Source organism: Vulpes lagopus, chromosome 21 (assembly GCF_018345385.1).
Source record: "Vulpes lagopus strain Blue_001 chromosome 21, ASM1834538v1, whole genome shotgun sequence".
Lineage (NCBI taxonomy): Eukaryota > Metazoa > Chordata > Mammalia > Carnivora > Canidae > Vulpes > Vulpes lagopus.
In genome coordinates this window covers 9,245,027-9,317,115 of record NC_054844.1, presented here as the reverse complement: position 1 = coordinate 9,317,115, position 72,089 = coordinate 9,245,027, and the positions used below count along the sequence as shown (strand labels likewise).

General features: G+C 38.7%; 1 protein-coding gene across 2 annotated transcripts; it reads right to left on the bottom strand.

Annotated features, from left to right (window-relative positions):
• Positions 1 to 34,663: 34,663 nt before the first annotated feature.
• Positions 34,664 to 69,734, bottom strand: KLRG1 (killer cell lectin like receptor G1). 2 transcript variants are annotated; one of them, XM_041736265.1, is made up of 7 exons: positions 69,295 to 69,734; positions 64,791 to 65,193; positions 61,852 to 61,900; positions 56,731 to 56,835; positions 54,120 to 54,289; positions 36,139 to 36,239; positions 34,664 to 35,793 (listed from the first exon to the last, which is right to left on the bottom strand). In XM_041736265.1, the coding sequence occupies exons 2-7, from the start codon at positions 64,881 to 64,883 to the stop codon at positions 35,682 to 35,684; spliced, it is 630 nt and encodes a 209-aa protein (XP_041592199.1). In that variant the 5' UTR covers positions 64,884 to 65,193; positions 69,295 to 69,734; the 3' UTR covers positions 34,664 to 35,681. The 2 variants fall into 2 exon arrangements, with proteins under 2 accessions (XP_041592199.1, XP_041592200.1); XM_041736266.1 differs by lacking the exon at positions 69,295 to 69,734 and adding an exon at positions 69,003 to 69,127.
• Positions 69,735 to 72,089: the final 2,355 nt, after the last annotated feature.

The following is a 72,089-nucleotide window of genomic DNA, read 5'->3' as shown; positions in this document are numbered from 1 at the left end:
ATACAGCTGACTATATTTTAATTGCTATTGTGGAGTCGCCTGGAAATTTGGGTTTCATTTGTTACGTTCATTCTGAATTATTCGCCTCTACCTTAAGTTTCAGTAATAAGTAATGCCTCTTACCTACCCTCCTGTGATGCTGAAGAAGAACAGGTAAGAAATACAGAGGCCTCCAGAGAGAGATTATGAAGGCTCTCATGTTCTTTCTTGTTCTCAGCTCCCAAGATCCTCATCTTTTGAGAATGCTGTATTCCTCTGTGTCCAGATAAAAAGATCAACACCATGAATTCAGGGAAAACATCACAGCCCTGGCAAAGAACACAGAAAGGCTTATCTCTGTCAAAACATACAAACAAGCCTATGTGTCAGGACAATATGATATGACACTCCACAGTGGGGTAACTTTAGAAATTAGATATCCTTCACATGTTACCCAAAAGATCTCACTAAGAAAAATTGCCTTCTCCAATTACGTTTCAAGTTGTCTCCGTGGACAAAAATTTTCACCCACTTCAAGAGTCTATGAGTCTTTTGTGTATATATCAATGGTTTGGGAAACAGTAGTGGCCATGAGGGCTGGGGAGAGAAATGCCAGAAAGGACATTTGCCTCTAACAAACCTGAAATCAACAGCAACAACCCTTAACCCAAGCAGAAAACTAGATTGTCATATGAAGCGTTACCAAATGGGAAGAATGAATTTCTTTTCCTTCATACTTTTTAATCAACCAGATATCAGTCAAGTATCTTTACTGTTCAGAAGTATCTATATCCTCATAGCTGGGGACCTACACAGACAATAACAGACAGAGGTTGGCCTTTGACATCATTTCATTACATAAATCCTCAAAAGCTGTATACTCTCGTTGCTTTACCCTTCCACTTAGACTTGTAGAAAACTGGGGAGCCTGGGAGGCTCAGTGGTTGAGTGTCTGCCTTCAGCTCAGGTCTGATCCCGGGGTCCTGGAATCGAGTTCCTCATCAGGCTCCCCACAGGGAGCCTTCTCCTTCTGCCTATGTCTCTGCCTCTCTATATATATCTCTCATAAATAAATAAACAAAATCTTAAAAGAAAAAAAGAAAGAAAACAGTAAATCCCAACTCTACTAAGTGTTCCACATCTTTACCTGTATTCTTTTGTCTCTACTTCTGTTGCAGTGAAAGAAGTATCCACATTTCAACTCAAAGCCTACCCCTCCAGTGGCTCAGTGGTTTAGCGCCGCCTTCAGTACAGGGCATGATCCTGGAGCCCGGGGATCAAGTCCCACGTCAGGCTCCCTGAATGGAGCCTGCTTCTCCCTCTGCCTGTGTCTCTGTGTCTCTCATGAATAAATAAATAAATAAATCTTTAAAAATGTTTATATATATATATATATATATATATATATATATATATATATATATATATATATATATATGGATCCCTGGGTGGCACGGCGGTTTAGCGCCTGCCTTTGGCCCAGGGCGCGATCCTGGAGACCCAGGATCGAATCCCACGTCAGGCTCCCGGTGCATGGAGCCTGCTTCTCCCTCTGCCTATGTCTCTGCCTCTCTCTCTCTCTCTGTGACTATCATAAATAAATTTAAAAATTTTTAAAAGAAAAGAAAAAAACAAATAAACCAACAGCCTTTAAAAAAAAATATATATATATATATATATATATATATATATATATATAGTTCTGTAGCTTGTTTTTTCATTTATATTATACTTTTCAAGTTTACCCATCCTTGTTATATATTCCTGTAAATAGTTTTTCACAATTTATCTATTTTCCTGTTGATGAACAGGAAATTTATAACAAATTAAAAATTGGACATATTTAAAGTATACAACAGGAAGGGTTTTTTTTTAAGATTTTATTTATTTATTCATGAGAGACACAGTGAGAGAGGCAGAGACACTGGCAGAAGGAAAAGCAGGCTCCCTGCAGAGAGCCCGATGTGGAACTCCATCCCAGGACCCCAGGATCACAACCTGAGCAGGAGGCAAACACTCAATCACTGAGCCCCCCAGGTGCCCCACATTAGGAAATTATAATATATGTACATGTATTTGATATATACATTTGATGTGTCAAAGCTTGTGAAACAATGGCCACAATCCAGTTAATTAACATATCCATCACCTCCCACAGTTAGCATTCTGTGTAGTGTGGGTGCGTATGCACATTGAGAATGCTGAGACTTCTCAGCAAATTTCAAGTACATTATTATTAACTATAGTCACCATCCTGTACATTTGGTCTCCAGAACTTACTCATCTTATAACTGTAAGTTTGTACCCTGCCCCACCCCCTCCAACCCCTGTTAACCACAGTTATACTCTGTTACCATGAGTTCAAATTTTATTTATTTACCTATTTATTTACTCATTTATTTTAGATTGCACATATGAGTGAGATCATGCAATATTTGTCTGTATCTAATGTCTAGTTTATTTCACTTAGCATAATATCCTTCAGGTTCATCCATGTTGTCACAAATAATAGAATTTCTTTCTTTTTTAAGGTTGAATAATAATTCAGTATGTGTGTGTATTTCTTTATCTATTCATCTATTGATAGACACTTAGGTGATTTCCATATATTGGCTTCTGTAAATAATGTTGCAGTGGACAAGAGAATACAGATATCTCTTCAAGATAGTGATTTTGTTTCCTTCAGATACATACCCAGACATGGGATGCTAGATCACATGGTAGTTCTTTTTTTTTTTTTTTTTTTTTTTTTTTGAGGAAACTCTAGTGTTTTCTATAATGGCTGTACCAATTTACCTTTCCACCAACAGTGCATAAGAGTTACCTTTTCTTCATCTCTTTACTGGCACTTGTTATCTTTGACTTTTTGATGATAGGCATTCTAATAGGTATGAAGTGATATCTCATTGTAGTTATGATTTGCATTTTCCTGATGATTAGTGCTGTTGAATACCTTTTCACATACCTATTGAGGGGATCATATGATTTTTGTCTTTTACTCCATTAATGTAGTATATCACATTAATTGACTTGCATATGTTAAACCATACTTATATCCCAGGAATTACTCACACTTGATAATGGTGCATGATCCTTTTAAATTAAAAATAGTTTAGAGGCACCTGCGTGGTTCAGTCAGTTAAGTGTCCAACTCTTGATTTCAGCTCAGGTCATGATCTCATGGTTGTGAGATCACCTCCCCGTTGGGCTCTGCTCTGGGACATGGAGCCTGCTTGGAATGCCCTCTCCCTCTCTCTCTGGGCCTCCCCACTCCACTATTTGAGCCACCCAGGCACCCTTTCATATAATTATTTTTAATTAATCTTCTGTTTCTCTTTGATATCTTCCCAGATTGCTACAAGAGAACTTTCAGTGAGTTGTTTTGATTTCTTTTTTATTTTTATTTTTTTATGATAGTCACAGAGAGAGAGAGAGAGGGGCAGAGACATAGACAGAGGGAGAAGCAGGCTCCATGCACCGGGAGCCCGACGTGGGATTCGATCCCGGGTCTCCAGGATCGCGCCCTGGGCCAAAGGCAGGCGCCAAACCGCTGTGCCACCCAGGGATCCCCTGATTTCTTTTTTAATTTTGTTGGTGTTAGGATTCCACTTAGAATTAGCTAGTAAGATTTGTGGTTAAAAGTGTGGGCTCTGGGGACGCCTGAGTAGCTCAGTGGTTGAGTGTCTGCCTTTGGCTCAGGTTGTGATCCTGGGGTCCTGGGATCGAGTCCCACATTGGGCTCCTTGCAGGGAGTCAGCTTCTCCCTCTACCTAAGGTCCTTGCCTCTCTGTGTGTCTCTCATGAATAAATAAATCTTTTAAAAAAGTATATTAAAAAAAAAAAAAAGCATGGGCTCTGGGGGCACCTGGTTGGCTCAGTCGGTTCAACTATTGGACTCTTGATTTCAGCTCAAGTCATGATAACATGGGTCGTAAGGTCAAGCAAGCCCCACACCAATCTCCATGCCCAGCATAAGATTCTCTCTCCTTCTCCCCCTGCTCCACCCAGCCCACTCATGCTCTCTCTCTCTCTTTCTCTAAAAAAAATTTAAAAAAAAAAAGTGTGAGCGCTAGAGTCAGACAGCTTAGGTTTGAATCTTAGCTCTACCATCTTCCATTTGTGGTGTTACCTTGGCCAAGTTTTTTAGTCTCTTAATGCCTCAGTTTTCTTATCTATAAAATGGGGATAATATGAATACTCATCTGATTGCAATGAACCTTAAACAAGATAAAGAATGTGACAGTCCTTGGGGCACCTGGGTGGTTCAGTGGTTGAGCATGTGCCTTTGGCTCAGGTCGTGATCCCAGAGTCCTGGAATCGAGTCCCTCTTGGGCTCTCTGCAGGGAGCCTGCTTCCCCTTCTGCCTATGTCTCTCCCTCTCTCTGTGTGTCTCTAATGAATAAACAAATAATTTTTTTTAAACAAGGAATGTGACACTCCTCAAATATCTCCCAGAGAGCAAAACCACAATTGATGTTAACTGTTGGGACAGCCCAGGTGGCTCAGTGGTTTAGCTCCTGCCTTTGGCCTAGGGCCTGATCCTGGAGGCCTGGGATCAAGTCCCATGTTGGGCTCCCTGCGTAGAGCCTGCTTTTCCCTCTGCCTGTGTCTCTGCCTCTCTGTCTCTCATGAATAAATAAATAAAATATTTTTAAAAAATTTAAAAATAAAAAAATTTTAAAAAAAGATGTTAGCTGTTCTTTCTCTTCTCAACCTCTAGTTCAGAGTTTTATATAAATATATAAATTTGGGATCCCTGGGTGGCGCAGCGGTTTGGCGCCCGCCTTTGGCCCAGGGCGCGATCCTGGAGACCCGGGATCGAATCCCACATCAGGCTCCCAGTGCATGGAGCCTGCTTCTCCCTCTGCCTGTGTCTCTGCCTCTCTCTCTCTCTCTCTGTATGACTATCATAAATAAATAAAAAAAAAAATAAATAAAAAAAAATGATTTTAAAAAAAATATATATAAATTTATATATATAATTTATAATTATAATTATATAATTTTATATATATGTGTGTGTGTGTGTGTGTATATATATATATATATCTCCTGCCTGAATCTAGAAATTCTGGTCATTAGTTTTGTCCTAGTGTCCTCTGACCACACTTTGAAAAACAAAGAGCTGCCCAAGAATTCTGGAAGCCATATGTTATTTGAAATTAAACCAAGAGGGGAAAAAAAAGAACCTGTGTTAATCTCCATTTCCTGACTTGTGAAAGTATAGAATCAGAATGTTGTTCACTAGGTGGTTTTAAACAATCAATGCTAGCAAATTCTGTTTTAGGAAATAGCAAAACACACTTGTTGGAATCTTTATTTTTTGTACTATTCTTAACATTTATTGGCTCCCTAAAGTAATTTAAATTCAATATTCCATAAACTTTTATTTATAATTTTATTGTCTTCTATAACAAATAACTGTTGTATATAAACTTCCTTGATCATAAATTAGCTGGTCCTTTGTTTTCCTTTTTTTTTTTTTAAGATTTATTTATTTATTTATTCATGAGAAACACAGAGAGAGAGAGAGAGAGAAGCAGAGACACAGGCAGAGGGAGAAACAGGCTCCATGCAAGGAGCTGGATGTGGGACTCTATCCCGGGTCTCCAGGATCACACCCTGGGCTGCAGGCGGCGCTAAACTGCTGCGCCACCCGGGCTGCCCTAGCTGGTCCTTTGAAAAATCATAATTCCAGGGATGTAATCAGAACACAATTTTACTTTGTCTTTCACAGTTCTTTGAAATGTACTCATCTCTGCCTGTAGAAGGAAAGTCTGGCAATCTTCTTGTCATTGTCAGATAGTAATTTTAAAATCACATTAACTGGAATGTCAAGTCCAGTGTGTCCATCTAAACTCCAAATTTAATTTAAAGCTAAATCCTCTTCTTTTTCACAGCTGAACTGTTCTGCAGGTGAAAAGTCAGGCAAGAGGGATTGATTGATCCTCCTCTTCCTCAGCCTTAAGCAAATATCCTACCCCCTCCCTATCTTGGGATTCTGGCCTAGCTGGATTGAAGAAGTAAGGAAAGCAGAGACTAACTGCCTTGACTTGTACTATCCTAAGATGGTTCTGCATCCTTTGGGCCAGGGAGATGTTTAAAGCTAACTCTTATCCTTATCATGTATTTTCATGACTCTTCAGACGTTCATCATTAATATAACTAAAAAAATTTTTATACCAGCAAATGTATTCCAATCCAATGATTGCTTTCTCTCTCTGCTACTCCCAGATATCAAGGTGTCCACTGCCACCCTATCCTCACCAGGAACTAGAGGGTATTATGCTAAGCAAAATAAGTCAGCCAGAGAAAGACAAATGCCATAGGATTTCACTCATATGTGGAATTTAAGAAACGAAACAGATGAACATAGGGGAGGGGAAAGAAAAATAAAATAAGATGAAAATAGAGAGGGAAGCAAACCATAAGAGATGCTGAACTCTAGGAAACAAACTGAGGGTTGCTGGAGGGGAGGGGTGGATGGGGTAACTGAGTGTTGGGCATTAAGGAGGGCATTTGATACAATAAGCAGTCAGTGTTATATGCAACTGATGAATCACTAAATTTTACTCTTAAAACTAATAAGTTATGTTAAATGGAATTTAATAAAAAACTATTTAAATTGAATTTAAGGGATGCCTGGGTGGCTCACCAGTTAAGTGTCTGCCTTTGGCTCAGGGCGTGATCCTGGAGTCCCGGGATCAAGTCCTATATCGGGCTCCCTGCATGGAGCCTGCTTCTCCATCTGCCTATGTCTCTGCCTCTCTCTCTCTCTCTGTCTCTCATGAATAAATAAATAAAATCTAAAAAAGAGAACTAGGATCCAGCTCTCCCAAATCTTGGTTCAGTGAACTTTTTTTTTTTTTTTTAGTCCTACACTCTTCATTTATTGTATTGTTTGTGATAACACAAAATAAAATCTATCCTCCTACCAAAATTTTAAGTGTAAAATACCATATTGTCAACCCCAGTTTATATGCTGCACAGTATACGTCTAGGATGTATTCATCTTATGTAACTGAAACCTTGTACCATTTTATTAGTATCTCCTGTTTCTCTCTCTCTCCAGCTTTTGGCATTTACCATTCTACCCCCTTTTGCTTCAGCACATTTTGAGTGCCCTTAAAATACAACCCAGTCCAGAGCCATTCACTTCATTCCCCTGAAAGGAGATAAGAAGCAGAGGTAGAGAGAAAGACAGATGATTAAATGGGTATTCAGGTAGATAAATCTGCTTATAATTAGAATGACTGACATTGCACCTGGAGCAATAGCTTAAGTACCTAATGGTCCTTATGAACAAGTGATAAGAATATAAATCACTCCAAGCACTCCTTCAGTGTTTCCAAATACAGCTGGCCTGTAAACTAATCACTCAGAAAACATTGGTGAGGCAAAGACAGGCAGAAAGCCCCAGAACTAACTGACAATTATAATTTAGCAAAATGGAGTGGTGAGTATTGAATATGCAGATGACTCAAAAAATGTGAGGAGCTTTAGGACTGTCACCCCACCAAGTAGCTTACTAACCTGATGACTTTCCCTTTCACAGGGGACTTTAGCTTCCAACAGCACAAAGTCTCCTGGCTTCACGCACCTACCGCCCACCAGTGAGTCAGCTTCTCCTCAGTCCCTGTGCCCCACTGGGCCATGGACCAAAGTACCTACCGCCCACCAGTGAGTCAGCTTCTCCTCAGTCCCTGTGCCCCACTGGGTCATGGACCAAAGTACCTACCGCCCACCAGTGAGTCAGCTTCTCCTCAGTCCCTGTGCCCCACTGGGTCATGGACCAAAGTGCATTGCTCAGGAGGCCCAAGGCAGAGCTGTCCCCTACCTCAGTGAGCTCCCTGCAGCCCCAGGGGTGAGGAAGGGGTCAGAAGCTCAGAGCAAGTAAAAAGAAATAACAATTTAAAATAGTTTACATTTTGTTGGACCCTGGCTCACGGGTGCCAACGCGTCCCGGCGGACGCCCCAGAGACTCAGACCCCAGACAGGCAGATGCAATTAGCAAGAGGGTTTGTTGGACGTTTGCGCAAACGGGCTCTCCGCCTCCGAGGAGGAAGAGAGCCCCGATTAGCAATTACAGGTATCTTTTAAAGGCAAAAGGAAAAGAAAAAAAACGCTTAAAGACAAAAGAACCTCGGGAGTCGCATAGCATTCAGGTTATTGATTTCACAGAGGGTCAACATGAACCTATTCAGGGACATTCCAATCAGGGTGTGGGGGGAAATGGTTTTCTTATTGTAAACAGAATGCTTTTAGTTGCTAAAATTTCAGGAAGGCGCCTGGATGGGCTGCCTCTGGATTAGGGCTGGCCCTACTTACAAGGGGGGAGGTTTCTTCAATTTGTTTGGACGTTAATAATTGTCAAAGTTCTTTAACATGCCTTATTGAATGCTGGTGGCATCCCAAAGATATATCTTAATTTTAAAATGTAAAAATAAGGGTGCCAGGATGGCTCAGTAGTTGAGCATCTGCCTTTGGCTCAGGCCATGATCCTGGGGTCCTGGGATGGAGTCCCACATCAGGCTCCCTGCATGGAGCCTTCTCCCTCTGACTGTATCTCTGCCTCTCTCTGTGTCTCTCATGAGTAAGTAAATTTTTAAAAACTTTTTAACTAAAAAAATAAATAAATAAAATAAAATGTAAAAATATAGCTCAGGAAAATATAGCTGTTTATTCAAGATGAAAGTAAGAACAGCCAGTAAATTCCTGAACTTGAAATGTGATTTCAGATATTGTCTATATATCTGCGGTTTATTTTACTACTGCTATCTCAGTGAGTCAAACATATATTTTAAGTGCTTTTACCCTTAAGATCCTCAGTAATGTTGATCTTTAGGCATCAAGTAAACTTTTTATAAAAATGATTCTTACAAATTTCAATAGTTCCCAAATAGGAATAAAATATTTTTTAAAATTAAAAATAAAAATGAAGAGGGAGGTTCTTAATCTCTTTTCAAAATTCTCAAAAGCATAACTAAAATCATACACTATTTTAGGGATACCTGGGTGGTTCAGTTCCTTAAGTATCTGACTCTTAATTTCAGCTGAGGTCATGATCTCAGGGTTGTGAGATGGAGCCAGCCTTGGCTCTGTGCTCAGCAGGTCTGCTTGAGATTCTCCCCCTCAGTCCTTCCCTTTCCCCCCTCCTATGCACTCTCTCTCTTTCTCCCTCTCTCTAAAATAAATAAATTTGTAAATAAATAAATTAAATTAAATCCTACACTATTTTCAATAATCTTGTCTCGGCTAGTTAAAATGTGAAAATCTCTCGGTTTTTATATTTGGTTATTGTACTGGGTTATGATCAGCATTCATGAAGGTAGCTATATGATAGCTCTAGTTTTGAAAAGGTACTTTTAAGAATCATTATTGGCATTGGCTGAAAGCGTAATTTAAAACATAGGGTATGTATGCAAATTTCTTAAATGTTTAATTAAATTTTATTATGAATAGAATTATTTAGCTAGGATGTTTGAGAATTTATTGTTTAAGTTTATTAATTAAACTAGTGCTTAACTTGAGCTAGTGTTTAAATAATGAGAGTTTATGTTTCATATGTAGGAAGTTCTTTGGAAAACATATTACTAAAGTTTTGCTATTTATAGTTTGAGTTCCCCCAAACTTGCTTGTAATAAAAGATCTCATGAGTAATTATTTCTATTCAAGAAATATATGCACTAGGTTTAAAAATGCCAATAGTATTAGAAGTGTTAGAAGTGTTATAACCAAAAAACAACAAGTTTTCTGGCTTCCTACTACACTTCCTCATTCTATTCTTTGGAGGCTTACACTTTCAACCATTTTAATTATTCCTCCTGATATTTACTTCCATTTTTCTAAATAAGCATACAGCCATTGCCCATTCTTCATCATTTTTAACATTATCTATTGATTCCTATTATAGTAAGTAGTATTTTAACTTTTTTAATATTTTATTTATTTATTTCAGAGAAAAAGAGAGAGAGAGAGAGCACAGACAGGGGAGCAGCAGGCAGAGGGAGAGGGAGAAGCAGGCTCCCCACTGAGCAGGGAGCTACCATAAGAGGCTCCATCTCAGGACCCCAAGATCATGACCTGAGTCGAAGGCAGAAGGCTTAACAGACTGAGCCCCAAAGTTTTAACTTTCTTAACACTCATCCTCTCTCTTTTCCTCTTGCCAATATAGTCATAATTCAGATAAAAGTCATTGTTAATTTTCTTATTGTGACTATATAAATATTGTTCATTACAAAGCTAACTAGTGTGTTATGATTATATTTCCCTCCTTGCTTTTGATTTCTCCTGGAGATTAGTCATTGCCTTATTTGCATATTTCTAGGGTTGTTTTTATTTTTTCCCTCTCATTTCTGTCTGTCTCTACATTCTCTAATAAATCTGTAAATAGTATTCAATTCTATTAACTCCACTTTCTCTCTATTGGATCCCTCCATCCTCTTGCTCTATTCTGGACTGATTACTCTCCAGGCCAGGTGCTCAGTCTCATTCTTGCAAATACCTTTTAAATCTCTCCCCTGGTTTGGTTCACTGTGTGTCCTGGATCCTTTAACCTCTTAACTAGTCTGCTTCCTCCTTTTGGTATGGCCCATCCTTTAGTAACTTTCTGAGAAAGAACACAGGAGGTAAACATTTTTTTAGAACTGTGAGTATCTCTATTTACTCTAATAATTAATATTTTATACTTAGTACAGAACATTAGTTAGAAAATCATTTTTACTGAGAGCTTTAAAGGCACTTGCTCCAGTGCTCTCTAGCTTCCAAAATCATGACTGAGATGCTCAATGCCATTCTAAATTTCAGTCTTTGTATTTGTTCTGTATTTTCTTTCTGGAACATTTTAAGATCTCTTCTTTATGTCTGGTGCCCTGAAAATTCGTGATCATGTGAAGGGTCTTGCTTCATTTATTATACTTGACTAAACATTCTGGTGAAGACTATAAATATTATTTAAATTCATAAAATAAAACATATAAGAAGACAAAAAGTATAATTTTCAAAATATTTTTTATTTGATTAGCATATGTGCTTATTTATTATCACATTAAATAACCCAATTCATCTCAAATGTGAACAACTTAAAGTTAGCGAGAATATGAGTAAGTATGAACACTGGTGTGCCTTAGCTTGAACACCAGGACTACAGCATGGGTTTATCTTTAACTCACATTCTTCTGCATATTGGTTAAAAACCAATGGCAGGGGCACCTGGATGACTCTGTGTTGAGTATCTGCCTTTGGCTCAGATCGTGATCCCAGGGTTCTGGGATCGAGTCCTGCAGCAGGCTCCCCATAAGGAGCCTGCTTCTCCCTCTGCCTATGTCTCTGCTTCTCTCTCTGTGTCTCTCATGAATAAATAAATAAAATATTTAAAAAGAAAGACAAAGACGAAGACGAAGAAGAAGAAGAAGAAGAAGAAGAAGAAGAAGAAGATCAATTTATCTTAGGAGAGGAGCACTAACTCTCTAACTCTCTGGGAAAATTCTCTAATTCCTTTATCAGTAGAGCATATATTTATTATAGAGTGCATATCTGATGGATTCCATTCTTAGCCATAGCCAGTCTGCTTTCCTTCAGCAAGCCTTATTTTTCATATCTAATTAGAATTATATTCAAGAATAGGTACTAACTCTTCTTTAAATATTTAGTGGAGGGATGCCTGGGTGGCTCAGCAGTTTAGTGCCTGCCTTCCATTCAGGGCGTGATCCTCGAGTCCTGGGATCGAGTCCCACTTTGGGCTCCCTGCATGGGGCCTGCTTCTCCCTCTGCCTATGTCTCTGCCCCCCTCTCTCTCTCCCTGTGTCTCTCATGAACAAATAAAAAAGTAAAATCTTTAAAAAAAATATTTGGTAAAATTCACCTATGAAGCCATCTGGTCCTGGATTTTTTGGGGGAGACTTTTTAAATTACTGATTCAGTATCATTACCTATAATTGTTCTCTTCAGATTTTCTTTTTCTTCATGATTCAGTCTTAGAAGGTTGTATATTTATAGGAATTTATCCATATATTCTAGGCTTTCCAATTTATTGTCATATAATTGTTTGTAATAGTTCCTATAATATTTTGTATTTCTGTGGTGTCGACTGTAACTTCTCTTTAATTTCTGATTTCATTTATTTGGGCCCTCTTTTTTTTTCTTGATGAGTCTGGCTAGTGGTTTATCAATTTTATCTTTTCAAAGAACAAGCTTTTAGTATCATTGATCTTTTTTTAATCTCTATTTAATTTAATTCTGTCTGATCTTTATTATTTCCTTCCTTCTACTAACTTTGGACTTTGTTTTCTTCTCTTCCTAATTCCTTCAGGTAGATTATTGATTTGGAATTTTTCTTATTTCTTGAGCTAGCCTGTATAGCTATGAACTTCCCTCTTAGAACTCTTTTTGCTGTGTCACATTGATTTTGGAAAGTCGTGTTTCCATTTTAATTTGTCTCAAGGTATACCCTTATATCAAAACCAGACAAAAACACCACAAAAAAGAAAATTAAATGCAAAACTCTTCAACAAAATATTAGCAGACCAGGTTTAATAATACGTTAAAAGGATCACATACCATGATCAAGTGGGATTTACTTCAGGGATACAAGGACAGTTCAATATGCACAGATCAATCAATGTGGTATACAACATTAATAAAGAATAAAATCATGTGATCATCTCAGTAGATGTAGAAAAAGCATTTGACAAAATTGAGCATCCATTTATGATAAAAACTCTCAACAAAGCCAAGTATAGACAGAACATACCCCTACTTAACAAAGGCTGCACGCAAAGAAGGAAACAGGATTACTGTCTGACACCATACACAAGAATAAACTGAAATAAACTGTAATCCATGAAATCATGAAACTGCTAGAAGAAAACATAGGCAGTATGCTCTTTGACATCAGTCTTACTAATATTTTTTGAACAAATCTCCTCAGGTTGAGGCAACAAAAGCTAAAATAAATGAATAGGATTATATCAAACTAAAAAGCTTTGGCACAGTAAAGGAGACCATGAACAAGATGAGAAGGCAACCACCTGAATAGGACTTACAGATATTTCCTCTATTGTGATATTTGCAAATCATCCGATAACAGGTTAATATCCAAAATACCTTTTAAAAACTTACACAATTTGGGATGCCTGGGTGGCTCAGTGGTTGAGTGTCTGCTTTTGGCTCAGGTCATGATCCTATGGTCCTGGGATCGAGTCCTGCATCAGGCTCCCCACAGAAGCCTGCTTCTCCCTCTGCCTTTGTCTCTACCTCTCTCTGTGTGTCTCTCATGAATATATAAACAAAATCTTTAAAAACTTACACAATTTAATACCAAAAACAAAACAAAGCAACCCAATTTTAAAAATGGTCAGAGAATTTGAACAGATAGTTCTCCAAGGAAGACTGACAGATGGCCAAAAGATACATGGACACATGTAAAGATGCTACACATCATTAATCATCAGGGAAATACAAAGGAAAACCACCATGAGATATCACCTCACACATGTCAGATTGGCCAGTAACAAAAAATAAAACAAAATAGCAAGTGTTGGTGAGGATGTGGAGAACTATATACTTACCCTGACAGCATGGATGGACCTAGAGGGTATTATGTTAAGTAAAATAAGTCAGCCAGAGAAAGACAAATACTGTCTGATTTCATTTACATGTGGAATCTAAAGAAAGAAAATAAGTGAATAATCAAAACAAACCAAAAACAGACTCATAGATACATACAGGAAACCAGCTGCTGGTTATCAGAGTGAGAAGGTGTTAGTGAGTTAGGGACAAACAGGGCTAGGCAGGGCTAGGTAGGGGGCCACGAAATCAGACTCACAGAAATCCCAAAAATGCTGAGGTGGAAGGAAACCAATGATAAGGGAGCAAGCCAGACCACCCTGCCCTAGGTGTGGATAGGGAGGGTATCTTTTTCTGACAGTCATCCATGACCATCCAAGAATAACCAGACCCCAAAGAAGAAGTAAGCCATTAAAGATGTTATTACCAGTCCTAACTCAAACCAAGACAGCACAAGAATCTCAGGGCCACAAGCTTCCCAGTCAGTTCTCAATAAAAGACTGCCACTACAGGCCCTCAGTGGCAACCCTGTCGGGACCCCTCTCACTCCTGAGAACTTTCTCTGTATCTTTACTTAATAAACTTCTATCCCTTTCCTCACTTTCCTGTATCTGCGAGATTCATTCTTCAACTCCGTGAGACAAGAACCAAGCTCTCCCATATCATTAAGAGGTGATGGGTCAGGTGAAATAGATGAAGGGGATTAAGAGGTATAAACTTGCAGTTACAAAATAAATAAGTCATGAGAATATAAAGTGCAGCATAGGGAATATAGTCAATAATATTATAACAACTTTGTGTGGTGACAGATCATAGCTAGACTTATTGTGGAGATAATTCCATAATATATAAAAATATCAAGTCACTATTATGTACACCTCAAACTAATAGGATATTGTATGTCAATTGCACTTCAATTTTTCAAAAAAAAAAAAAGAAGAATTATATTCACTCTTTGGCAAGTACTAAATCATCCTATTTTCTTCCCTCTTCTCTCCAAAGACAGAGCGAGGAAATGCTTGCAGCCCGTATCCTTAAACAGGGCTTTGCTGAAGTCCCCAGAACCAGACTCTAAGAGAACTGTTTTGTCTCTAAAATATATGGCTGAACAAGCTTGGTTAATAAATATATATTTCTGAGAGTATCTATCATTGATTCCTTCTTCATTCAATGCAAATCTACTCCAAGATCACTTAGTGCCTTGCATTGTATCCTGTATTTGCAATGAACAAAGAATGACATTCTAGTAGAAGTGAGAAGGTGAATTATAAAACTGGGAACAATTCAAAACAGCCTTACTACTGCAGAACCTCAGAATATTCAAAGTAATCTACTGACCATTTGAGAAAATTTAACACACACACACACACACACACACCCGCCAAATTTTTTTGATGGGTAGATTAGTGACAAGAAGAGTATAAAGTATAGCTGGGTGGAAGCACTTTTTAAAAGGCATAGAGTATACTTTATGCCAGGTAGTATGACTGACCTGACCAGATGGGAGTTTCATATTGCAGAAGCTAAATGTTAATTAATTAATACATTACGTTAAAGGTAGAAGGCAGAAAAGTATTATGGCAATTTCACTGAATTAGAAATTGGTTGACTTGACTTCTAGTTTAAAATCTGCCAATATGGGCACCTTGGTGGCTCAGTGGTTGAGCGTCTGCCTTCAGCTCAGGGCTTGATCCCAGAGTCCTGGGATGGAATCCCACATCGGGCTCCCCACAGGGAGCCTACTTCTCCCTCTACCTATGTCTCTGCCTTTCTCTGTATGTCTCGCATGAATAAATTTTTTTAAATCTTTAAAAAAAAAAAAAAAGAACCGTTATGAATAGGCATGCCTGGGCAGCTCAGTCAGTTAAGCATCTGCCTTCGGCTCAGGTCAGGGATCCAGCCCCACACCAGCTGGCTCAGCTCAGCGGGAAGTCTGCTTCTCCCTCTCCCTCTGCTGTCCCTCCAACCACCACCCCGCTTGTGTTCTCACTCAGTCTGTCCCTCTCAAAAAAATAAAATTGTTTTAAAATATTAAATAATAAATGAAATCTGCCAATAATCATCTGCATTGACTTTGGATAAACTAATGTCTAGAAATCAATTTCACACATAAGAGAGAATCTGATGTTATTTAAGAAGTAATAAGTAACTATGGTAGCAATGTTCTGAGAAGATAAGAAAGTGTAGAAGCAAAAAAATAGATAAAGGGTTACCTTAATTTTTTAACAAGCCCAGTGCTGAGTGTCTATCTGCTAGGCATTGTTCTCAGCATTTTGTTTGTTATATAATTCCATACTCACAATCACTCTATGATGTACATAGTATGATTAATACCATTTTTTAAATGAGGAGACAGAGGTAAGAAGCTAGGAAGCTTCCCAAAATCCGAAGTATTTTGAGGGAGGCAAAATTTGCACCCGGGCATTCCATCATCAGAGTCTATACCTTAACCACTTCCCTCCATTACTTAGCAGTGGGAAAGAAAGGTCCTTTCTCCTTTTGAGATTTCAAAGGATGGTGAAAGGCTGGATGCAGAAAAAGAGATGTGTTTAAAGGAAGAAAAATGTATATGCAAGCAGAGAACAGGTGAGAAAAATGTGGCAGAGAAAGCAGAAGTTACAGTTTCCGGGGAGACCCTCAGGCAAGCTCACCTCTGAGGCGTGTGGGCATCACCAGAGAGCAATCGTCCTCTTTCTGCAAGAAGCATGTGGGATTGACAGACTGACCAATGCTGCTGACACTGCAACAGGCCTTTTCCCAATGTCAAACTTCACTGGGGAAGGAGACAAGGTAACACCCACAAAATCTCTTGCTTAAAGCCTCCTTATTTAGACATTGTGTTTGCTCTTTTTCTTTCTAGAAGACAGAAGGAAAGAGCCCTTCAGTATTCCAAAAGAGCTAACAGACTTATGATGGGATAATATCGTTGGATCCAAGGTTCCTTCCCTAGCTGATCACAATGGAAGGGTCAGAGGACCTCTACTCTCAGACTGGATCTGGCCATGCCCACAGGCACTCCGATCCAAGGCATATGCTGTGACTCTGCTATAGGCCCCAATCTCAAAAGAGCTACCAGAGCTGAGAGCCCAGGTTTGTGGAGATCCTCCCAGAAATGGTCACGTTGGAGAATCCCAGCCTCACACAATGAGTTAGAAGCATTGCCGGTAAATGACCAAATACTACTAGCATCGTACTTGGTGAGGAAGAAACAGAAAAATCCTGCTGACTAGCCTCCCATCCTTGATGCACTGATATTTTTGTCTAATTGCAGTGAAAGAAATATAGTAAGACCTAGGGCAGAAAGTGGAAGCAGCTTTCAATTTTAGTCTGTGCTGAGAGAGTCAGACCAGGTTGGATGTTGAAAAGGTGCTCAGTGGGGAGTCTGCTTCTTCCTCTCCCTATGCCCTTCCCTCACCCCCATTTGTGCTCTTGTTCTCTCTCTCAAATAAATACAACCGTTTTAAAAACAAAAAAGGGGCACTTGGGCAGCTCTATGGTGGAGCATCTGCCTTCGGCTCAGGGCGTGATCCCAGGTCCAGGTATCAAGTCCCACATTGGGCTCCCCACGGGAAGCCTGCTTCTCCCTCTGCCTGTGTCTCTGCCTCTCTCTCTGTGTCTTTCATGAATAAATAAAATCTTTTAAAAATAAATAAAAATAAACATAAAAAACCGAAGCTACAGAGATCAAGTGGGCTGATTTATCAACCATCTTCAAAGAAGTCTGTATTTGATCCCACAATAGGGAGCCAATGGAATCTTTTAAAAACAGGTGGGTAACATGATCAGATTTGGTTTAGAATGGCAACAAGTGACAGAAAGGGGCTAAGTGGCAAGTTGATTATTACAATAGTACTTATTTCTCATGAAAAATGTGCCTGGAAAATAGGCTGTGAGTATATTCTACTTCATAAAACTGTATTCTTTAATTTTTACAATTTAGGGAAAGCCAGAATGCTGTGCACCAATACTACAAGTTCTACACCAAAATGAAAGCCTACCGAAATAACAATATAATAATAATAATATACAGGCCTACTGTTCAGCTTTCTATGAAATTTGCTTTCTGGACTCATTAAAAGCCATAACTGACACTAAGTGGCCAATCAAGATCAATAATTAATGTGTTCCCAGAGTAATTATGCATCTTGGTTATTGGATGAGGAATGGGAGACTACTAAAGCACGGTTAGACTCAGACTAACAAGATGTAAAAGGACAAATGCTTTAAGAGACCCAGCATATGTGAGATTCATGCCTCAGATCCTGGGCATTCTGGTGAAAAACTATCTTGGATGTTCTGCAATTTTTTTTTCTTGAATGTGCTTTCTTGAATGCTTGTCTCTCTTCTGGTGGCTTAGCAGAAGCGTTGTGATGCCCTCTTTTCATGTACAGTAATGAAAATGAGCCAGAGGGTGGCAGCAAAGTTTAAAAAGTGAGTACTGCTGCTTTATTAATTTTTTCTTTTTCTTTTTTTTAATAAGGTACACCTGGGTGGCTCAGCAGTTGAGCCTCTGCCTTTGACTCAGGGTGTGATCCTGGAGTCCCGGAATCGAGTCCCGCATTCGGCTCCCTGCATGGAGCCTACTTCTCCCTCTGCCTGTGTCTCTGCCCCTCTCTGTGTGTCTCTTGTGAATAAATAAATAAAATCTTTTAAAAATAAAAAACATAAAAAATAAACAAGTTAGGCAAAAGGAAAAGAAAAAAAAGGAATACGTAATTATGGAAACTTGAAATAAGAAGATACCAAAATCAGATATCTAGAACAAATGGTCCTTATCTGTGAGCAGAATTACAGTCATAATGCTGGAAATAGTTGGCTGATGGGGAAGGGCATGGTTCTTAGGATCAGTATATTCTACAAGGAATATTGCATTTCTTTGTTTTCCATGAACAAAATGTGACTTTCAGCCTTATCCCCATTGGACTACAAGAAGTTTATCGCAGATATCCTGGGGAACTAATGTAGGATGAAGGTGTCACATCCATCATCTGCACTGCCATCATCTGTCTATAGCCTACATGACTGTTTTAGATCTACTACTCTGGGGCCTCCCTATCATTTGTAGGGATAGAATTCTGACAAAGATTTGTAAGTCTTTCTCTGGTTTGGGTATTAGGGTAATACTCGCCTCATAGGATGGGTTAGGATATGTTCCTTCTGTTTCTATTTCCCGCAGAGAATGTAGAGAATTTGTATGATTTCTTCTTTAAATGTTTGGTAGGATTCACCAATGAAACCATTTGGTCCTCATGCTTTCTGTTTTCAAAGGTTATTAATTTCTGGTTCAAATTCTTTAACAGAGGGGCAGCTGGGTGGCTCAGTGGTTGAACATCTGCCTTCTGTTCAGGTCTTGATCCTGGGGTCCTGGGATCAAGTTCTGAATTTGATTCCCTGCAGGGAGCCTCTTTCTCCCTCTGCCTGTGTTTCTGCCTCAATCTGTGTCTCTCTAGAATAAATAAATAAAATATTTTTAAAAAACAAATTATTTAATAGATATAGACCTACTCAGATTATCAATTTCTTCATATGAGAGTTTTGACAGATTGTATCTTTCAAAGAATTGGTCCATTTCATGTAAGTTACCAAATGTGTGGGCAGGAAGTTATTCATAATATTCCTTTATTAGCCTGCCAATTCCCATAGAATCAGTTGTAAAGTTGCCTCTTTCATTTCTGTTATTAGTAAATTTGTGTCTACATTTTTTTTCCTTGATTAACTTGGTTAGAAGTTTATCAATTTTATTGATCTTTTGATTTTTTCTATTGATTTCTTGTTTTAATTTCATTTATTTCTGCTCTAATTTTTATTATTTCTTTTCTTCCATTTACTTAGGATTTATTTTGGTTTTCTTTTTCTAGTTTCCTAAGGTAGAAGTGTACATTATTGATTTTAGATTTTCTTTTTTTCTAACACATGCCTTCAATGCATAAAATTCCCTCTAAGCACTTCAAGGACAGAACAGGCCTGGGGAGTTAATACTGTGACTGTGACTCTGTGAGGATTTTGTGCCATATATTGAAATTTTGTATGTGGGATTATGAACCATACTAAAAGATAGTAAGATTTAGCACTTTATTCTACTACACTTCTCCATTTTCTCCTGCTTTACTGAAAGTTTAATTTCCTATAATCCAACGTCAGCTTTTATTAAGAATATGATGTGTCCCTGTTTTATCCTCTTTTGTTCTTTCTTCATTATGGAACCTCCTACCCCTGAAATTTCCAATTTCTTTGCTTCTGAATGTTACCATTCTTTTCTTTCTTATTCACTCATAATTTAGGACTAGTGTTCAGAACTGGCTGTAACCTGAATACAGTGTAGAGGCAGCCTTGCTAATCAAATGATCTTAGATCTCTCTTAAAAAGGTACAGTGTCAAAGAGAATGACTGGCCACAAATAAACTATTCGTATCTGAGTAAGGTAAGAATATTGCACGAATATTTCTAGAATCAAGGTAACAAGAAAATATTCTTTCCACTAGTGATTGAAAATATTCTACCCATGATTGGCCACTAAAAACAAACAAATCCTAAAGGGGTCTCTTTATTTCAGTATCCTCTAACATGACCTCAGGCTAAGTGCTTTAGCAGTGTATTATCACAACCATTATTGGCTTTGACCACAAGAGGGTTTAATTGTCCATTGCACAATGAGAGGGTTACACATTGGTTTTTAAAGTGAAGAAACAAAAATGAAAGAAAGAAAGAAAAGAAGAAAAGAAAGAAAGAAAGAAAGAAAAAGAAAGAAAGGAAGGAAGGAAGAAAGAAAGAAAGAAGAAAAAGAAATTAAATAAAGTCAAGAAACAGAGGAAAAAGTAGTGGGATAGGAAAAAAAGTTGTTTCAACTTTTTAAAAAGATTTTATTTATTTAGTCATGAGAGATACAGAGCGAGGCAGAGACAAAGGCGGAGGGAGAAGCAGGCTCCCCGCGGAAAGCCCCAGGAGGACTGGATCCAGGAACCCCAGGATCATGCCCTGAGCAGAAGGCAGAAGCCCAACCGCTGAGCCACCCAGGCATCCCGTTTTCATGTTTAAAAACAAAAACATAATATTACACACTTGCAGAGATCAAATAAGACCACTTTGTCAATCCTCTGTTTCTGTGTGTACAAACTGATACCTGAAAAGTTTAATCCGATCTAAATCAAAATGTCAATCTTATAACCAATTCAAAAATTTCACCTGCATGTCTCTCAGTTCTAATCCTTGTTTCCACAGACCAGCAGTAGGGAAATGAGGCAGCCCTCCAGCCTTTCTTCCAAAGGCAAAATCCTGCTCATTGGTACTGATGTTATTGGGCCATCGGTCTGTGTAGAAGATACCTTTGATGGTTGTTTGATGTGTCAGCCTGGCTAGGCAACAGTTCCCAGCTATCTGTCAAAACACTGATCTAGATGTTGCTATGAAGGTATTTTAGAGAGGTAATTAAAGTCAATAACCAACTGACTTTAAGTAAGAGAGATTATCTTAGATAATCTTGGTGGGCTTGATTCAGTCAGTTGAAAGGCCTTAAGAACAGAGTTGAAGCTTCCCTGATGAAGAAATTGCACCGGTGGACGGGAGCTTCAGCCCCGCTGGGGAGTTCTAGCCTGCCCAATGGATTTGGACTTGACAAGTCAGTTCCACGATTGCATAAACCAATTCCTTGCAATAAATCTCTTAATGGATGTATCCTACTCGTTCTGCTTCTCTTGTTGAACCCAAATGCAATACTGAGATACTAGTTCTCTTTCATGGGGCACTTCTGTGGGCTTTAGCAGATCCTGCATGCAGCAAGATACACCTTTGAGGAATTTCTGCCCTGCATCATTCCCTGATACAGGAGATAGATACGCTTTCTAGAAGGCCTCTTATGGCTTTACCTTAACTCTCAATTTATGGGGAAACATTCCACAAGACTTCTTTCTTCTAGGATCCCTTTGCCTGGCAGGAAGTCCTCTTGGATAAAGCCCTTTGTAGGTACTCAAATCGCATTACCTTCTTCTGCTTCCTCTGGCCTCAGCAGAGCTCATATACCCACTCAACAAATAGTAAAATTGCAGCTTCCATCCACTGCAGCCATTCCTCCTTCCCTCATCTGTAGGGTCAATTTCTACAAAATTTTCTACAACCATCAGACCTCTCTAAGCATCTCTAAGCAATGTTCAGATAAAAATTGGTTTGTTTGTTTGTTTGTTTTAGGATTTTATTCATCCATTTGACAGAAAGAGCACAGCAGGGAGAGCTGCAGAGACAGAGAGAGAGAGAGAAGAGGCTCTCTGCTGAGCAGGGATCCCAGTGTGGGACTTGATCCCAGGACCCCAGGATCATGACCTGAACCAAAGGCAGATGCCTAACTGACTAAGCCACCCAGGCACCCCCAGATAAAAGTTTCTATTTTTTTCCATATCAGGGAACTTGGGTCAAATTCTTCCAAGTTCTCTTTTGTTCTCCAGGCAGCCGAAGTGTACACAGAACTGGGGAGCTAGATTCTGTTCCCGCCTCCAGTGAGCAGCACTCACTCTGTCTGTCCCAGGTGCAGTCTAGTTTTTGCTGTCACTTGGCTTGGGGGTGGGAGGCAAAATACCCCAGCAATCTCTTGAACTACAAATTCCTTCAAAGTACTTGTCTGCAATTGGTTTTTAATTTCCCGTAATGATCTGTTGGTAATTGTCCCTAACAAAGACCCATGGGGTGTGTCCAAGGACTCCCTTTGGAATATAGGACTTCTTGTCACCCTACTATTCTTAGCTTTAGCTTTCAGCCAAAATTTCGAAACCACAGAATGAAGTCTTTCTCTAATATTCTACTACTCTCATTACTGAGTAAACTTTTGCACTCTTGCAAAAAGCTGTTATTCATAGGTAAACTTCAATCCAGAACATTGATTTTTAAAGAGCATCCCCGGGCTGTTCTAGAGTCTGAACAATGTTTTTCACTTGCAGTTCTGTTTCTGAGTCTACAGATATTTGATGAGTTCATGAGTCAGTGAGTATCTGTCCAGCCTTATGTTGGTTCTTAAAGCCTCCTAGATGAGCCTTCAATAATGCAATCATTGCACCCTTCAATGTTTCACTGGCAGATACACCAGTTTTCTACCCTTCTTGCCACAACAGTGCCGATTCCAGTTAGTTCCCAATGCTTCCATAATTATGCATTCCACTAGAAGTCAATTGTCTTGTACTCTTCCTTAACTAATTTGATCTTAGAATAGAGAATGAAAAATTTCAAATGATACGAAACCCAGAACTTATTTTAAAAATGATAAATTTTATATATAAAATCTCAAATTTCTAACTAGGAAAAAAAATCCCATCATATACAAGAGAAAAATGACAAACTAAGACAAAATATTTTCAGCTTTTATCACACTCAAAAGGTTAATTTATTTAGTATATAAAGAACTTTTTTCGGGCAGCCCTGGTGGCTCAGCGGCTTAGCGCCGCCTGGAGTGATCCTGGAGACCCTGGAGACCTGGATTGAGTCCCACGTCGGGCTCCCTGCATGGAGCCTGCTTCTCCCTCTGCCTGTGTCTCTGCCTCTCTCTGTGTGTGTGTGTGTGTGTGTGTGTGTGTGTGTGTGTGTCTATGAATAAATAAATAAAATCTTTAAAAAAAAAAAACAAAACTTTTTTCTTACAAATTATTGAGGAAAAGATCACTCATTCAATTTTTCTTAAAGATTTTGTTTATTTAAAAAAAAGATTTTGTTTATTTATTTGAGAGCGTGTGTGAGTGGGGGACAGGGGAGGAGGAGAAGCGGACTCCCCACCGAGCAGAGAGTTTCAAGTGCCTTGATCCCAGGATCCTGGGATCATGACTTGAGCCTAAGGCAGACAATTAACCAACTGAGCCAACCAGGTGCCTTTCATCCAATTTTTTTTAGAGGATAAAAGCTATGAAAAACAGTAAGTTCACAGAAAAGGAAATACAAATGGCCCTTAAGCACATGAAAAGATGCTCTCTGTAGTTCTTAATAAGAGAAATACAAGGGCAGCCCCAGTGGCCCAGCAGTTTAGCGCTGCCTTTGGCTCAGGGTATGATCTTGGAGACCCAGCATTGAGTCCCACAGCAGTCTCCCTGCATGGAGCCTGCTTCTCCCTCTGCCTGTGTCTCTCATGAGTAAATAAATAAAATCTTTTTTTTAAAAAAAAAAAAAGGAGAAAGAAATACAAATTAAAACTACCATGGGAATTTTTTTTTCTTTTTACCTCTCTAATTAGCAAAGATCATACTGATGAAAAACTGCATTGGCGAAGATGTAGAGAAAATGAAACTATCATACATTGCTGGTGGGAAGATAAATCTGGAGATTTACACAGAGCAATTTGACATGTCTACAAACACTCAAAAAGCACAAAATTATGCCTGCTATGAAATATAGTCATTGCAGCATTGTTTGCAAAGGCAAAAAAGAGGAAATGATCTAAACTTCCATTAATAGAAGAGTAGCTACATAAATTGTCATATCCATAAAATAGAATTCTATCCAACCATTAAAAAGAAAGAAACAGTTATGAGTATAAACATGAGTATAAACATAAAAAGATAACAAGATATATTATTAATTTGTGGAGGTAGGGGGAAGTAAAGTTCAGAACAGCATGTATATATGCTACAACTTGAGCCTGTGTGTCTGTGCACACATGCGTGCTCATATAAGTAAATGCTGTGTATGAAAAGATTGTATCTGGAAAGAAACAGGAAAAGGAATAAAACTGAGTGAGTGAGTCAGCAGTCAGAGGTGGGAACAGACCGTTTTCACAGATACACCCCTTTGTGGCTTTTGCATTTTTGTACTGTGAACATGCACACCTTCAAAACAAAGTAAAAAATCATTTCAAAGTAGTAACACATAAAAAGAATCAGACTTGACAAGAGTTCTGAAGGAACTAAACAAGTGGATGTCATAGAGAGCAAGGAGGTTGGGTATTTTAGATGGAATGGTCTTTATAGGGTGGGTAAACCTAGGCTCAGAGAACTCAAGCACTTTGCCTAGAATCACACAGTAATTATTTAAAAAAAGGACTTGAATACAGGTTTGTCCTATTAACTTCAGCATCCTGTCTTCCTAGTATGCTTCCACACCCTCAAGTAGGGACAGGGTATTGTCCAAATATATATGTGTGACATATATACATATATAAAACATACATACAAACACACACACACACATATAACAGCCATATAAAGAGCCAGTGTAACTAATAGGTTTCAGGAAAGTGAGCATTGGCAACTAGACGTTACCAGTCATGCAAGGTCTTGCAGTAAGGAAAATGTTAGCAAAAAAAAAAAAAAAAAAAACCAGGACTAAGGGGGAAAAAACAAGACAAAAACAAACAAAAAACCTTCTAGTTCTTACCAGGGATTTACAGAGCACATTCCACATTCCAGCCAGTCTGCGGAGAGACATCATGTATAAAACAGCTGGTTGGAGGCCAAATTGATAAGAGCAGCCCAGGCCACAACAGCCCTGTTGGCCGAGATAGGCCACCACCTTAGTCCTGGCATCCCTCATAAAATTTGGAGTGAGGTCACTAACTCTGTAGCCACGTGCCAAAAAATATAGGCCTTCTGAAGACAGGGAGGACCTGTTCTTAGGGGCAAAAGAAGAAAGTGCAACTTTTGTGGGTAGATTTTTAAAAAGGGGGTGGGGGGAGCAAAAGGAGACAGTACATTAAACACTCAAAGCACCATGAAACAACAGGACTGCAGTCTACACTCTTCATTCCCACAGGAGCCAAACAAAACCAATCCTCCGCAGAAGCCCGCAGTCCGAGGGAACAGCACCATGGAACCTGGGAGAACTCTTCACCAACATTCTCCCTTGATGATTTTTGTTGGGGGGTAAAGACTGGTTTCTTTTTGTCTATTATTGTTGTTCTCTAGTCATGCAGGCAAAAGATGAAAACATTTTCGTTTTCCAAGGTCTGTTCTACAGAAGGAAAGCAAAAGTGAGGTGATGTATTTAATCATTTCAATACTGCTGGAGAGGTGAATCGTTTCTCACTTTTCCCATTGTAGAAGTGTAAGAAAGGTCTTTGTACATCTCCGTGCAGTGAGACAAATGTTTTTTTTAAGATTTTATTTATTTTTAAAGATTTTATTTATTTATTCATGAGAGACACAGAGAGAGAGAGAGACATAGGCAGAGGGAGAAGCAGGCTCCACACAGGGAGCCCCATGTGGGACTCGATCCCAGGACCCCAGGATCACACCCTGAGCGGAAGGCAGACGCTGAACAGCTGAGCCACCAAGACATCCCAAAACTGGATCCTTGAATAGATTCACACTGTGAATGCAATTAATGCTACTGAATTGTGTGCCTAAAAAAATGGCTAAAATGGTAACTTTTATGTTATCTATATTCTACAACAATAAAAAACAATGGCCCTTTGAGATGCATGCCAGCTGACACCCCTCCCCCTCCCCCGCCCCTGCCCATAGTCTATTCCTTCTTGCCACTGTCATCCCCAGACCTGTTGCCTCCCTCGCAGTGACCCAGGATTTTGGCCCAGACCTGTGACACCTGTCTATATTCAAAACGGCAAAAATGAATTAATTATTAAAATGTAAAGCAAGGGGTGCCTGATTGGCTCAGTCAGTAGAACTGTAAATCGATCTCGGGGTTGTGAGGTAGAGCCCCACCTTAAATATAGAGCTTATTTAAATGAATAAATACAATACTTCAATAAAAACTTTAAAAAATAAGATGTAAAACAAAATAATAATAATATAAATTCATTCAAAAAAAAAATGGAAAATGTATGCAAAATCCCAGGCAAGGGCTTCAAAGTAAAAAACCAGAATCTGCAACTGGGGGGAAAAGATGAGAGATTTGACCTTACTAAAATTTAAAATGCTTGAATAAAAAAAAACGTCTCTGGGGCACCTGGGTGGCTCAGTGGTTGAGCATCTGCCCTCAAGCCTGCTTCTCCCTCTGCCTATATCTCTGTCTCTCTCTTGTCTCTCATGAATAAATAAATTATTTTTTAAAAAAGAAAAGAGAAAAAAAATCTCCGTGGCATTTAAAAAACACACACACACAAAAAAAAAATAAAAATAAAAAAAAAAAAATAAAAAACACACACAGGGAATCCCTGGGTGGCTCAGCGGTTTGGCGCCTGCCTTTGGCCCAGGGCGCGATCCTGGAGACCCAGGATTGAGTCCCACATCGGGCTCCCGGCATGGAGCCTGCTTCTCCCTCTGCCTGTGTCTCTGCCTCTCTCTCTCTCTATGTCTATCATAAATAAATAAATAAATAAATAAATAAATAAATAAATAAATAAATAAACAAACAAACAAATCTATCTTTACAAAAATAAATAAAAATAAAAAATAAAAAACACACTCAAATAATAGAAACACTTGTGACATGTATAACTAACAAAAAGTTATTCCAAGTATATACAGTGCCTACAGATTGGTAAGAAAGAAAAACAAAAAAACAAAAACCCAAAACCATGAGAGAATAAATAGCCAAAGGATATGAACAGTTAATTCAAAGGAAATGCAAATTACAAATTAATTTGAGAAGATGCTCAGACACTAGCAATTAGGAAAACAAACTAGAACTGAGATATACCATTCCTCCTCCTCCCCCCCCACCCCCGCAGCCACAAGAATAAGAATAGTAATAATGATGATGATGATAATTAGTTAAAATTTGAGAACACCTGAGAAGGACCAGTATTCTTATTCACATCTAGCGGGAGTAAAATTGTTTCAGTCTTATAGTCTGATAGTACCTATTAAAATTTTTAATTTGGTGTACATCTTGACCCATGACTCACTTTTAAGAAATTATTATAGAGAAATAGGATATATGCATAACAATGTTCACAGTAGTATTTATTTCATCTCCTGTGCTATCAATGAGGGAGCAGAAGGGAAGCCGAGGGCAAACCCCCCCACCCCCACTCCCAGGTGGGATCTGTGTGACATTCCTCAGGCACTCCTGGCTGCCCTAAAACTAAGGGAAGGGAAAACAAATGGTTAACAAATAGATATCACAGTCCAGCAAGACAGAAGTCTCCCTTAGTTTACAAAAGTTTTAGTGATTTACGAGAAAAAAAAAAAATTCTTATCAATAATCTAACTTCCAGAAGGAAACTCCCATCTGTCTTAATGTTAATGCTACTAGAGGGAAAGAACCTTACCCTGACAGTGGCAAGGCCTCCAGTATCTTGTAGCTCCTCTTTTGCAGATGAAAATCCTTTTGAAAACCACCCTTTACCTTATGTCCCCCAACTCCCAAGCCACCTATCCATCTCTCCAGGGCAGCAGCAGCTCTTTCAGCCCATGGGTCCCCTGGGCTTTAATAAAATCACCTTTTTGCACCAAAGACCTCTCTAGAATTCTTTCCTGGCTATAGGCTCAGGACCTCACCTATGTTCGAAAACTATATCCCTATTACTCCCAAATCTTTTCCCATCCAGCATGTCCCTCCCTCCAGAGTCTCCTACTCTTTGGATTTCTTACCTACTTCTGGCTAATTCTATTTCCTGACACCATTTTCTTCCCCTGAAACCACGCTGTAAACCACTCACCCTTAATCATTCCCATCCTTTGACTTGTCAGTTCTTAACAATTAGTCTGACATGGGTTGCTGCCAATAATCAGGCAATAGTGCAGGCTGAAATCACTAAAAATATCTGGCCTCCTGCCTCCCCTGGACTCTCACTGCTGATCAGCAATGTGTCTCTAGGCAGATGTCTCTTTTCCCCATGTAGAAATCCCAAAATGCTGTTTTCCATAGATCCCAAACATTACTTTCTCCTTCATTCTTAGCATATAACCTTGTCCTTTATTTCACTGAGAAAATAGAGTTTACCAGGCAAGAGCAGTGTACATTTTCTTTGCTATCACTTAGACAAACATATCAGAATCTTCTCCCATCGTACCCCCCTCCATGGAAAAGGGGACATTCTTTCCACTCAAAATTATTTCTTCCATCAGTGCAATGGGTCATATAGTCACCCACTGCCTCAAGGATCCTGGTCATGCATGAATTTTTTTTTAAGATTTATTTATTTATTCATGATAGACATAGAGAGAGAGAGAGAGGCAGAGACACAGGCAGAGGGAGAAGCAGGCTCCATGCCGGGAGCCGGAGGACGCGGGACTCGATGCCGAGACTCCAGGATCGCGCCCCAGGCCAAAGGCAGGCGCCAAACCACTGAGCCACCCAGGGATCCCCCATGCATGAATTTTTAATCTGTCTCTTTCAACGAAGTTGAGAGTGTAACTTAGCTGCTCTGTCTTATCTGTATGTAAAAATACATTGGTGCAACATATAACCCTTTATTTAGATATTATCTATTTCCTTCCTGCTGTAACAAAACTTCTAAAAAGAAATATCTACACTCATTGTTTCCATTTCCTTACTCTCTACGGGTCAGGTCACTGAAATTTCACATCTGTCACTAACACTAATAAAGAATGATGGACAATGAACTCCATATTGTCCATTTCATTGAATACTCTTCTGTCATTATGCTACCTTATGTCTCTTTAGCATTTTATATTGATGAATGCTCCCTCCACCTTCAAAATCACTCCTTCCTTAGCTTTTAGCACATTCTTTTCATACTTTCTCCTGTATGCTAAGAGTTTTTTCCCCTCCACTTTATTTCCTTCCCCACCTCATTACTAATATGGAAACAAAGACTATTTATCATCAAGATTTTGCTTTGAGAGATGATTACTAGCAAAGGTTATTACTAACTTTGTCATTACTAGGTTCCAGTGTGAAGAACCTAAAAGATCCTCTAAGTAAAAATGCATAGGAGGATAGAACCAGGAGTGAAAACTCATGATCATAAGGAGGAGGGTACAGAGCCACAGGCACTTTACCTCATACATTGCTGGAGAGTTTAAATTAGTAGGCTCATTTGAACAAAGTATCCATTGATCCAGCAATTCACCCTGATAAATTCATACATTTGCAAAATAACACAGGAATAGAATATTTATCTAAGATCTACAGTAAAATATTATAGGACCTAGAACAACAAAAACAATTTTGAAAAAGAAAAACAAAGTTGGAAGATTATGCTACTTGATTTCAAGACCTATGATAAAATTACAGTGGTATAGAAATGAAAGCATAGACATATAAATAAATGGCACAAAAAACAAAACACAGAAATAGGCCAATATAATCACTGATATTCCACAAAGGTACCAAAGGAACTTCATGACAAAAGGGTAGTTATTTCAATAAATGGTGCAGGAACAATTAGGCTTCTATAAAAAAAAAAAAAGAAAGAAAGAAGAAGAAAGAAAGAAAGAAAGAAAGAAAGAAAGAAAGAAAGAAAGAAAGAAAGAAAGAAAAAAGAAAGAAAGAAAGAAAGAAAGAAAGAAGAAAGAGAGAAAGAAAGAAAGAAAGAAAGAAAGAAAGAAAGAAAGAAAGAAAGAAAGAAGGGAGCACTTGAGTGGCTCAGTGGTTAAGCATCTGCCTTCTGCTTAAGTCATGATGCCCAAGTCCTGGGATTGAGCCCTGCATCGAGCTCCCCTCAGGGAGCCTGCTTCTTCCTCTGCCTATGTCTCTGTCTCACTCTGTGTGTCTCTCATGAATAAATAAATAAAATCTTTTTCAAAAAATGTTTTAATTAAAAAGAAAATAGAGAAAAAAGATACTCCAACCCATACTTCACACCATATATAAAAGTTGGATCAAAACAGATCAGAGACCTAAATGCAAAAGCTAAAACTATAAAATTTCTGGAAGGAAACATAAAGGCAATCTTTATGAACTTGGCCTAAACAAAGATGTCTTAGAGAACATACAAATAACACAAACTATAATACAAAGATTAATAAAATAGACTTCAGAAAACTAAAAACTTATGTTCTTTAAAATACACTGTTAAGAGAATGAAAAGAAAAACCACAGATTGGGAGAAAATATTTACAAAGTGTATATCTGGTAAGAATTTGTATCCAGAATATAAAGAATTCTGAAAACTCAATAACAAGAAAATGAATAAGTAGGCAAAATATCTGAAGAGATAGTTCATCAAAGAAAGAAATATGGATACATGAAAAGATGTTCAACACCACTGATCTTTAAGGAAATGATAATTAAAACCACAACAAGATACCACTGAGTACCTCCTAGAATGGCTAAAAAGGAAAAGACTGACTATACCCAATATTACCGAAGATGTGAAGGAAATAGAACTCTCATACACTACTGGCTGGAATATAAAATGGTACAAATGCTTTGGAAAAAAAGGGTGACAGTTTCTTAAAAAGTTAAACATATACCTACCATATATGATCCAGACATTCCACCTCCTAAGTATTTCACTCAAGAGAAAAGAAAGCCTACATCCATACTAAGATTTGTACCCAAATGTTCATAACACCTTTATTTTTAATAGCCCCAAACTGAAACAATCAAAATGCCACTCAAGTGAATGAAGAAACAAATCATGACACACTCATATACTGGAATATTAGCAATAAAAAAGGATAAACCATTGATACACACAACACCATGAATGAATCTCAAAACAATGATTCTGAGTGAAAGAACACAAAAAAACAGTACATACTTAATGATAAAACTCTATGTACTCTAAAACTCTAGAAGATATAATCTAATCTACAGGGACATAAAGTAGATCAGGGCTTCCTAAGGATGGGAGAGTGTTGGGTGACAGGGAGGAGAGAGAAGAAGGAATTACAAAAAGACATGAGGAAGCTTTTCAGGATAATTGCTGTTTCACCATCTTGATTATGGTGACATTTTCATGAGTGTATATGGCTTGGATTGGAACTAAAAGTAGAAAAGGAGGGCACCTGGGTGACTCTGTCTATTAAGCATCCCACTCATGATTTTGGCTCAGGTCATGATCTTGTGGGTCATGAGGTAGAGCCCAATCTGGGCTCCATGCTCAGTGGGAAGTCTACTTGAGTTTCTCCCCCTCTGCCCCTTCTCCCACTCACACTAGTGTGCATGCTCTCTCTCTCAAATAAATAAATCTTTTTTTTAAAAAAGTGGAAATGGAAATAAGAGGAGATTTAGAATATACTTTTCTGGTGGCAATAATAAAATTTGCTGATGTGGAAAAAAAAATAAATCAAGAAGCGCTTCAGTTTGGAATCTGAACAACTAAGTGGAGATAGGGTCATTCCCTAAGATGAGGAAGACTTTGGAGTAGGGATACGGAAGAGAATATCCATCCCCTCACTGTTTGTGATAGTGGGGAAACAAAGCCAAACTAGGTGTTCATCATTAAGAGAATGGACACATAAAATGGAGATTATGCAGCAGCTAAAAGGATGAATTACATGTACATAATGCAACATGAATAGAACTAAAAAAACATGTTCATGGAAAAAGTAAAACAATGAAAAATATAGAAAAATTTTATTAAATATGAAACAAAGAAGAACACTACATATTTTATAAGGACACAAACAAGAGATGCCTGGGTGGCTCAGTGTTGAGCGTCTGCCTTTGGCTCAGGTTCATGATCCTGGGATCCAGAGATCGAGTCCCACATCAGGCTCCCTGCACGGAGCATGCTTCTCTCTCTGCCTATGTCTCTGCCGCTCTCTGCGTGTCTCTCATGAATAAAATAAAATCTTTTGAAAAAAAATATCAAACATCAAAGTATGTTCCTGTGGAAAAAAGATAAATGAAAGCGGGGATGTAGGGCCAAGGGAAAGGTGAATGGACTGTGAGAGAGGCATATATGACTGATGAAGATGATGACCCATGAACTGAGGAGTTTGATTAATCACTGTATTCTAAACCATAAAACACATATAAAAGAAATTGAAGGCAACACAAACAAATAGAAAGATATTCCATGCTCACAGATTAGAAAAAAAAATATTAGGGGTGTCTGGCTGGCTCAGTCAGTAAAGCATATGACTCCTGATCTCAGGAGTTCTAAGTTTAAGCCCCACATCGGGTTTAGAGATTACTTAAAAATAATAAAATATCTTTTTAAAAAATATTGTTAAAATGTTTACATGACCCAAAGCAATATATAAATTTAATGCAATCCCAGTCAAAACACCAATGATATTATTCAAAGAACCAGAACAGACAACCCTAAAATTTGTATGGAACCACAAAAGACCCCAAATAGCCAAAGCAATCTCGAAAGAGAAAAACAAAACCGGAGGTATCACAATTCAAGACTGCAAGATACACTACAGAGCTGTAGTAATCCAAACAAGATAGTACTGGCACAAAACAGACACATAAATCAATGGAAATGGAAGAGAAAACCCAGAAATAAACCCACAGTTATATGGTCAGTGGATCTTTAACAGAGAGGCAAGAATATGCCTTTTCCAGGGGAAAAGTCCCTTCAACAAATGGCACAGGAGCTAGGGCTAAGCAGTTACTTCTTTCCAGTACTTCTTGGTTCTTAAATTTTCTGATTGTATTTGAGTATAGATGTCAGTGACATTTCATTATTTGAAAATTCCTTGCTGCTCTTAGAAATGTTGAGTCTAGTGAAAATTACATTGTCATAAGAGAAATGTGTTTTGTTTTTGTTTTTGTTTCCTTTTTTAAAAGTTGTGCCATTATTGGTTCTAAGCGCCTTGGAATATTACTGCTTTGTGAAAGTACAGACTGAACGCAGCACCCTCCTTGTACCTCGTACATTTATAAACCTGGGTCTCTTTTTATTTGAGATTTCTGCATTAGGATAGAAATCTAGTAGCTCAGTTAGAGGGGAGGGGCAACCTGCTGCTAGATAGGACTAAGTGCCATATTTGTCTGGTAAGATTTGTGAAACACAACCTCTGTACATTTAAAAAACAAATTAGTTATACATCACATAGTAGACAGCCATTAAATTATTTTATAAGTTCATTCATGAAGAAGGACCTTTTTTACAGACTGAAAAAAAAAGATTTTCATAGAGATATCTATATGATCAAGAGAGTTCGTTTTTTATTTGTTTTACTAGTGCCACAAACTTGGTAGTGGTAACTTATTTGCCTGATTAAAGAAAACTGTAGTTTTCTTTCCTAAGACTTGTTCCTCAATGCCAACAGACATTTATGAGTTGTATATTTAATCAGATTGTTAGTTTTTTCAGTTTTCTCTCTTTTGAAAACCTTTGAATAAAAAACATCTGAATTTTTTTTTAATGGCATGGGAAAACTGGTCAGCTGAATGCAAAAGAATTAAAGTGGGCCGCTTTCTTGCACCATACACAAAAATAAATAAACATTATTTCACTAGGCAAGGTAGAAAAGCTGAGTTAATAACTGATCCTGGGGCAGCCTGGGTGGCTCAGCGGTTTAGTGCCACCTTTGGCCCAGGGAGTGATTCTGGAGACCCAGGATCAAGCCCCATGTGGGGCTTCCTGAAAGGGGCTTGTTTCTCCCTCTGCCTGTGTCTCTGCCTCTCTCTCTGTGTGTGTCTCTCATAAATAAATAAATAATTTTTTTAATAAATAAATAAATAACTGATCCTGGCCCCTAATGAGTTAGTCCAGGGAATACATAAATAAGTAGGAGATAAGTTATTTCTACTGTAACATCCTAAAGGGAGAAAGAAGAGTGAAGAACTAGATCCAATTCTGATGATAGGTGGTGAGAAGTCCTTGCAAAAAGACTGAACTGGGGATGCCTGGGTAGCTCAGCGATTGAACATCTGCCTTTGGCTCAGGACGTGATCCTGGTCTGGGGATGGAGTCCTGCATTGGGCCACAGAAAAGAGCTGCCCACAAGCTACTTGCTCAGGGGAGAGTTCAGGAGTGTAGCATCCTCCTCTGTTTCTCTTTGAATAGGTAAATGAGATTATGCATGCTGTAGCAGCCAAGCCATGGCCCAAGTGGAATCATTATCATTACATCCTTAACCACGTGGGAATCACTACCATCACATTTATGATTAAGATACACCCTGAAGTTCCAGAGCCAAAGGTAAGAAATCATGACGAGATTGGAGTTTGTTGAGTTTGTTTCCACCACTTCCTTCTGAGAACATCACATCTAGATGAAACTGGTTCTTTGCCTTTTTAGAGGTAGCTATTGAATGCACACATGGGTGGGGTTAGGAAGGATCAGAAAATATTGTATTTCTTGCCCTTAATTCCTCTAGTTAACTCACAGGCTAACAGAAAAAAAAAAAGAATAAGAATGGTTTAAATTTTTTATTCATACATTCATTTAGTCTTCACTAATACAAGCACTACTTTAGGTATGTGGGATACAGTGGTGGATAAGATATAGTCAATGTTCCTAAAAAAAAAAAAAAACCAGCTGTTAGAAAAAGATAAGACGTTATAATCCAGTGTCATCAACAGTACAGAATGATGGTCCCCCTCAGTGCTCCCTCCTATATCTTTTAAACAGTACTCCCTACTTATCTATGTCCAAACTCCACTTAACAGAAATAATAAAGTTCTTCTCATTTTTGAGGCATTTGTGCCTAAAATAATTGCAGAATCAAGCACATAAATGGCTTCAGTAAACTTTCCTCAGATTGACCACCATTGTGAAATTAACAAGCAAATCACACGTTCATAACATAGAAACGATACGGTCACATATGAATTTATTCCATCATGTCTATGCACACCCAGAAAAATTAAATTCAGCCAAGGCCAGGTCTTTAGGTGGTGAAGGGTTAAGAAGCAGAAAGCACCACCCTGTTCTCATCCACTTTCTACAACTTATATTCTCACAATCAGTATTATCCTTCAGGATACAGCTTTATCTGTGAAGTGCCGCCATTAGGATAAAAATATATTATCAAGAATAAGTAACATGCGAACCCACTAGCACACATCAAAGCCCTGTAACATATTAGCAATAGTATATTTCTGCATGGATTATATCAGATCAGATCATAACATAGAGGAAAGGTACATTTTTGACAGAGATGGTGGGAATGGGGTGAAGGAGGCAGCATCAGTCACTAGAGTGAAAAGTACTAAAAAAAAGTTTTATTTCACAAATGTCCCTAGATCTGATCTTTAAACTGTTAACATAATATCCAAACACTCAAAGGGAGTCCAGCAATACACCATCAATCCCAGGGACATTGCACTAATCTTACATCAAATGCCATGTCCTAGAAGGTTCAGCATTCACAAAATACACACTCATGGCTCTGCCATCACTCAGAGGCCTGCTCCCTCTTTCTAGGGAGCCTTATGACAGATCCAACCTATCAACGTCTGACCCTCTTGCAGACCCACGGCAAAAGAACTTCACAGCTAGAGGCTCGGAGACCAGCTTCGCTGAAGGTACCACACTTCTGTATCAAGCTGTTTGAGAGAATACTGTAAGAAATCAGAAAAGTCAATCACTTAAGGGAACATGAGAATAAAGGACCTGCAAGGCATGAAGGCATAAAAACTGAGCAGTTCTTTCTCTCTCTTCAGGCCCCACTTCTCTCAGCTCCAAACCAGCAGAATAAAAACTGTTCATGAGCCTCTCTTTAAAATGTCATCTTTTTTTGGGGGGGGGGGGGCCTCTCATCCATCATTCATTTCCTCCCATGTTCCCTAGTTCATTTTCTTATCTTTTCCTCTCCTCTCCATCTCTTATCCTTGATCTATTTCCCCAGTCATATCATTTCTCTTCCCCTTCTCTCTTTCTTCCTCCCTTGTTTTGAATCCCCTTACCTTGAGTGGTTTAAGGCTGATCCATCTTCCCACCTCCAACCAGAACTGTTCCTGAGACCAATCCAGTAGAAGTCCTTTCTGAGGAAATTTTTAAGCAGGCTCTAATGGAGAGATTGAAGATGATAAAAAAAAAAAAAAAAGGTTAAGAGAATGTAGAAAACCAAAGAAGAGATTCAGTGTCATGATCAAATAATTATTCCTTACACTCCCTCTCATTACCATTATTATGGACTGAATGTTCATTTCTCCCCACAATTCATATGTTGAAGCTCTAACCTCTAACATGATGGTAACTGGGGTGGGGCCTTTGGAAGGTAACTAGGTTTAGATGAGGTCATGAACCCCTCATTAATGATGGGATTACTGCCCTTGTGAGAAGAGACCCCAGTTCAACCTCCCTCTTCAGGAGGGAATACAACCAGAGGGCAGCTGTCTGCAAGCCACCAAGAAGGTTCTCACCAGCAACTGAACCCGTCAACACCTTGATCTTGGACTTCCCAGCTTCCAGAACTGTCAGACATAAATGTCTGTGGTATGAGCCACCTAGTGATACTTCGGTTAGCACTTTAAGCTGATTAAAACCACCTCCTAGTCCAAATAACTTAATCTCTCTCTTTTTTTTTTTTTTTTTTTTACTTATGATAGTCACAGAGAGAGAGAGAGAGAGGCAGAGACACAGGCAGAGGGAGAAGCAGGCTCCATGCACCGGGAGCCCGATGTGGGATTCGATCCCGGGTCTCCAGGATCGCGCCCTGGGCCAAAGGCAGGCGCCAAACCGCTGCGCCACCCAGGGATCCCCTTAATCTCTCTTTTAAACTCTAATTCTAGAGATGCATTGCAGAGTGGAACATTTCCTAGAATTGAACTTTCTATCTATAATTGCATTTTTATAATGTGAAAGATAGATAAATATTACATCTCTGCCTTCCGTTGTAAGTTCCTCCTTGATTAGATGAAGTACTTAGTAAATATTCAAATAACTTTTACAGAAAAAAAAGCTAAATACCACTATAGAAGCAGTCATCTTTCTCATTATCATTTAATACATAAGTTATTATTAAGTCTGTAGCAAAATTCTTGTTTTTTTCCCAGTACTACACTCTCATTTTCCACGTTCTCATCAATCTTGAATATGACAAGAAAAATAAAAACAGTTCTTAGGGAAGCAAGCATAAGATAAAGTTAAGCTGTCTGCACCTCTATATTCCATGCTACCACTAGAAGAGAGATAACAGATTCTTTGCTCTGTAGAGTCTGACATTCAAATGAAGGAGTTTATACTCTAAGGCAATTGCCTTAGTAACTGGAATAAAATAAAGGATAAATCCCAGAAGATTAATTCTGTGGTAGGATTTGGTGTTTACAATAAACATCACCTCAGCTTTGAAAATTGCTTTCATAGCAGAGACGTTTCTTGTGATGCTGAATTTTCAATGTGATGTTAATGTTAACAAGTAATGTGTTTGTTCATGAGTACGAAGGATAAAATTGTAAGTCTGAAGATCAACATATTGACGGAAAATACTTACATAAACTAAGAAGCTCACTATTTGTATATGTTTCAGAGTACAAATGAATGTTTAGAGGTATCCATATGTGTCTTAACAGATACCAAAACCCTTGGGTTACAAGTGGTAGGTAAGTATGCACATGTACAGTAGCATTTGTGAACATTTAATAACTGATGTCTCTGTGTGTCCAGCAAATACTGTATGTATAATTAATGAGATAATTAATGCCTGGCATCTTCTCAATACTTCTTATTCTTAACCCTGGATGTCACTGTAAATCCCTTATGGAAAGAAAAAAGGAAAATAAGAAAGCATCTAAATTATATCCCCGTTCCTCCTATGTTGTTCCCAGGAATCCCGTATGTTAATTGTTTTGTTTGGTTGCCTGGTTGGTTTGGTTTTCTCTGAGTTAGAGTTTGACATGATAGATCAAGGCCATAATTTGAAAAAGGCCATAATTTGTTTCTGTGATCATATACTTCCTGACCATTTGTCTCAAGCCTCCTCCCTACATTAATGCTTTGAGACAACCAGGCATTTCATTTGGCAGTGGCCATCATGAGAGCATTGTATTCTCAAATTCGGTGAACTTGTTTTGATCTCTCTTCTCACTCTGTAAAATTATTGTTTGGAGGAATGGAAACTCAAAAAATAGCAGTGATATATGTTAATCCACAGTAATTTAGTGGTAAGACTTGGAGTAGAACCCAACGTCTTCCCCTAGTACCCAAGGCCTTGTCTCTACATAGTCCATCCCTCTGCAACCTACTTCTCTTTAAACTATGCTTTCTCAGAGCATCTGGCTGGCTCAGTCTGTAAAGCATGCAACTCTTCATCTCAGGATTATAAATTTGAGTCCCTCATTGGGTGTACAAATTACTTAAAAAATAAAATTTTTTTTAAATAAAATAAAATAAACTGCGCTTCTCTAGCTCTGAAAAAATCATGAGACTCCTAGAATATGTCAAACATGCACATTCAGCTAAGAGACTACATTCTCTTTGATGAAACACACCAAGAAGACAGCTTACGCTTATATTAGAACATTAGATTCCAATATTATTTACTTTCTTGGGGTCCCAGTGTTGCCACAGATCAGGCTGACATATGAATAAGGATATCTACTAAAGCTAAAACATCACATTTGTCTCTCATTATATCCAAGGTTAGATATTCTAAAACCGAGGCTGGGCGAGGAAGACCCAACATGGCAGAGTACTCTTGGGACTCCTCAGGCCATCTGAAAAACCTCCTCTAGAGGTTTTTGAAAAATCAAAGAAAATTACTGCCTTCTTCAAGTTTCAGGAAAAAATGTTTTTAAACTTCCTAATTTTCCTCTAACATTATACATTTTTGTTCATTTAAACATATCAATAATTTCTAATAATGGCTTAATTAGTTGAATACTTTTTTGCTGTTGTTGTTCATAACATCCTATTGTGCTTTTATTTATTTATTTTTCTAATTATTATTTTTTTTAGTTGAATACTTTTTGAAGAACATACTCTTTTTTTAATCCAGCAACCACTAAGATATTAGTTTTTACATTGTTTTTATTGGAAGATGGTTACCAAAGAATAAGAATTCAAGGACTTTTCTCTTAACTATGTCTAGACTAGTTCCCTTTACTTACTTGGAGACTATCATTGGTATGAATAAAGAATTTCTCCTAAAGTAAAGAGAAGCATAAAGCTTCTTTGCATTCCCAGGAAAGACATTAAAAGAGGATGTCTTAGTTCTGGCTGCTATAACAAATTACCATAGACTGGGTGACTTAAACTATGGGCACTTAATTCCCAGAATTCTGAAGGCTGGGACATTCAAGATCAAGTTTTTGACAGATCTGGTATCTGGTGAGAGCTTACTTCCTGATTTGCAGATGACCATCTTCTCATTGTATCCTCACATGGCAGAGAGAAGAGAGACAAGCGCTTTCATGTCTCCTCTTATAAGGGTATTAATCCCATCATGAGGGACCCACCCTCATGATCTAATTTCCCAAGGACCACATCTTCATATGCCACCACATTGAGGATCAGGATTTCAATATATGAATTTTGGAAAGCACGAACATGTAGTCCATAACAGAAAGAACAAGTCTTTCGTGCTACTTCCCATTTTAGAATTACTTCTATTTTCTCTTCATTGAATTTCAATCTTAGTTTCCACGGAAGAAACATGGTTGCAGTGGCTTCTAAATGAAACATTTGAAAAATCTGTAAAACTTGCGTATCAATACTTCCTTCCTGTTATAGCTTTGTTCTCTCAAGATAGGGTATCCTGAAAACAATTATGTCTTATATTTGTTTTACATTAAGGTTTACAAAATACCTTTGTATCCATTCCTAACTTCATCTGAAAAGTATGGCATTTAGGAAAACAAAACAAAAACAATATACTGCCATCTATCACTAACTCTTCACCACTATCTGAGGATTAAAAAATTGCTTAATCTGGCTTAGCCTTAATTTTCTTAAGAGGACTTAGTACAGATATTCTCAAGGATTTTTTTCCAGTTATAAAATAAAACCCTAATTAACATGGTGGAGCAGAAGGGGACCCTAGATTTGCCTCGTGCCACAAACACAGCTAGATAAATATCAAACCATTCTAAATACCCAAGAAATTGATCTGAATGCTAAGAGAACAAACTGCGGAACTAGAGGGAGAAAAGAAACCACACCAGGGGATGTAGGAAGCACAGAGACATGATTCTGGGGAGAAAAGAAATGCAGGTGCTTCAAAGGAGATGGAGCCTTGATCTTGGAGAGAGGAGAGAGAGAAAGAGACAGAAAGTGAGAAAGAGAAAGTAGTACACAGGGAATTGCACAAGAGAAACACTTCCCCCAAACCACTGACTGGGAAAACTAAAGCAGCTGACTATCTTAAGTTTTTACAATCAGGGAAGCCCAAAGTTTGAAGCTTCAGAAGTCCATTAGCCACCAGTGGAGCCTGTCGGCCATAACAGTGCTTCTATGGGGAAGGAAAGCAAAGACCTGGGACCAGACAGCATCGTTTGAGGATCCCCTTGGTTGCACCGGAAGAGACAGTTCCTCTTCTTGGAGTGCATTTGGGAGAGGAGGCTCAGCCTCTCAGGGGACAAAAGAGCCGGTGGGCACCAATGTGCTGCCCTGTTCATTAGCACAGGAACAGAGACACCTGCTGAGGGCAGCAAATCTTGATGCTGGCTTTTGCTGAGCTTTACCATAAACTCCAAGCCACTGTGCAATCATGTGACTACTTTTCTGGGACTAAAGGGCACCAACTGCAGTGTGGCAAGACCTTCCCCCAGAGGATCAGCATCATTCTGTGCTGCTGGGGGCTCCTAAAATTTGGAGTTTTGAAACCCAGCCATAAGCCTGGGATAAAACACAGAAGTACCATGCCATGGGGTGGGCAGACGGCTTGGCCACAGACAGGGTGAGGGCAGATATCTGACGGAAACCAGTAATACAAGAGGAGAGACTGTTTGCTCTTCTGTGAGGGCTTCCTGAACAGTGGCAGGCTCTGCACCCCTGCACCCTATAGGTGCATCTTTACTAGGGTAAGTCAGCCTGACAACCAGCACAGCAGGCTCTTCCCCCAGAAGACCAGCACAGACCCCTCACACACCAAGTCTATTGACCATAGAAGTGCTGCAAAGCTTCAGCTCTAGGGGAAATAAGATCTAGCCTCTTTAAAAGCAGACCAAAACACACCTAGTTAAAACTTTAAAACTTGCCGCACTGTGGACAAGGTCCAAACACTCCCTACTGCAGGCAAGGAGAAACTCAGCAGAGGACTGACCTGAAGGAAGGAGCAGCCAAAACACAACAGCACAGTGCACACACTGAAACATTTCCTAAAGCACCAGGCCCGGGATGCCTGGGTGGCTCAGCGGTTGAGCATCTGCCTTTGGCTCAGGGCATGATCCCGGGATCCTGGATCAAGTCCCACATCAGGCTCCCTGCAAGGAGCCTGCTTCTCCCTCTGCCTATGTCTCTGCCTCTCTCTCTCTGTGTCTTTCATGAATAAATAAATAAATCTTAAAAAAAAAAAAAAAAAAAAGCACCAGGCCCCAGACAGTATAGGACCTCTTCTTAATACAGCCATTACTTTCAGGAGCATGAAACATAACAGGCTTTCCTAACACACACAAAAACAGCGACCTACACAAAATGACAAGACAGAGGAATTCACTCAGAAAGAAAGAACAAGAAGTGATAACCAGGGAACTAATCAAAACAAATATAAACATGCCTGAACTAGAATTTAAAACAACAATCATGATGATACTAGCTGGGCTTGAGAAAAGCATAGACGACACCAGAGAATCCCTTTCTGCAGAGATAAAAGAACTAAAAACTTGTCAGGCCAAAATAAAAAAATGCTATAGCTGAGATGCAAAATTGACTATATGCAATGACAAGTATGGACAAAGCAGAGGAATGAATCAGTGATACAGAGACATAATTATGGAAAATAATGAAACGGAAAATAAGAGGGGAAGAAAGTATTGGATCACAAATGTAGACTCACAAAACTCAGCAACTCCATAAAGGATAATAAAATTCATATCATAGGAGTCCCAGAATAAAAAGAGAGGGAAGGGGGGCAGAAAGTTTATCTAAACAAATTATAGTTGAAAACTTCCCTAATCTGGGGAAGGAGACAGTCATTCAAGTCCAGGAAGCACAGGAAACTGAAACTCTCACCAAATTCAACAAAAGCTGACCAACACCAAGATATGTCATAGTACAATTTGCAGTATATAGAGATAAGGAAAGAATCCTGAAAGTAGTAAGGGTAAATAAATCCCTAACCTATAAGGGAAGATAAATCAGGTAGCAGTAGCTCTCTCCACAAAAACCTGGCAGGCCACAAGAGAGTGGTATGATGTATTCAACATGCTGAATGGGAAAAATATGCAGCCAAGAATACTTTACCTGAGGAAGCTGTCATTAGAAGAAGAGATAAAGATCTTCCCAGACAAAAAGTCAAAGAGTTCATGACTACTAAACCAGCCCTGCAAGAAATATTAAAGGGGGCCCTTTAAGTGGGAAAGAAAGACCAAAAGCAACAAAGACTAGAAAGGAACAGAGAAAATCTCCAGAAATAGCAACTTTACAGGTAATAATATGGCACTAAATTCTTATCTATCAATAATTACTCTGAATGGAGGTAGACTAAATGCTCCAATCAAAAGATATAGGGTATCAGAATGGATTAAAAAATCAAGACCTATCTATATATTGCTTACAAGAGACTCATTTTAAACAAGTGTAATGACACCTCCAGATTGAAAGTGAGGGTATAGAGAACCATATATCATGCCAATGGACATCAAAAGAAAGCCAAAGTAGCCATACTTATATCAGACAAACTAGATTTTAAACCAAAGTCTGTAACAAGAGATAAAAAAGAGCATTATATCATAAGTAAGAGGTTTATCCAACAAGAAGATCTAACAATTGTAAATATTTATGCCCCAACTTGGGAGCACCCAAATATATAAATCAATTAATAACAAACATAAAGAAACTCATTGAGGGACGCCTGGATGGTTCAATGGTTTGGCACCTGCCTTTGGTGCAAAAACAGTACCATAGATCAAAAATACTAAGAGCTGGTTCTTTGAAAGAATTAATCAAATTGATAAACCCCTATTCAGACTTATCGAAAAGAAGAGAGAAAGAACCCAAATAAATAAAATCACAAGTCAAAAAGGAGAGATCACAATCAACACCACAGAAATACAAACAATTATAAAAGCATATCAAAAAAAATTATATGTCGGGATCCCTGGGTGGCGCAGCGGTTTGGCGCCTGCCTTTGGCCCAGGGCGCGATCCTGGAGATCCAAGATCGAATCCCACGTCGGGCTCTCGCTGCATGGAGCCTGCCTCCCTCTGCCTGTGTCTCTGCCTCTCTCTCGTTCTCTCTCTGTGTGACTATCATAAATAAATAAAAATTAAAAAAAAAATTATATGTCAACAAACTGAGCAATCTGGAAGAAATGGATAAATTCCTAGAAACATAAAACTACCAAAACTGAAACAGGAAGAACTAGCAAATTTGAATAAACCCAAAACCAACAAAGAAATTGAATCAGTAATCAAAAATCTCCTGGCAAACAAAAGTCAGGGCCAGGTGGCTTCCCAGGGGTATTTTACCAGACATCTAAAGAAGAGTTAACACCTATTCTTCTCAAACTGCCCCAAAAAATAGAAATGGAAGGAAAACTTCCACATTCATTCTATGAGGCCAGCATTAGCTTGATTCTGAAACTAAAAAGGAGAGTTATAGGCCAATATCCCTGATGAATATTGATGCAAAAATTCTCAACAAGATACTACCAAGTGGAATCCAATAGTACATTAAAATATTATTCACCACAATCAAGTAGGACTTATTCCTGGGCTTTAGGGGTGGTTCAATACTCGCAAATCAATCAACATGACATGCCACATTAATAAAAGAAAGGATAAGAACCATATGATCCTCTCAATGGATGCAGAAAAAGCATTTGACAAAATACAACATCTATTGTTGATTAAAAAAAAAAAACCCTCAACAAAGTAGGGATAGATGGAACATACCTCAACATCATAAAGACCATATATGAAAGACCTGCAGCTAATATCATCCTGAATGAGGAAAAACTGAGAGCTTTTCTTCTGTAGTCAGGAATAAGACAGGGATGTCCACTCCCACTATCATTATTTAACATAGTACTAGAAGTCCTAGCCTCAGCAATCAGACAAAAAAAGAAATAAAAGGCATCCAAATTGGCAAAGAAGAGTCAAACTCTCACTACCCACAGATGACATGATACTTTGTAGAAACCTCAAAAGATTCCACCAAAAAATTACTAGAACTGATACACAAATTCAGCAAAGATATAAAATCAATGTGTAGAAATCTGTTGCATTTCTATACACCAATAATGAAGCAGCAGAAAGAGAAATCAAGACAGTCTCTTCAACAAACGGTGTTGGGAAAACTGGACAGCAATATACAGAAGAATGAAATTGGACCACATTCCTACTTCATACACAAAAATAAATTCAAAATGGATGGAAGACCTAAATGTGAGACAGGAAACCATCAAAATCCTAGAAAAGAATACAGGCAGCCACCTCTTTGATCTCAGCCACACAACTTCTTACTAGAGACATCTCCAGAAGCAAGGGAAACAAAGGCAAAAATGAACTATTGGGACTTCATCAGGATAAAAAGCTTCTGCATAGTTAAAGAAACAATCAATAAAACTGAATGATGACCTATGCAATGGGAGAAGATTTGAAAATGATGTATCTTTTTTATTTTAGTCTGTCTTCTTTCTTTCTTTCTTTCTTTCTTTCTTTCTTTCTTTCTTTCTTTCTTTCTTTCTTCTTTCTTTAACAGAGAAAAAGCACAACGAGAGGGGAGCAACAGGCAGTAGGAGAGGGAAAGGAAGCAGGCTCCCCACTGAGCAGGCCCCATGTAGGGCTCCATCCCAGAAACCTGGGATCATGATCTGAGCTAAAGGTATTTGCCTAACTGATTGAGCCACCCAGGCACCCCACAAATGACATATCTGATAAAGGGTTAGTATCCAAAATCTATAAAGAACTTATCAAATTTAACACCCAAAAAACAAATAATCCAGTTAAGAAAATGCCAGAAGACTTGAATAGACATTTTTCCAAAGAAAACATCCAGATGTCTAACAGACACATGAACAGATGTTCAATATCACTCATCATCAGGGATATACAAATCAAAACCATGATGAGATACCACTGCACACCAGTCAGAATGGCTAAAATTAACAACATGGTAAACAACAAATGATGATGAGAATGTGGAAAACAGGGAACCCTCTTGCACTGTTGGTGGGAATGCAAACCCACCAACAACTACTGTAGCCACTTTGAAAGCAATATGGATTGTCTCCAAAAACTTAAAAATAGTACTACCCTATGACCCAGCAATTGCACTACTAGGTATTTACCCAAGGTTACAAAAACACTGATTCAAAGGTGCACATGCACACTGATGTTTATACCAGCATTATCAACAATAGCCAAATTATGGAAAGAACCGGGATCCCTGGGTGGCGCAGCGGTTTAGCGCCTGCCTTTGGTCCAGGGCGCGATCCTGGAGACCCGGGATTGAATCCCACGTCGGGCTCCCGGTGCATGGAGCCTGCTTCTCCCTCTGCCTGTGTCTCGGCCTCTGTGTGTGTGTGTGTGTGTGTGACTATCATAAATTAAAAAATAAAAAAATAATTTAAAAATATTTTTTAAAAATTAAAAAACAAATTATGGAAAGAACCCAAATGTCCATCAGCTGATGAATGGATAAAGAAGAGGTGGGGTGTGTGTGTGCATATATATATATATATACATATATATATAAATGATTCTCATATGTTTATATGAATATACATATTCACATATATATAAAAGGAATATTACTCAGCCATCAAAAGAATGAAATCTTGCCATTTGCAATAACATGGATGGAACTAGAGGGTATCATGCTAAGCAAAATAAGTCAGTCAGAGAAAGACAAAAGTACCAGATGATTTCACTCATATATGGAATTTAAGAAACAAAACAGATGGACATAGGGGAAGCAAAGAGAGAGAGAGAGAGAAACAAAGCACAAAAGTCTCAACAATAGAAAACAGAGGGTTGATGGAGATAGATGAGTGAGGAATAGGCTAGTAGGTGATGGGTATTAAGGAGGGCACTTGTGATGACACTGGGTGTTATGTGTAAGTGATGAATCACTAAATTCTATACCTGAAACCAATTTTACCATATGTGTTAATTAGAACTTAAATACAAACTTGAAGCTTTAAAAAAAAAAAAAACTCTGAAAGATACACAAGTTCTATCATCCTCTTTACAGAGGAGTAAAAAAGTTCACCTTGGTCAAAAGGCTTACCCAAGGCTCTGCATTGAATAAGCATCTAAATTTTCTCTCCCAGTGCTAAGCTTTCATATATGAGGCTCTCCCCTTCTAGTGATAAATAAGATCATATTGTGCCCCTGATTAATACTTTCTGATGGTTTCCTCTTTCACACAGAACAAAATATAAAGTTTCCACTATGTATATTATAAGATTTTACATGATCTAGACCTTGCCAACCATTTTATTCACTTACTAGCTTCCAGTCATATGACCCTTTTTTCAGTTCTTTTAACATGCCAAGGTCATTTTTACTTTATGATCTTTACATAGCTTTTTCCTCTGCCTGAAATACCCTTTCCCTAGATTTTCCTATGGGTGTCATTCAGGCCTAGGTTCCAGCTCCCATGTTACCTCCTTAGATGGCCAACATCCTTGGCCAATCTAAAGTAGTACCTACATTTACTGTTTCACTTTCTTCAAAGCATATATCACCATGTTAATTACTTCGTGGATGTCTGTCTTTCCTCTGACTAAAATGTAAGCACCCTAACAGCAAGAATTCTTGATTATTACTGTAACCCCGCCACCTAGGAAAATATATGAAATTATTTACTTTAGAGTTTGTAATGTTCTGTCATATTTTAGAAAAAAATGCAAAACCTAAAGTCAAAATGGAGACAGAACTCAGATAAAATCAGATACAGCATGACTCGGTGCCATACTATAGGTCAATATTTATGCATTATACACACATAGACATGGTTCTATAAGTAATATTTTTAAATTGTAATTTAGATATTATTAAGGCATAGAACATACTCCTTAAAGTTCTAAACTAAGATGGTTTGTGGGATATATCTAAGTTATTTCAACTCCTATGGAAATAAATTAATAATATCTCAAAATTACTTGGGCTCATCTATTCTTAGGAATTATATCCTAAAAAATAACCTCAAGAAAAATAAGTCATAAAAATATGCATATAACTGCACAGAAATTAGAAATAAGTAAAACTTCATCTTGAAATATAAAAAATAGATAAGCAATAATAGAATAATACAGAACCTTAAAAATAAAACCTAAAATAATGTAATGTTTGGAAAAAACAGGAATGAAATAATGTTAGGTAATAAAAGCAGAATATATAAACACAGTGTGTCCAAAAAACTAGAAACATAGGATAAATGTATTTTTTTTAAAGATTGTATTTAATTCTTTGAGAGAAAGAAGGAGACCATGAGCACAAGCAGGGGGAGAGGCAGAGGGAGAGAGAAAGGAAGAAGCAGATGCTCTGTGCAGCAGGGAGCAGGATGTGGGGCTCAATCCCTGGACCCTGTGATCATCACCTGAGTTGAAGGCAGACACTTAACCCTGATGCCCTTGTATTTTTTAATAAATATATCTGTTTTAAATAAATATATCTGGGGACATCTGGGTGGCTCAGCGGTTGAGCATCTGCCTTCAGCCCAGGGCGTGATCCTGGATTTCCGGGATCAAGTCCCACATCAGGCTCCCTGCATGGAGCCTGCTTCTCTCTCTGCCTATGTCTCTGTCTTTCTCTCTCTGTGTCTTTCATGAATAAATAAAATGTTTAAAAATAATAATAATAAATAAATAAATGTATCTGTTATATTTTTTAATAACATCATCAATATTTTTTTCTTCAACCTCCGGATACCTTTTCAGGTGAAGTGTTTAAAGCAATGGATGTACTTACTAACTTGAAAAAAAAAAGTAATACAGAGCAATAGTAATAATAATAATACAGAGTAATAATAGTAATAATAATACAGAGTAATAATAGTTACTCTGTATTATTACATAGTAATAATAATAATACAGAGCACCCATAACATCGAAAATCAACTAGATCTTTAAATTTAGAGGAATTTTGCCTGAAAATATATCTTTAGGTTGAATAAAAACATATTGAGCATATTACTTGAAAATGTAACAAATATTCTATGTAAAAATAGGTTTATCCTATGTTTTCAGACTTTCAGATACTTTATAGCATGCAAACTGTAATTACTATCATATAAAAACATGCAGCTACATTAAGAGATTTCAAAGGAAAATTTGACAGGCTACAAATTTCTAGAGTTTAACATTGATATGAATGTCCCTTATAATTTTGTGTATGTGCACAATACTAAAAGTCAATTAAGACTTACTGTGTAAACCAGAACACTCTCTTTAAAAGACAATGAGAGGGACGCCTGGGTGGCTTAGCAGTTGAGTGTCTGCCTTCGGCTTAGGGCATGATTCTGGAGTTCTGGATCGAGTCTCACATCAGGCTCCCTGAATGGAGCCTGCTTCTCCGTCTGCCTGTGTCTCTGTCTCTCTCTGTGTCTCTGTCTCTCTCTGTGTCTCTCATGAATAAATAAAATCTTAAAAAAAAAAAAGAAAACAGTGAGACTGTCCATTGATAAATGAATAAACAAAATTGGTATATCCACATAATTGAATATTATTTAGCCATAAAAAGGAATGAAATTCTGATACATGCTACAGCATGAATTGACCTTAAAAACATGCTAAGTGAGGGACCCCTGGGTGGCTCAGCAGTTGAGCATCTGCCTTTGGTTCAAGACGTGATCCCAGAGTCCCAGGATCAAGTCCCACATCAGGCTCCCCTCAAAGAGCCTGCTTCCTTCCCCCTCTGCCTATGTATCTGCCTCTCTGTGTCTCTCATGAATAAATAAATGAAATCTTAAAAAAAAAAAAACATGCTATGCGAAATAAGCCAGGTACAAAAGGACATAATAGGCAAATTCAGAGACACCAAAAGTAGAACAGTAGTTACCAAGAGTTGGAGGGAAGAGGAAATGAGGAGTTAGTGTTTAGTGGGTACAGAGTTTTGGTTTGGGGTGATGTAAAAGTTCTAGAGGTGAACAGTGGTGACAGTTGAACAACAGCATGAATGTACTTAACACCACTTAATTGTACACTTGAAAATGGTTGAAATGGTGAATTTTGTTATGCATATGTTCTACCACAATTTTGCAAAATGTTAAAAAAAAAAAAGTGAGAGATATCTTAACCTATTTACACACCTGCACTCTTGGTGTGAAGGTCACAGACACTGCTTTGATCTACTTATGAAGAAAGGGTGACAAAAAAACACAGACATTATCAGACAATAAGTACCTCCAGAGTGAAACAATTCTGCTACCATCCCCCTCTGTTTCCAGGCATTTCTTTGAAACTTCTAACATATTTCAGATTTCCTCATAAGGAAAATACCCAATTCAACAAGTCATAACTTATTTTATGACATATACTTCATGAATTTCATGTCTTGGGAGACAGAAGAATAAAGCAAGTTATTTTGGCTCTAGGCTTTACTTTGAGCAACAAGGAGAATTAAAGTGGAAAAGAAGAAAAACTAAAATTAAGTGATTCATACTACGTTAAAGGAACTCCCACACAGATTTCCTCATTTAATATCATAAGAACACTGGAAAGAATTTTCTCTACTTTACACGTGAGAAACTTGAGAATCAAAGAGGTTAAGAAAATTTCTCGAGTTCACATAGCTAGTGCACAAGGTAGTAAAATGAACTCGTGACTATCTGAAAGAAATCAAAAAAAGTCCTTTCTGTTACTTCAAAATATGGGGGAAAGTAACCATGTTACTGTAATGTCTGTATTGCAGTAACCAAAGAAGGAAGCCCTGAGTATATTTAGATATAAATCCTAAAAACAAGAAAAGCCAATATCAAAAGTTCAGGAGGAAGACTAGGACAGTCCCAAAGTCATAAACTCTGATAGAGAGTTAAGTATGGGTTAAGGCTGAATGAGAGGTTGTTAAAACAAGAGTCAGATTATATAATTTCACATCATGATAATGAAGAAAGATGTTACAGGGTGAGGAGCATCGTGATAGATTTAAAGAAACCAAAGTATTTTCCAGAGAACTCTCTGGTCAACATACATTTTAAAATAACAAACCAACAACTATAACAAACAAATGCTAAGAGAAGAGAGGGAGCAGAAGTGCACTGGTTTCTGGGACAGTGGAGTGGGCCTAAAAAATAAACTAAACAAAAAACAAATGCTAATATACTAAATGAACTGAGCCTAATAGAAAAATCTGACAACAAAAATCAAGAACTTAAATATATCTAAAGATCTAAAGATAAATTCAAAGGACAAGAGAAACAATAGAGTAGATGTCATAAAAAAACTAAAAAAGTAATGGAGTGATTCAATTTTAATTTTGTTATTAATTATTTTTAAAGATTTTATTTATTTGAGAGAAAGTAAGAGAGAGAGCACATGTGGTGGGAGGGAGAGGGAGAAAGAAGCAAACTCCCCTCTGAGCAGAGAGCCGATACAAGGCTGGATCCCAGAACAGTGAGATCATGAACTAAGCCAAAAGCAGACACTTAACCAACTGAGCCACCAGGCACCCTATCAATTTTCTTATTATTCTCTCAAAAATAAAATAAATATTTAAGTCCAGGAAAGAAAAAAGAGATAATAAGTGAGCATCTCACTACTTTTTAAATATATTTAAACCCCAAGAATCCTATAATGTACATTCCAGATTTCAACTTCAAATAATTTTTTAAACATGAACAGAAAAGGCATCAAAAACAAAAACAAAACAAAAAGAATAGAAAATCCACAGAAGGCAATTAATAGTAAGTGTTGTCTTGTTTTTCAGCATGCACAAGATGTATCAGGAAGCCAACAAGTACAGTATTTCTATACGTGGCTGATATAGTTTAAAATCTGGCTCTGAATTTAAAAAAAAAAAAAAGTCTAGCTCTGCCAGATTTGTAGACTTACATTTGTTCACTAACTCTTGTTCATTAACCACTCATTCATCAGTAAATGGAGATGTTGAATCCTGTTTCATAGGATATGCTGTGAAAATTGAGAATAATATACATAAAATACCTGGCACATGGTCGGTGCTCCATATATATTAGTTTCCTATTTATTATTATTATTATTTATTATTATTATTATATTTTGATGTAACTGAACTAAGAAGTGGGCTACATTTATGTATCCTACTGACAGATAACTATTTAACAGCATGAGAGAGATACTTTCCCATACCTTTATAGCCTCTGGCATATAACAAACTAATTCTCTAGCAGTATTCTCTACCAGTGGAATGCCAATTTGAAAACTTTCTATTTTATAGTGAAAGGGAATAAAGGGGAAAGGAGGGAAAATGAGTGGGAAATATCAGAGAGGGTGATGGAACATGAGAGACTCCTAACTCTGGGAAACGAACAAGGGGTGGTGGAAAGGGAGGTGGGCAGTAGCTGTTTAGTCCTAAGTATGATACTAAGAATATCAAGCATACCTTAAAATAGTATGTAAATCTTGCCTTGAGAACCAAAGAATAACAATGCTAGTAACAAGAGGCTCAGGAGATCAGATATAAGTCAAGCTGGTTCTAATAGAATCTGACAAAAGCTGGAGGCAAGAAAAAGAATTAGACCAGAGAATCCAGAAAGACTCCACAGGAATGTCAGAAGGGGTCATAAGACCCCGTGATGAGAAAATAAACTGGTTTTGGCAATATAGCCAATCTAACTCTGTTCGGCTTATTCAACAGCAGAGGCAGGATTCAGGGAAAGTAAAGAAAGATAGAAAGACATTCCTCTAATACCCTTCCATTCCTTTGGGGGAGCACAGAGAAACAGAAATACCGCCAAGCCCCACATATTCTGTGCCTTAGCTCTTTTCCTCCTTAGCTTTCATTGTCACCTGGCCTCATTTATAATAGACACTATACCACACTTCTCTGTGGTACAGTCTTACATTATGACTCACAACTCTGTTTATCAGTATTTGTCCTGCAATGTTTCAAGCTCTTTGCTCACTTCTGCTATTGACTTTAGTCAGCTCAAGTCTTCAGAGGCAACTGCAGCAGAGTAAGAATAGGAGTTGCTGCAAAAGACCCAGAAAGCGAGGCTATTATGATCAGATTCCATGAAACCAAGATTTCATATATCTAATGAATAAACCCCAATGCATTCTACCACCTAGTTTGGGGAAGGCATAAAAGAAAAGGAAGTCACAGGGACAGGCTGATTTGGAATTAGATTCTATGGAGAATTTCAAAGGAATTTCTCATTTGATAGAAAATAAGAAATCTAGATGCTGTAATCTTTTCTTAAAATAGGAAGTTGTAAAACTTAGGGACTTTATATTCTCAACAGCTTCAGAGTAGTTATCTCTGAATTTCTCCAAAGAATGTTAATATAGTTGAATTCCTTTTTTTTTTAAACTGAAGAACAGTTTACACACAATGTCACATTAGTTTCAGATGTACAACATAGTGATTGGACAAATCTGGGCATGCTGTGCTACAAAAGTAGGTAGCATCTGTCACTATACAATGTTCTAATAGTTTAATTCTTAACAAACTGGGATCCCTGGGTGGCGCAGTCGTTTAGCGCCTGCCTTTGGCCCAGGGCGCGATCCTGGAGACCTGGGATCGAATCCCACGTCGGGCTCCCGGTGCATGGAGCCTGCTTCTCCCTCTGCCTGTGTCTCTGCCTCTCTTTCTCTCTCTCTCTCTCTCTCTCTCTCATAAATAAATAAAAAAAATATTAAAAAAAAATTCTTAACAAACTGTTCTCTATGACTTGATTCTACCAAAAAAGAGTACATAAAACAGTATCAACACACAAAAATCAGCATGCAATTAGCACTAAAAACCTAATTAGAATTTATTTTCTTTGTATATGTTATTTACATTGACAAGTTAGAATTTGATTGATTTTTGTATTCAGGATGTCAATTCCTTATATTACCTTGAGATGCTCTAGGATTGATAAAGAGCTCTCCTCCAGGAGACTGCTGGGTGGACAGAAAGGATCTGTGAAGCTTACAGGAAGTGGAGCCCACCAACTTAGCCCTGCAAGGGAGTTAAGATCTCTCTCTCTCTCACACATACACACACACACACACACACACACACACACACACACACACATACACACAGACGATCATACATGCACACTTTCTTTTCTTCTTTCCCAACTTTCTGGAATTTCTTCCTTCTCATGCCTCTCTCTCATCCCCCATCCCAATTGCTTCCTAGTCTAGACTTGCTGGATTCCAAAGAATGAAGGGAAATTATTGAAAGACATTTAAGCCCTTACCACAGTCTCTTTGTCCCCAAGATATCTCTCTTCCCCTCCTTCCCAAATTCCACCAGCTGTTGCGCAAGAATCTGCTGTCTCCTTGTTGTTGAACTCCTATGTTTCTAGATCTAATGCTTTCTTTTAATTAGACCTGTATTTCAGGCCTAATTCCTATGTGTAATACTCACCACCCTTCCATTTCCAGCACACACATGTACACACATTCCAGAGTATGCAAACATCTAGGTTTCTACACATGAAGATTGCTGGGTCAGGCAGAGAAAGGGTAAGGACTAGGAAGAAGGAAGGAAGCAGGGGTAGAGGAGGAGAAAGGAAAGGAAAGAACAAGGAGAGAGAAAGAGAGAGAAAGAGAAGAATGTTCCTTTTGTTCCTCAAAAGAGAACACACGATACTTTGGAACACCATTCACCGACATAACAACCTACATTTGCTAAATGTTTGCATTTACCATTTCTTGGTTGTCTGTGAACATAAGGAGATGTGAGTCTTCAGCTAAGCAGAATTCCAGACTAGAATTCCAGTCTTTCTTCTCCACTGAGAAGTAATAACAATGGTTACCATACCTCATCCAGAGGTCAGGGCAACTATAACAACTGGTACACGTGTTGCACTTGGAACCTAGAAAGGAAGAGGACTGGTCACATCTTTATGCACCACTTAGTCTTGGAAATGAAATGGGAGGTAAACAGCTTATGGCAGCCCCATAGTCTTCCCTGTCCCAGCACCTTTCAGACTAAAGTTTAGAGAAAGGCACAACAATTCATGGCCTCAAATTAAAAACTTCATAATGAAAAAAAAAAAAAACTTCATAATGGGGACGCCTAGTGGCTCAGCAGTTGGGCATCTGCCTTTGGCTCAGGGTGTGATCCTGGAGTCCTGGGATCGAGTCCCACGTCGGGCTCCCTGTGGTGGGCCTGCTTTTCTCCCTCTGCCTGTGTCTGCCTCTCTTTGTGTGTCCCTCGTGAATAAATAAATAAAATCTTTAAAAATAAATAAATAGTAAAAATAAAAACTTCATAATGTCCAACTTTATCACTACTGTACATTCCACTACACAAGCATGTGACTATGACTACAGCAGTAAGGAAACGGACACAATGAGGCTGAGGACTGTGGACAGAGCGCATCACTAGTGCTAGGTCTTTACACACATATGCTATATACCTACCAGATAAGATAACCAAGCATCTGCATTGTATGTGTCAGCCCGCTGTCTATGTAGGCTCAGTGCACATGCACATACTACATAACTGCATAGATACATTACTGAAATCAGGAAGAATTTTCCAGAATGTCCAACCTCAACCTGACACCCTGTGATAGTGCAAAAGAAAAAGACAGAAACTAGAAAAAGCAAACTTAACTAGAGTGAAAGATAGGTGTTTTATCTTTTATCGCAAATGTGATTATCTGCCATCACTAGATATTAGATAAAAGACTTATATTTCAGCAGAAAGAATTTATCAAACAAAAACTTTCCAACAGAGAAGGATATTAGATGCTAAAGTGAAAGTGATGCAATTTCTTCACGGGGCTCCTTTAAATACAGAACATTCTCATTCCTTTAAAATGGCTGGATTGTATCTTTTAAAAGGGAGGGGGCACCTGAGGGGTTCAGTTTGTTAAGTGTCTGCCTTCGGCTCAGGTCATGATCCCAGGGTCCTGGGATGAACCCTGCTTCTTCGGGCTCCCTGCTCAGCCATGAAATACATTTGTATAAACTCCTCATAGGCACAATTCCACAACAGGCGAGTATGAGCCATTATATCAAATAAGCATAGGTGTGGATAAATGACTGCATAATAGAGTATATACCTAATGTAGATTTGGGAGTTAAAAGTTAGTGAAGGCAGTCCTTTTTGAAAATGTCAAAATTAGACAACTTTTCTGTGGCTTGGCATGGGACCAACATAGGGTTCTGGAGATCAAGTTACAATGTTGACACCTTATAGATTTGTGCTTTTTCCATACAACTGTGACATTACCCAGGCTGAATGAAAAATTCCCAACTTCCTTGGAGTTTCTTTCTGTCAAAGGACTTGGGTCGAGGTAGAGGTCCTAGGGCTGAGCTCTTAGAGTCCAAATGAATAAAGTCTGTATAACAATCATCTGTTACTAACAATTATTTCCAGATAACATAAACTTAAGTCAGGACTCTGGGTTGTGAAATAATAAACTGAGTGCTTTTTGGATATTTAATGACCTAGAAGAATTAAATTTAGAAAATTTCACTTTGGTTTTTTTTTGTTTTTTTTTTTTTTTTAGAAAATTTCACTTTAGACAATATGAAAGTACTCTAATTGGAAAAAATCAGAATATATTTTTATATATCTATATATGAAAAGCTAAACATAATTAACACACAAATAATGCAATTATAATTTGATTATCATGATAAATATGATAGTAAATAGAAAAGTGTTTAGGACATAATATAATTAAAAAGCCATATACAAAATTATAAGCATATAATGATCAGAACTATACCCAGCCTTACTTTAAAAAAAAAGTGGGGAAGATTTTAGAGGACTTGATATTCTTTTTTAAAATAATACTTACACAAATGCATGTAGTCAAAGCCCAAGAGACTATACCCAGGAAATGTATACAAGTGGTGAGTTATTTTGTTGGCGTTATTTTTCTTTTTTTAAAAGGTTTTATTTTCTTATTCATGAGAGACAGAGAGAGAGAGAGGCAGAGACAGAGGCAGAGGGAGAAGCAAGGCTCCATGCAGGGAGTCTGATGTGGGGCTCGATCCTGAGACCACGGGATCATGACTCCAGCCAAAAGCAGATGCTCAACTGCAGAGCCACCCAGGCGTCCCGGTTGGCATTATTTTTCAATTTTCAAATTTTCTGTTATGTTTTATTGCTCTTATAACACAATATAAGTAAAATAGGGATATTTGGTTGGTTCCGTCAGAAGAGCATGTGACTCTTGATGTCAGGGTCATGAGTGCAAGCCTGCAAGCCCCACATTGAGTGTAGAGATTACTTAAATGAATAAGCTTTTTTAAAAAATAGGCGAAATAAAAGATTTTGATTTAAGTTAGTACTTACCCTGGCAGAGAATCCACTGAACAAGCAGGAAACACACAAGAATAGTGCTCAGAAATCCCAAAGCTATTGCCACATGGCGTGAGAGAGGGGATCTGCCAGAAGAAACTGCAAGAACAGAATCCAAAATAAAATTCTGAGTTACAGTAAAAGTTACAATAAAAGTTGAAGGAAGGCAGCCCTGGTGGCACAGCGGTTTAGTGCTGCCTGCAGCCTGGGGTGTGATCCTGGAGACCCGGGATGGAGTCCCGCATCGGGCTTCCTGCATGGGGCCTGCTTCTCCTTCTGCCTGTGTCTCTGCCTCTCTCTCGCTCTCTCTAAATGAATAAATAAATAAATCTTAAAAAAAAAAAAAAAAAGTTGAAGGGAAAGAAAAGGCAAAGGAAGGATAGCTGGAGCCTTGCACAAATACGGTCTAATGAGAACTGAGACCCAGGCCCTAAAATTTTCTTTGCTGGATATGAGGGACTTGCTCTCAAGTCTAGAATAACAACCCACATCTTTATTAAGGAACATCCTATGTTTATCAAGTTAAGAATACTTTTTCTTGGGGCACCTGGGTGGCTCAGTCTGTTAAGCAGCCGACTGGATTTTGGTTCAGGTCACGAAATCAGGATCTTGGGATCAAGCCCCATGTCAGGCTCCTCACTCAGCAGGGAGTCTGACTCAGGATTCTTTCTCTCTCTCTGCCCCTCCCTCACTCTCTCTCTCATCAAATAAATAAATCTTTTAAAAATATACTTTTTGGGATCCCTGGGTGGCGCAGCGGTTTGGCGCCTGCCTTTGGCCCAGGGCGCGATCCTGGAGACCCGGGATCGAATCCCACGTCAGGCTCCCGGTGCATGGAGCCTGTTTCTCCCTCTGCCTATGTCTCTGCCTCTCTCTCTCTGTATGACTACATAAATAAATAATAAAAAATAATTTTAAAAAAAAGAGTAACAGTATCTTGTCAAATACTACTGATTTGAAAAGTCACTTGCATCAAATGGCCAAATTTCTAAAAAAAAAAAAATATATATATATATATATTTATATATATTAAGTATATATATATATATATACTTTTTTTCTTTTGAAGTTCTGACTTACACAGTTTCATGCTTTAGTGGTAAAAATATTAATTGGTACAATCTCTTTGAAGGACAATTTGGCAATGCCTGCAAAAATTGCAAAGGCATTTATCGTTTGATCCAGCAATTTCTCTTTGAGGATTTTTTCCTACAGATACCCATATGCAAAATATCATATTTATAAGGCAATTCATGGCAACAGTATTTGTAGGAGAAAATGTTATAGACCAGTCAAATACATTTTGATATAGCTATAAAGTGAATATGTAACTTCTAACAAAAGAATAAAGACATGCTTTTTTTTTTTTTTTTTTTTTAACAGATTCGGATTGATTTTCATGATAGGCAGTTCAGGGAAAGAAACATCCTGCAAAATTATGTACGCTAGTATCTCTGAAAGTAGACATAAATCTGATAGTGTTGTTTGCCTCTGCAGAGAGGAAATAGGTCACTGAAGACAAAAACAGGAGGGATACTTGTTTTCTTTCGCACTTCTGAATTTTGAACCACGTGGGGTATTACCTATTCAAAATTTAAATAACTACAACTTAATTGAAATAAAATAACCTATACCTCAGAAATACTTTATAAACTGTCATTGCTGAAAGAATAATGAGTTTTAGTTGATATGTTTAAGGATGGAACACTACTTCATATTAACTATGTTACATATAAGAATACTATTTTCTTTCATTTAGAAAATGGAAATTTTTCTTAATCCAAACTTTTATTTCAAAATCACAGTGGTCTCACAGTCTGACAATGTAGGAGTTATGTGTAAAGAACAAAAGTGTATAAAGTAATAATTTAAGTGCTGGTTTTGACCCCTTTATTTGGTAATCTTTAATTTGGAAATTCTGACTATCTGGAGTCTCACTTGACTACTTAAATTTTAGATAAATTATACTGTAGACATGTGTGTATTCTAAACTTCTTCTTCTACAAGTGAGGGAGAGGTGGAGATAGAATCTTAAACTGGCTCCGTGCCCACCATGGAGCTCAACAAGGGCTTCAATCCTATGATCCTAGGTCCAAATCAGGGTCAAACGCCTAATCAACTGAACCATGCAGGGCCACTTCCTTATATTTTTAAATTTATTTTAGCATTCTGAACTTTTTTTTTAGGATTTTATTTATTTATTCATGAGAGACACAGAGAGAGAGAGGCAGAGGCAGTGACACAGGCAGAGGGAGAAGCAGGCTCCATGCAGGGAACCCGATGTGGGACTCGATCCCTGGTCTCCCGGATCACACCCTGGGCTGAAGGCAGGCACTAAACCACTGAGCCACCCAAGCTGCCTCATTCTGAACTTCTTAAAAGAAATTCATAGTGAGGGGCACCTGGGTGACTTAGTTGGTTAAGTGTCTGACTCCTGATTTCTGACTCATGATCTCAGGGCCTCAGGATCAAGCCCCACATTGGGCTCTGCATTCCATATGGTGTCTGCTTGTCCTTCTCCCTCTGCTCCTCCCCAGCTCATGTTCTCTTTCTCCCTCTCTAAAATAAATAAATTAAATTAAATAAAAAAAAAAAAAGAGGGACGCCTGGGTAGCTCAGTGGTTAAGCATCTGCCTTTGGCTGAGGTCATGACCCCAGGGTCCTGGGATTGAGTCCACATCAGGCTCCCCACAAAAAGCCTGCTTCTCCCTCTGCCTGTGTCTCTGCCTCTCTCTGTCTCTCGTGAATAAATAAATAAAACCTTTAAAAAAATAAAAAAAGGAAAGAAATTTATAAGAAGAGCTATTTTTTTTATTGGAGTTCAATTTACCAACATATAGCATAACACCCAGTCCTCATCCCCCCAAGTGCCCCCCTCAGTGCCCATCACCCAGTCACCCCAACCCCCCGCCCACTTCCCCTTCTACTACCCCTTGTTCATTTCCCAGAGTTAGGTGTAATGAGAGCTATTTTTAAAATGAGAGAGTTCTGCTTGATAAATATTTGGACTAGCACATCCAAAAACACTAGATTTCTAGTGACCTAAATAAAAAACTACATTTTCACTATAGTAAACTATTTAATGAAATAATTGATTTTAGATGTCATACAAAATGAAAAAAGGTATCAAAGCTTAACTGTATTTCTGTAACCACAATCCAATTCAAGAAATTAAGTGAAATTTTAAATTTTTAAAAATTTACTTTAGAGGGCAGCCCCGGTGGCACAGCGGTTTAGCGCCGCCTGCAGCCTGGGGTATGATCCTGGAGACCCGGGTCGAGTCCCACATCGGGCTTCCTGCATGGAGCCTACTTCTCCCTCTGCCTGTGTCTCTGCCTCTCTCTCTTCACTCTCTCTCTCTGAATGAATAAATAAATAAATCTTTTTAAAAAATTACTTTAGAAATATACATATCATGGGGCGCCTGCGTGGCTCAGTTGGTTAAGCATCTGCCTTCAGCTGATGTGGTGATCTCAGGGTCCTGCGATGGAGTCCTGAATCTGGCTCCCTGCTCAGCAGGGGAGTCTGCTTCTCTCCCATACTCTCCCCCTGCCTCTCCCTGCCTTGGCTCATGCTCCCTCTCTCTCTCTCAAATAAATAAATAAAATCGTTTTTTAAAAAAATAAATATACATATTAAAAGCCTCTTAGTAGAGTACATAAAGTACAGTTGGCATAGACAGGCAAAAATAGATCAAAATAGTAAGAGTAATAATCATCACATTGTAAAATTATTAGTGATTTTTATTTTCTTATATCAGCTTTCATAGTTAACCTATTCTCTATAATAAACATGTAATAATTTTGTGAAGAGATTTTTAATGTAATTTTAAAGCTCCTAGTCTATTTTCCTATTCCCAAGTAGAGCACCCTGGAAAGCTGGGGTGGAAATGAGCATCCTGGCAGTAAACAAGAATGTGCAAAGTGTACTGTATATAAATACAAAAAGCCTTTTGCCTAAAAATCAAAATAATTATATTCAAGTTCCAGCTTAGTGCCAGCTGTCTGACCTTGCACTTATACTTTAGAATGTAGATTCCTCTGACTTAACATTTCTATTGCTTAGAAATTGGCACAGATATTATCCAAAAGAAAGAAATCTATATATAAATGAAAATAGCCAGTGCCATACAATTTATAGTCATAGAAATAAAGCCAAATGTCCGAGTATACTGGAATGATATAGTAAATTATAGCAATGCTTTCAAAGAACAACACTAAAAATCATAATAATAAGAGTATGTAGCAAAAACAGAGAAAGCTGATAAAGCCACACTGAAGAATATACTTTATGGGAGTTTATTGCTTAAGATATAAAATTAAATATTAATTTTAGCTCTTAAATTATGATCTGCCTGTCTCAGGAAGTGTTCTCTCAGAAGTCCACATAAAAATGTCTTTTTCATCCTCAAATCTCAAAAAAATCACCAGGAACACTTATTTGTAGTATTCTTCATACCTTCTTCCCATTTCTTTTTTTTTTGTTTGTTTTCCTTCTTCCCATTTCTAAAACACTCCAGTGCAATACTGTGAGAGGGAAACCTAGATAATGTGAATCCGTTTCTTTTCTAACAAACTCTTACTATTATCCATTAACAAAGGTATTGGTATCTTTTTTCCCCATTTCATAGTCTGAAAAAGAGAGATACTTAGAATTAAAACAGCCTTAGCTTGAGTTTCATAGAAGTGAATGGTTACAAAAGATTTTACCTGAGACCTAAGATCAGATCCTTGAACATATACCAGATTTTCATATTCCAAATCTGGACTCCAAACTAAACTAAATGTATTCCTTCAAAGTACCCTCAATTTGGGCAGCCCCGGTGGCGCAGTGGTTTAGCGCCGCCTGCAGCCTGGGGTGTGATCCTGGGGACCCGGGATCGAGTCTCACATCAGGCTTCCTGCATGGAGCCTGCTTCTCCCTCCGCCTGTGTCTCTGCCTCTCTCTTCGCTCTCTCTGAATGAATGAATAGATAAATCTTTTTTAAAAAATTCTTTAAAAAACAAAACAAAACAAAGTACCCTCAATTTTTCTACATCCTGTACTCCAAACTTATTCTACCTCCCATTCATCCCCCACTATGCACAGTTTCGCACATGAACTTGATTAACTCACCTTTTGGCTGTGGTCTGTAGTCATTCTGGGCTTGGGGTTCAGTAGACCACTGCCATACAGAATAAATATCATTGTCAATCATCTTTATCTAATGTCATTCACATTCAGCTGAGAGAGTAAAATTACAGAAGTATGAAGAGTCTGTGAGGAAACACTGACACAATGTCTAAACTGCTGGCAGGAAATTTAAAGGTTGTCAAGTTCTTTTTTTTTTTTTTAATGGTCCAGCATGATAAAAACAGAAGTAATTTTTCAGGAAATGACTCAAAATCTGGAGTTGATTAAGAAATTAATACTCTAAAATGTGATTTTTTTTTTTTCCTCACTACACTCTCTCATAGATACTCATTAAATACATGTTAAATTGATTCCAATCTCACCTAATTCTATTGAGCAAGGAAAAGGTGCTCTAAAGTCCAGCAATTTCAATTAAGGAAACTGGAATAAAAATGACAGTGGTTCTGAGCTATGAATTTATCTCAGATTTTATATTTGCTTTGTTTCCTTTTCAGAAAATAGGTGCACGTCCAATGGGACCAATTTCATTGTTTCTTGGAGCTGTTAGTTGATGATATGTAAAACAAGAGAAATGGACTGTTGGGGCAGCCCGGGTGGCTCAGCAGTTTAGTGCCACCTTTCAGCCCAGGGCCTGATCCTGGAGACCTGGGGTCAAGTCCCACGTCGGGCACCCTGAGTGGAGCCTGTGTCTCTGCCTCTCTCTCTCTCTCTCTCTGTCTCTCAGGAATAAATAAATAAAATAAAAAAAAAAAAAAGAGAGAGAGAAAGAAAGAAAGAAATGGACTGTTGGCTGCCTGTGCCTGGCAACATGGAGAAAATGAACTATTTCATATATATGGCTTGTGAATATGCTGTACTCCCATGTTCCCCCAAACATCTTCCCAATTGTGTTCTAATCTTTACACTTCACAGTGTAAGACATTCCACTAAATTTTCTCTCCTTGGTCTCTCATTTTTATGTGCAAAGACACCTATAAGGGAAACGAATTAAATAAATACATACTAAAGTGTGAATAATGTATTTCTAAATAGGTGAACCGTTAATAAAAAGTTAAAGTAAGGAAAAGAGAAACAAAATTAAAACTCTCTATAAGTTCAAGATAAGAAAGAGCTGAAAAACGGGGAGAGTATAGTAATAAAAGGATAGCTCTGGGGGGCCTGGCTAGCTCAGGTGGTAGGGCACATGACTCTTGATCTCAGAGTCATGAGCTTGAGCTCCACGTTGGGCACAGAGATTACTTTAAAAAATAATGATAATCATTAAAATATATATATATTTAAAAAAAAAACCTAATAGAATTCTGTTTCCCACCATAACAGAGTAAGACTGGACTTAACCTTTCAGACAGAAAAAAACTATATATATGATAAAATGCATGAAATACATGAGGCAACTGTTTTCAGGCACAGAAATACATGCAGCACTGTGATCCCTAAGAAAACAGAATATGCAAAGGTGAGCACCAGGGTCACCTGGTGTTCTACCTAGGGCCATTCTCCAGCACAAGTAGGAAAATGAATCCTAAATAGAACAGCAGTCTCACTAAGTCTCACTAAGCTGCTCACTAAGAGGCAGAGATGCAAGTTTTGAGCTGTTTGTGTGCCTGGAGCTTACAGGCAGGGTAACTGACAAGAGGTGTCCAAAAACTAGATGGGAATTCGCCGTGGTCCTTTGCTAAGAGCTAGGCTGCACAGGCCAAGGACAGGCCCCTGAAAGCCCCTGTTGGGATGGCCCCCTGCAGGGCAGACAGCTGAATACAGACCAGAGGTGATACAATGCTGACCAGTATGCCCAGAGGAAAAAAATAAGTAAAACCCAACAGAACCAAAAAGATCTACCAATAACTTAGCTGCCTCTAAGAACAAACTTTGATGCCCTTACAAAGAAGACAACAGGGGTTCTTGGGTAGCTCAGTCAGTGGGCATCTGCCTTTGGCTGGGGGTCATGATCCCAGGGTCCTGGGATCTGAGCCCCACATCAGGATCCCTGCTTAGTGGTGAGCCTGCTCCTCCTTCTCCTGCTCCCCCTGCTTATGCATGCTCTCCATCAAATAAATAAATAGAATCTTTTTAAATTAAAAAAAAAAAGACAACATAACATGTGGTCTATACAAAAAATGGGATTTTTTTTTAATTTTTTTTTTTATTTATTCATGATAGTCACACAGAGAGAGAGAGAGAGAGGCAGACACACAGGTAGAGGGAGAAGCAGGCTCCATGCACTGGGAGCCCGACATGGGATTCGATCCCGGGTCTCCAGGATCGCGCCCTGGGCCAAAGGCAGGCGCTAAACCGCTGCGCCACCCAGGGATCCCCCCAAAAATGGGATATTATTCAGTCTTAAAAAGGAAGAAAATTGTGTCACACTCTACAACATGGAGGGACCTTGAAGATATTATGATAAATGAGGGATACCTGGGTGGCTCAGTGGCTAAGTGTCTGCCTCCAGCTCAGGTCGTGATCCAGGGGGCCCTGGGATCAAGTCCTGCATGGGGCTTCCTGCAGGGAGCCTACTTCTTCCTCTGCCTGTGTCTCTGCCTCTCTCTCTATGTCTCTCATGAATAAATAAATAAACAAATAAATAATCCTTTTTAAAAAAGATATTATGACAAAAGAAATAAGCCCATCACATGCAGGCACACACACCCATACACAAAAAGACATATACTCTGTGATTCCGCATATATGAGGTATCCAAAGCAGTCAATTCATAGAAACAAAAAATAGAATGGTGATTGCTGGAACTGGGGAGAGGGAGAAATGGGGAATTATTTAATGGTTATAGCTTCAGTGCTACAAGATGAGAAACTCCTGGAGCTATGTTTTATAACAAGGTGAATATACTTGTACCAGTCTACTTAGGCAGCCGTAACAAAACACCCTAGACTAGTAGCTTAAACAACAGAAATTTATTTGCTCACATTTCTGGACACTGGAAGTTCACGATGAAGCTGCTGGCAGGGTTGGTATCTGGTGAGAACTCCTCCGTTGGGCTGCAGAGGCCTTCTCACCATGGTGCTCCGTAGCCTTTCCTCAGCGCACTTTTGCAGGAAGAAAGGGAGCCTGCACACTCTCTGGTAGCTCTTCTTATAAGGGCACTAATTCTATCAGATCAGGACCCCACCATAATGACCTCATTAACTTTAGTTACTTTCTTCTGTTAGGAGTTAGTTAGTTGGACAGGTAGTCAGGGCTAGGGTCCCCAATAAGAAAATATGGACAGGACAGCTGAAATAAAATAGCACTGATGTCTTGTTCTGCATCTTAGAAACACACTAGCATTCTGCTTTGCAGCCTTTGCAGAAATGAGTTCTCCAAAATGTCCTAAAATAAGACAATCACAAAAGCATTTGTCAATATCACAGGCAAGAAGCAGTTAAGACCTAAGTCCCCAGATACCCACAAAAAAAAGACCATCAGCGCAGAGACAGTAACCTAACCTAACGGGGAGACAGATACGTGACCAAAGCTCTGATTGGCATGACTCAGCACACCCTGATCGCTTAAGAAAGTTTTGCTTAAAAGAGCTCATAAAAACCCCTAAACTTAGAAACTCTGGGGGCAACCCACTTGGCCCCCCTCCCTCTCTGGGAGCTTTATACTCTTGCTCATAAACTTTACTCTGCTGCCCATCACTCTTCATTCTTCAAAACGGCATGACCAAGAACCTGGGCACTCAGGGGACGAAATTCTTGTACCACTTTAAGACCCCATCACAGGGGTACCTGGGTGGCTCAGTGGTTGAGGGTCTGCTTTTGGATCAGGTCTGATCCCGGGATCCTGGGATCGAGTCCCACATCGGGCTCTCCTCAGGCAGCCTTCTTCTCCCTCTGCCTGTGTCTCTGCCTCTCTCTCTGTGTCTCTCATGAATAAATAAATATAATATTTTAAAAATAAATAAATAAATAAATAAATGCCCTGTCATAAAATAAATAAAGCCACACTGGAGGTTAAGCTTTCAACATATGACTTTGGGGAGGGAAGGGGACACAAATATTAAGTCCATAACACTATTTAACACTACTTAGCAGTATACTTAAAAACAGTTAAGACGGGGGTGGGGGACAGTTAAGATGGGCTGAAGAAGGGCAGCCCCAGTGGCTCAGTGGTTTAGCACCACCTCAGCCCAGGGCGTGATCCTGGAGACCCGGGGTCGAGTCCCAAGTCGGGCTCCCTCCATTGAGCCTGCTTCTCCCACTGCCTGTGTCTCTGCCTCTCTCTCTCTCTCTCTGTTTCTCTCATGGATAAATAAATTAAATCTTAAAAAAAAAAAAAAAAAAGATGACCTGAAGAAGAAGGAAGAGGACGAGACGGAGGCAGTGGTGGCAGCATAAGAACCAGAACTCTTTGAGGAAATGACTAAATCTAGGGTCAGGGCACAGAAAATCCAAGAAGAGCCTGGGCACCTTTTACTGCTAGAAAATGAGGAAGTACTCAAAAACTAAAACAAAACAAAAGATGAGGACATGTCAGAAAGACACAGGAACCAGTCTGACAAAGTTCCCATTGTCTAAAAATGAAACAATTAGAGCAACAAAATAAATAATAGTATTGGATTACAACTCAGGAATTTTTAAAAAGCTATGAATTCATACTGACTTTTACCTGCAGCATTTTTAATTAAAATTGTGTATACTAAAAAAATGTTTTTAATTAAAAAATAAATAAAAATAAAATAAAATTTTAAAAAGCAAAGTTTGTTTTAAAAAAAATTGTGTTGGGATCCCTGGGTGGCGCAGCGGTTTGGCGCCTGCCTTTGGCCCAGGGCGCGATCCTGGAGACCCAGGATCGAATCACATTGGGCTCCCGGTGCATGGAGCCTGCTTCTCCCTCTGCCTGTGTCTCTGCCTCTCTCTCTCTCTCTCTCTCTCTCTCTCTCTCTCTGACTATCATAAATAAATTAATTAATTAAAAAAATAAAAAAATTTAAAAAAAATTGTGTATACTAGGACGCCTGGGTGGCTCAGCTGTTGAGTGTCTGCCTTTGGCTCAGGGTGTGATCCCGCAGTCCCAGATCGAGTCCCACATCGGGCTCCCTGAATGGAGCCTGCTTCTCCCTCTGCCTGTGTCTCTGCCTCTCTCTCTGTGTTTCTCATGAATAAATAAGTAAAATCTTTTTTTAAAAAAAAGCTTTAAAAAATTGTGTATATTTATTACTCAGCCATCAAAAAGAATAATATCTTACCATTTACAAAGACATGGAGGGACTAGAGGATATTATGCTAAGTGAATTAAGTCAGTCAAAGACAAATACCATATGATTTCACTCATATGTGGAATTTAAGAAACAAAACACATGATCATTGGGAAAGAAAAATAAAATAAAAGTAAAACAGAGTGGGACGCAAACCATAAGAGATTCTGAACAACAGGGAACAAGCTGAGGGGTTGCCAGTAGGGAGAATGGTGGGGGTGGGGTAACTGAGTGATGGGCATTGAGGAGGACATGTGATGTGATGAGCACTGAGTGTTATATGAATCTGAGGAATCACTAAATTCTACCTCTGAATCTAATAATACACTACATGTTAATTAAATTGAAAAAAATTGTATATATTTAAGGCATATAATGTGGAATTTTTGATATAAGTACACATGGTGAAATGATTACCACAAAGTAATTAATATATTCAACAGTTACCATTTGTGTTGGGGGGGTGAAAATACTTGAAATCTACTCTCAGCAAATTTTAAATATACATTTTTCTTTTAAGTAGGCTCCTACACCCAACAGTGGGCTTGAACTCACAACCCCAAGATCAAGAGTCACATGCTCTACAGACTGAGCCAGCCAGGTGCCCCTCAAGTATATATCATTTTCTAATAGCTTTATTGAGATATAATTAGCATACATGCATGTACCAGTGAAGCCATCACCACAATCAAGAAAATAAATGTATTTGTCACCAACGAAAGTTACTTTATACTCTGTACTACTGCCTTTCTGGGCCTACCATTCACCTTTCTCTAGGCATCCACTGATTTGCCTTTTACACTGTAGATTAGTTTCTATCTTTCCCAAGTTTGTCATAAAAGGAGACTCATGCATGTTGTAGTGTAGGGTATATCAATAATTCATTCCTTTCTATTGCTGAATATATTCCACTCTATGGAGAGACTGGTTGGTTTATCCATTCTCTTGTTAACTATAGTCACCGTGCTGTATGTCTACTAGGATTCCGGAGCTTATTCACCTTTTCACTGAAAGTTTATATCCTTTGATCAGTATCTCCCCTTTTCCCCCCACCACTAGCCTCTGACAATGACCTCTCTACTCTGTTACTGTGAACTCAACACTTTTTTCTTAGACTCCATAGTGAGATCATGCAAAATTTGTCTTTCTGGTCTGGCTTATTTCACATAGACAATGTCCTCTTGTTTCATCTACGTTGTTGCAAATAGAAGGATTTCTTTCTTTTTTTAAGGCTGAATAATTTTCCATTATATATTGTGGAGGCCGAGAAAAATTAAGGCCATTCCACCTCAAGGTTAGCATTAGCACAAGTACAGCCATCTTAGGCCCCTGTGAATAAGAGGAGTAAGAGCTGAACTTTACAGGAAAAACTGCAGAATGTCCTTGGCAGGGAAATCCCATACCCCAAAGACAACAGAGCCTAGCCCATATTAGATCCCATATTAGAATGCGAACAGAGCTCAATGCCCTTAAGCCCCATATCAGAATGTAAACAGAACTTGAGAAATTCCTCCACTCCTGAAAATCCCCTAGACCAGCCCGTAAAAAACCCAGCTGTAACCCACTTGGGGGTCCAAGTCCCTGCTCGGCTGTGTCGGGTATACCTGGACCCAAGCTCGAGCTTGCATGGGTGTCGGCTCCTTGGTGGTTTCTCGGATTCGCAATCTTGGGCACAACATACATATGTATACATACACGCACCTATATATATACCCTATATATATACCCTATATATACATCAAGCACAACCTTTTACATATACACAGTCAATCATGTAAACCACCAGTAATAAGTCTTACTGATACCATGTACCCTCAATGCGGTGCAATAAGATAACTAATTACTGTGGTGTATTTTACCAAAACCCATAATCTCAGTCTAAGATCGAAAAAAAAAAAAAATCAAGTAACTGTAAATTGAAAAGTATTCCGCTAAATACCTGACTCGTACTCTTTAACCGTGTCAAGGTCATGAACAGTAGAACACGCTGAGGCACTACCACAGACCACAGGGGATCAAGAAAATAGGAGCACTAAACGCACGACGGCATATCCTAGGTCCCGGAACAGAAAAGAACGCGAGTGAAAAACTGGTGAAGTTCAAAGAAACCCTGCAGCCAATCAGTACTAGCGGGGCAGTCACGGATTCTTAGCTCTGAGGCCGGTGCCAGGGCCACCTAACACGCTAACACCGGTGGAAACGGCCCCGCCCCCCCGGGGCACCGGGCTCACCGCCTGCGCCCGCCCGGGACGCGCTGCGCTTGAGGAAATTCGTCTCCAGAGTCTGCTCCGGGAATTCCCGCCGCCTTCGCCAGGCCTCCTCCGACGGGATTTTCCCGGGTTACGGAAGCACCGGGACGTTTAGATGTTCGGCGTAGGGAGGTTTTCTAAGTCCCTCTCCCGTCTCTTTCCAAGCGAGCCCTCGCAACCTGAGGCAGCCGACGTGAAACGAAACCAGGCTTCCCGGCCGCGGACGCCGAGGTCTGCAGGCCCGGCCGGCGGCCCCGAGGCTCCTGCGGCAGGGGGCAGGCGGGCCTGAGCGCGTTGGAGCGTGGCCTCGCCCGCAGTCCCGTTCTGTGGTTCGTGGTTCGGGCAACAACCAGCCTCGAGCCTCTACCGTGTGCCTCGGGGCCTTTTGAGCGTTTGCAACTTGCCGCCTCGCCGCTGCACGCTGCACGCTTCGTGAGATGCTTACGCCGCCTTCTGAGAGACTTTCTTGGTGTTTCCCAGTGGTTGCCTGCGAATAGGCTGGGCCACCAGCTAACAGGGCTTTTTAGAAGTGTTCTAAACATTTATCCTTTTATTTTAGTTTTCAAAGATTGTATTTGTCTATTCATGAGAGACACAGAGAGAGGCAGAGACACAGGCAGAGGGAGAAGGGAGAAGCAGGCTCCCCGCAGGGAACCCCACGTAGGGCTCGACCCCAGGACCCCGGGATTACGCCCTGGGCCAAAGGCAGAGGCTCACCCACTGAGCCACCCAGCGTCCCTGTTCTAAACATTTAAAAGACTGGCTGGAGAGCTTCAGTCTCCAGGGTTGATAACCATTATTTTGGCTATTTATATAGGCTTTCGGGGGTTCACATCCTAGTTTATAGCTGTGAGGTTGAGGCGGCGAGGTTTGCTTGCTGTAATAAACGCCATAGCAAGCAGAAAAAAAAAATAGAAGAAATGAGGTGATGGGTATGAAAAAAATTCTATGTACTACCTTCGAAACTCTTCTATAAAGCTTACATTATTCTCATATAAAAACTTTATTTAAAGAAAGACAACATAATGCAGACTCCCTGTAATGTATTTAATCTCCAGCCTACAATAAAAAAGAATTACAATGCATAGAAATAAAATAATGTGGGCCACAGCCCAGAGGTAAGTAAGCAACTAGAAAAGAAACTTAAGATGACATAGACGTTGGAATCAGCAAACAAGGACATTAACAGCTATAAATATGCTTATAGACAAGAGGAAAATATAGTCATAATGAGTAAGAAGATGAAGAATCTTAGGAGAGAAACAAATTATTTTAAAAAATCAAGTAAAAATTTTAATCAGAAAAGAGTAATATCCAGAATTTTTAAAAACTAAAATTAAAAAACCCCAAAAATAAAAACTTTTAAAAATTTAAAAATAAAAACCCAACTGAATGGGATTAACAACAAACTGGAGAGGATAGAAGAAAAGGCCAAGGGAATGTGAAGATAGATTGCTAGAAATTATCCAATATAAAGAAGAGAAAAAATTTATAAACAGAGCCTCTGTGATCTGTAGGAATTGTCCTACAGGACAATTATCAAGTGCTTATAAGTGAAGCCCCAGAAACATAAGAGCAAAATAATGGAAAAAGAAAAGAATTTGAAGAATTAATGATCAAATATTTCCCAAATTTAGTGCAAAATGTACAGATATGAGAAATTCAGTGAACCCCATTCAGGATAAATATAAGGAAAATCATACCTAAAAACATCATAACAAAACTGCTGAAAACCAGATAGAAAATATTGCAAGCAGCCAGAAAAAACAACATATTAACAGAGGGGGACAATGACATGAATGATAGCTGAAGTCTCATCAGAATAGACAACAGAATACTGTTTTTTAAAAGGCAAAATAATAATACTATTGGTTCAGCCACTATGGAAAACAACATGGAAGTTCCTCAAAAAACTAAAAATAGAACTACTATATGATCCAGCAATTCCACTTCTGGGTCTATAGCTAAAGGAAATTAAATCACAATGTCAAAGAGGTATCTGCACCCCCTTGTTCACTACAGCATTATTCACAATAGTCAAGACATGGGAATAACCTGTGTGCTCATCAGTGGATTAATGGATAAAGAAAATGTGGTATACAGATATAATGGAATATTATTAACCCACAAAAATGAAGGAAATCCTGCCATTTGTGACACCATGGATGGAACTCAAGGGCATTATGCCAAGGGAAATAAGTCAGAGAAAAAGAAATACTACATGATCTCATTTACATGTAAAATCTTAAAAAAAAACTCATATTAATAGAAAAAATGGTAGTTGCCAGGGGCTGAAGGGTGGGACAAATGAGGAGATATTGGTCAAAAGGTATAAACTTCCAGTTATAAGATGAATAAGTTCAGGACGCCTGGGTGGCTCAGTGGTTGAGCCTTGGGCCCAGGGCGTGATCCTGGGTCCCGGGATCGAGTCCCACATGGGGCTCCCTGCATGGAGCCTGCTTCTCTCTCTGCCTATGTCTCTGCCTCTCTGTGTGTGTGTGTCTCTCATGAATAAATAAATAAAATATTGAAAAAAATGAATAAGTTCTGGGGACGCAATATACCAGATGGTGATTGCAGTTAACAATGCTATATTGTATACCTGAAATTTGCTAAGAATAAATGTTAAACATTCTTACCACACACACACACACACACACACACACACACACACGAAGGTAATTATATGTGGTGCTGAATGTAGCAACTAAACTTATGTGGTAATCATTTTACAAAATACACATATATCAAATCATCACACTTTATACCTTAAATTT

What these genes read in the sequence shown, in the direction of transcription:
- KLRG1 (XM_041736265.1), bottom strand. Translation starts at nt 64,883, where the DNA reads ATGGTGAGAAGGCCTCTGCAGCCCAACGGAGGAGTTCTCACCAGATAC. An exon ending in CTACAGACCACAGCCAAAAG is followed by an intron (nt 56,836 to 61,851) that starts GTGAGTTAATCA and finishes CTGTTCTTGCAG; the next exon opens with TTTCTTCTGGCAGATCCCCT. An exon ending in TCAGTGGATTCTCTGCCAGG is followed by an intron (nt 54,290 to 56,730) that starts GTAAGTACTAAC and finishes CTTCCTTTCTAG; the next exon opens with GTTCCAAGTGCAACACGTGT.